Raw genomic sequence first — 71,097 nt, 5'->3', positions numbered from 1 at the left:
GCCCAGGCTTCCAGCATGTAAGGGGGCTGAGGAGTTTAAGTACTCCTATGAGCTTTCGGGTGCCTGTCCCAGCTGCAGGCCCCCGAGATCCCCTTGCCAAGGGTACTGCCAGCTTCACGGTGGAGGGGGGAAAAAAGGGCAGGCACGGGATGGGATTTATATTTGGATTCATGTTTGAGTACATACATACTACGCTAATCTGATTACTCATCGGGAATCCTCCTTTGCAACAGCTTTTTCTCCGTTAATCTCACCACGGCAACATCACATCCTTGGCTGGAAAGAGCAACTTGGACACACCAGCAGCTGTGTCCCTCCATTCCTGCCTCTCACGTTTTGAGGAGGCGCCAAGCCCCCCCGCCAAGGACCCCCCAGCAGCTCACCCGTGCCCACCCAGCCAGCTGGAGAACCTCCAACAACTCCAGCGAACCAACTCCAGCGTTCCAAATGTAAATCAATGCAGCAAACCAGGGCTCTCTTCTTGTGAGGGGGGGACGGGTGCGAGCCGAAAGCGTTCGGTACGGCAAGAGGAGAGCGGGGAGCAGCGAGAGGAGAGCGGGGAGCAGCGAGAGGAGAGCGGGGAGCAGCGAGCGGCGCTGGGGAAGCCGCTGCGTGCCGTTAATTACGATTTGATCCATGCCCTTGGATATCCTGCTCCACCACAGCAGCGATGCGCCGCAGGAGCGTGTGCGGCGTGCGCCATCGCTCACAGCCTTGCGTCAAGTTACACACGCGTGTGTGCAACGCACTTACCACACCACCCCCCGTGCAAGGCACACCTGCATGGGCAACAGTCCCGGGTGGGTGTGAGGGGGCTGTTCTCACTGCACTTTAACTGCATGATGAGTACGGAGAAGCACCCACCCACCCGCCCACTCGCCGCACCTTCGGGCCCCGCTATTCCACACCCCCCCCCCACCCGCGTCTACCGGGGCTCCATCTCCCCGCTGCCCACGGGTAACACAACAAACACCCCCCCCCCTCCCTTCACCCAGCCCCCCGCGTCTGCCCAGCGGGCTCCCGGCCCCCCGCCCTCCGCCGAGAGCCGCTGCCCCCCCCCCGCCCCCGTCCGCGTCCCCGCATCTCCCCCCGCCGCCGCCGCACCTGCCGCCCGCGCAGGCGCAGCCCCACGCCGGCTGCGGGGCGCCGCGGACACGCGTGTCGCCGCCGCGGCGTCACCCACCTGGCGAAGGCGCGGCGGGCCGGCGGGGGGCGAGGTGCCGCCTCCCGGCGCGGGGGGCGCGGGGGAAGCCATCTTCGGGCCCCGCCGCTCCTTCCCGCCGCCCGCCTCTCCTCAGCCCCGCGGCCGGCCGCGCCCCGCGGCCGCCACCATACCGGGGTCCGCGGCCCGGTAACCCGCCCCGGAGGCGCCGGCCGCCGCGGGGGCGATGGAGGTGGGGGGGGAAGGCTTGACCTTCCAGGGACGGGCGGCGGCAGCGCGGTGCGGGCTCTGCTGCGGCGCGGCCGCACGCCCGGCCCCTGCGCGGGTGGGTGGGTGGGTGGGTGTGCGGGGGGGAAGCCGGTGCGGCGCGGAGGGGTGCCCGCAGGCGGCGGCGGGCGGAGGCGGAGGCCGGGCTCCCGATGAGCTCATGGACAGATCCGCGGCGGGAGGGGGGCGTGGGGGGGAGGACCCGCCTCGTCCGCCCACACCCACCGGCTCACACCCACGCACACGTCCATCCCCACCCGCGGCACACGTCCTCCATCACCCGCGGCACACGTCCATCGCTCACAGCGCACAGCCACACCCACGGCACGCATACATAACCCATGGCACACGTCCATCACCCACGGCACATGTACCGCATCACCCACAGCACACATCTGTCACCCACGGCACGCATACATAGTCACCCACAGCACACCTCCATCACCCATGCACACGTCCGCACCCCTGTGCCAGTGCAGCCGGCCCATGCAGCCAGGCAGAGCCCACGGGTGTTTGGGTCTATGTGGTGGTACAGGAGATCGCTTCAGGCCTTCCCCTTCACCCCGAGGTTCACAGCCCAGGAATAAAGCTGCAGCTCAGGGTTTCCAGGTGAGGCTCGGGCACATGGTTAGCATCACACTGCGCCGTGCGCCCGCGCAGAGACACGGGCAGGGTTCAAGCTGCTGGGATGCCTCTTGGCCTGTTGCTGGACGGAACATGAATGGGTAAGAACTACTCCCCGCTGTCCCCACTCAGGTATCTTAAGGCCAGGAGGGACCCTGTAATCAGTGAGTCTGATTTCCCGTGCAAGACAGGAACTTCTGGGAATGCAGTTTCCCTCAGCGACTCCTGTAGCAAACCCCAAACAGCTGCTGGAGCCACCACACACACGGCCAGAAGGCAATTTGAAATCGTGGAGCGAAAATGAACCCATTACCTCCCCAGGCAAGTGCTTCTGGTGGTTAATTATAGATCTTCTGCTCCAGAGTTCAGCCACAGGATGTTCCTACCCCCCTGCACGCCTGGCCAAGACTGAAGCGTGGCTCCACGCCCCGACTGCACACCTGAGTACCTGCCTGGTCACAGTGTGAGCCGCCCAGGGGGTCTGGCACAAAAAGCCATCCCCTCCCTCTGCAGAGAGACGTCCCCTGCTTTGCCCCGGTTTCTTTCCCCAAACAGGTTTGTCCTTTAAAGACCAGGCATAGGGAAACTCTTCATCCAAAGCGTCTCTACAGAACCAGTAGGTTTGTTTTGCTCATTCCGAGTTTTCACCAGGCTCCCGGGCTGCGGCTCTGTGCTCTCACTGGAACCCCAGGGGACAACGGCCAGAGGAGCCGTCGTGTTCTGGGGCAGACAGGAGGAACGTGTCCCCACGGATTCCAGAGGAGGACGGCAGCATTTTGGGGAGACACGGCGTGTCTTGTGCCACGCAGGAGACACCAGCCGTTCGGTGGGGAAAGCCTTGGGTTACCTCTCTGCTGCAGAACGCTGCAGGTGCAAGTGATGCTTGTACAGACCTGTACGAAGGAAGGTTCAGGCTTAGAGGAGCGTGAAACTCCAGCCAGACACGACCCTGAGATGCACCTTTCTGCAAGAGCTCTCAACCTGCTTAACTCTCTCTCGCTCCCCTCATCACCACCGCCCACCTCTCGGTATGCCCAGCAGTAACGCCTGCCCATCGCCTCCCTCACCTCTCCTCCTCGGCTGCCGCCGCGATGCCTCGCGCACAAATCCGATCGAGTTCACTCTTGGATTTACTCTAGTTCCCAGGACTTTTCCAGCCCATTGCAGTGCAGAGTGGTTGTGATTTTCAGGACTGCCTAAGGGATTTGGATGACCGATTCCTATTTAATTGGGCATTATAATTTGCTAGGCATCTTTGGGAACCTCTGCCAAGATGTACAAACCACCAATTTTCACAGCCAGCTTTGGGGAAGGGCCTGTTCTATCCTAACACACAGCACAATCTTCACATTAATGAAGAAAATCTCTTTTCTGCTCAAAGTCCTGAGCTTTTGGTGACTAGCACATCTCTTTTTAAGCTGCCCCATGTCCTCAGTTATATTCTCTCCATACTCTGATAGTAATTCTAATATCACTGTAAAGAATCACAGGGGTTGGAAGGGACGCCCAGAGCCCATGGGGTCCAAGCCCCTGCCCAAGCAGGGTCCCTGGGACAGGGCACACAGGTCAGCGTCCAGATGGGGCTGGAATCTCTCCAGAGAAGGAGACTCCACACCCCCTGGGCAGCCTGTCCCAGGGCTCCCTCACCCTCACTGTGAAGAAGTTCTTCCCCACATTGGTGGGGAACTCCCTGTGCTCCAGCTTGAGCCCATCGCCCCTTGTCCTGTCCCCACAGACACTGAGCAGAGGCTGCCCATGTCCCCTGGGTCCCACCCTTCAGCTATTGATCCCCATGGATCAGATCCCCTCTCAGGCTGCTTCTCTGCAGGCTGAACAGCCCCAGGTCACTCAGCCTTTCCTCGCAGGGGAGCTGCTCCAGGCCCTTCATCCCCTCTGTACCCTCTGCTGGGCTCTCTCCAGGAGATCCCTGTCTGTTTTGTCCCAGGGAGCCCAGACCTGCACACAGTAACCTTTTGCCTGTGTTTTCACTCAGGCAGTGATGTTACACTCCAGTTCTTTTTTGATGAGCAGCCTGTAAGGTTCACATAGGCAGTTTTCTTGCCAAAATCTCTCCAGTACCGGGCCGTAAGCGCTCTGCCGTTACCCTCTGAACAGCCTCTACTCCTCAAAGCTCAGGGGTTCCCAAAGGGACTTATTCCTGGGTAAACATTACTCAGCCCTTCTGACTTCACACCTGGAAGACAGTTCAGGACCCTCAGTAGAGGCTCCATCCTCAATATCAGAACTGTCTGTTAGCAGAGAATTAACACCTGGATACCAGGACCTCATCCAGCCAGTGCCCATGTGAACGGAGGGACACCATGTTATACATATGTTATTTACTTTATATATATATATATAAAGAAAGAAAACAAATTATCTCTCTGTATGTGTATATATGTATATATATGACCACACCCAGGTCAGATGAAGACAAAATTCAGAGTGCTGCAGCAAGCATCTTGGCTGCTCTTTCTTGTTATGCCCTCTATTACATTATTATTGTTGTTGTTGTTGTTGTTGTTATCAGCAAGACAGCCTTGCCAGCAGCAATCCTGTTGGATAAGAGCTCTCCTCCTGTTATTTAATTTGCCAAATGTGACAGGTGAAAGGCTGAGCTGGATTCCCAGGTAGCATCATTCAGCTAAAACCCAGCCATGCCCAGGTGCTTTTTAAGGATGCCCCCGTGGGGCAGCCTACAAGGTGCTTGGGCAGTGGGTCCCTGCCTGGCAGGCTGTGTACAGCTTTATGCCGTGCTGCTTGGTGAAATCCTTGTGCCCGGCGTGTCTGGAGGAGAAAGCTGCCTGCAGCCAGGTCTGCAGACAAAGCTGGGGCACCATGGAAACTGCCAGAGAACAAAAGCATCACAGAAAGGGCAGGAACGGCCAAGCTGCGCCCCGGCCTGCCAGGCAAGCCCGAAATATTTCTCCTTGCCTCTCAAAACCCCCGTCCCACCAAAGCCAACTAGACCTGCAGGGGGATTTCAGCTGGGTCAGGGTCTGGATTCCTCCCCTCTGATAAAAGGAAAAGGAACTGGGAACCAGGACAAGGGGATGCTGGTTTTGTGCAGAGCGGTGTTTTCTGTCACCAAGGTGATGATGCAAAGTAGGGCAGCCTGTGGGAAACACAGAGAAAGAGCAGTTACTCTTGAGCAGGCGCCACTGAGGGCTGAAAAGGAGCCTAACTCGAGGGGATAATGAAGTGGGAGCAGAAAAAAACCTCTGTCCTCTCCAGAGGCCCAGGAGCTGTTCCAGGGACACTGCAGAGTCTGCCCATTATTTTTCCTCTTCCCCAGGTACAGACCAGAGGTGCTGCTGGGGACAAGGCACCGAGCTCCAGGAAACCTCCCTCCCACTGGGCGCACGGCTGCTCTTAATGATTCCTCCTTGTAACATCTGCTGGCAACCACAACTCCTCTACTTGGCTTTAGGACAACCACACAGAGCGATACCAGCTTGTTCCAGCTAACACAGTCCTTCCCAGACCCTTTCTCTTCTCGGCGTGGCAGCGGAGGCCGCGGGAGGAGTCAGACTGTACCCTGGGGAAGCTGACGCCCCGAGTCCAACGTTCATCATCCCCCTTTGTTAGGGAGCAGCTGAGGCATCTTTCAGCCTAGAAATGCTGAAGAATGACAGCTGTGTTTACTCACGGGTGGGAGCTGATGTGGCAGTTGCAGAACTCGATGGTTTTCCCCTCACGTTACATTTCGATGCCCAGGGAACAACCAGGGAACAACCAGGGAACAACCAGGGAACAAACCCCCGGCAATTCCTTCCCTGGAGAGATTCCAGCCCCGTCCAGACACCTCCCTGTGTGACCTGTCCTAGGGACCCTGCTTTGGAAGGGGGTTGGACCTAATGAGCTCTGGAGGTCCCTTCCAACCCCTACAGCTCTGTGACTCTGTGATTTCCACACGGTTTGTACTGATGTCAAGAAGCTGCTGCATGGCATCACTGGCCCTTCTTCCTCTCCAGCGGCTCCGAGTGTCACTGACAGATGAATATAAACCAGATGAACCAGATGGGACGGTGGTAGAACTTCATCAGATGGACCTGATGGGCCTCAAGCTGGGCATGGCAATGTCTGCATCAGTGTCAGGTCATGCTGGGCTTTGTGTTTTGATACTGAAAGGCAGAGGGTGGCTTTGTTGAGTCCTCCTTCTCGTCCGGTTCCAGTGTCAGGATCCTGGCTTTGATGTCGATGTCACACAGAAGATGCACTTCAGAAGCTGTGCCTGTATTTCTGCGTGTCCCATCAGCTTGCTGTGGTAACCTTCAGAATAGACAGAGAGACTTCTCTGCTGCATGAAAAGGCTTTTTGATTCATTGCATTTAAAATCAGACCAAACCCCTCAAACTTTGACCAAAGTGAGTGTTTGGTCAGGCCAGGATTGTCACGAATGCTCCTTAGACCACTATTATCTCACAAGGAATTATTTTCAAACTCTCTTACTTCAAACATATCTGTTTGTACTTGGCCATAGCAACACATCTCATATTTTCCATCCAGCCCAGGAGATCCTCCCCCTCTGCTCTGCCCTGCTCAGGCCCCACCTGGAGTGTTGTGTCCAGTGCTGGGCTCCCTGGGACAAAACAGACAGGGATCTCCTGGAGAGAGCCCAGCAGAGGGTACGGAGGGGATGAAGGGCCTGGAGCATCTCCCCTGCGAGGAAAGGCTGAGTGACCTGGGGCTGTTCAGCCTGGAGAGAAGCCGCCTGAGAGGGGATCTGATCAATGGGGATCAATAGCTGAAGGGTGGGAGATACTGTGGGAGATAGGCTGGGGCAGCCTATTGCAATTTTAAGGAACATTCCTTAAAACTGTTGCTTTCCCACATCAGAGGGGCATGTAGGCACAATGTAGGGCAACCATAAACGTGGAGTAGCTACAAACAGAGGGAAAAAGGATGAGTTAAAATGAACGGGCCACATTGGGCAGGCGTCCCTAAAGCACTGAGTGGGACCCAGCCGCAAAGCAACGTGTCCCGGCCATGGTAACACTGTCTGATAACACCCAGGACAGAAGATGCAGCACAGGGACCGTAATCAGGGCGGCTGGAACTGGGGACGGTGCCAAACTGGGGCTTCAGAGCTGTGGAACGACACGGGGTGTCTGTCCCTGCTGGAAACTGCAGATGATCCATGCTGCCACTGCAGCTGTGTCTATATATAGGTGTACAGAGGCAGAGAGATACAGTTAGGGAATTGTATTTATAGCGTGCACCCAGCCAGGCTGCACAGCTGCATGTTCTGACCCCCAAAGAACTTTAAGTATTTCACCCCCCAACTGGAGCTGTGTGGTTCTCGTTTCCCATCCGTGTAAGAGTCCAGCAAGGGATGGTCAGAGAGCAGCAGAGGTCAGACAGGCTTGTGGCAAGGTGGCCATGGCAGCATGAGGGGGAGAGGCTCACCTTTAATCCTGGCATCCAGGAAACCAGGAACAAAGGGAGAGGGAACTGGCATAAAATGATGGGAAAAGGAACAAGATTACAGGAACCACTAGGGAAAGGGAAATGATTTCCTGCTTGCTTAAGAGTTTTCAGGAGACTGGCTGTGGTTTTTTCTGCAGTTGTGGTTTCCGGCATGAAAGCAGCTCTGGTGCTAACGTAGACCTTGGGTGCCTGGCTGGATGGCTGGGATAAGGGCGCGCTCCAGACCTGCCAACCTGAAACCCTCACCACCACCTCGAAGACCAACCCGTAGCCAAAAGCATAAAGCACTAACTGCCCATCTCAACCACCTGACTCTTCCAAGAGCCAGATAAAAAGCTGTGAAGCAGAAAATCCAGGAGTTAGGGTGCTTTGATCCTCCCTCCATTGCTCCAGGCGCAGAGTTTAATCTCCCTTTTCACATCTGATGTAAGAGGTGAATCCAGCACGGGTCAGAAAACACCTCAGAGCTGCTGCCAGGAGAAGATGGAGGAAAATGGTTCCAGGCTGACCTGCAGTAGCAAGTCACGGAACTCAAGGAGATTCAAAATTCAGCTTCCAGCTGTGAGTGTGTTAAGTGTCAGAATAATGAAGAGGAGATATTTGTAATATCAGAGCAGCATTGCATCAAAGGGACTAATCATGCCTGAAACTTTCACCAAATTAACGGATACAATGTTTCTGTAGCTGCCACAGTGTAGTGCACTAGGAGCACGAAGGGCGGCAGCTACAGCCTGGGGAACGAGCAATTAACAAGGAACAGACAAGAGGCAGAGGGAACTGGCTCCTGCTTCTCATTACCAGTGACCCCGCTTGGCTTTCGGAGAGGCACAGAGCCCCACTGCCACCCAGGGGGAAAGAGGTTCGTGCCCTCACCGAGCCAACAGGTCGACTGCACTTTGCATTGGGGCAGGTGGAAAAGTTTTCTGAGATAAACCTTGTGAGAAGTGACCTCCCGAGGCAGCGGGTGCGATGGGCAAGATCCGAGGATACTGCCTGGATACTGCACACAAGGCAGCAGAGCGGCACCGCTCGCGACAGAACCACATCTCGGTGTGGAGCGGGCAAGGGGACGCCCACAGAACCACCAGCCAGGGTGGGGGGAAACAACACCCCCACCAAAAGCAGACGAAGGGGAAAACCCTGTAAAGCACGAAGGCAAAAGGCGATTCCACCCCGCCCCGCTCCAGGCGTTGTTCGGAGGGTGGGGGGACTGGAACGCGCTCCCCCCCCAGAGGGAAGGAGCCTCGGAGCCTCCCACCCTTGGAGCGGTTCTGGTCTGTGGCGTTCGGGGACCAGGCCAAACGCGCGTAACCCCGCCCCGCATCCCCCCGCCCCGCATCCCCCCGCCCGTGAGCGGAGATCTCCGCGCTGACGAAGCTCCTGCGCTGGCCCGGTGTGTGCCTGACCGCGAAGAGCAGCCCGGTGCCAAACCACCCGAGCTGCTCTGCGGACCGGGCTGCGGCAGAGCCCGGGGAGCTCCACCCGCACGCAAGGCCAGCGTGGGGCAGCTTTGCCCTCTGCTGGCCACAGCCTCCGAGGTGGGGGGGGACGGGACAGGCGGACCCCAGGAGTGCCACCCCCACCCCCAGCTTTCCCTAGGCCGGCAAAGAGAAATTAGACACAGCAGAGAGATTTGGTGAGGCATCAGGCAGGGGGCAGCGGCCTCGGGAACGGCCATACCTACAAGTCTAGAGGAGCAGAATAAACCCCCTCTAAATCTGAAGGAGCTGCAGCCACTGAATCCCAGAATTACTGAGTTGGAAAAGACCTTTAAGCTCATCAAATCCAACCGTCCCTGTCCTGTGCTAACCCATATCTCTAAGTACCTCATCTACCAGGACTCAGCCCCCTCCCTGGGCAGCCTGTGCCACAGCCCCACAGCTCTGCCAGGGAAGAGCTTTTCCCTCCCAGCTGAGCTGACCCTGCCCTGGGGCAGCTTGAGCCCATTGCCCCTTGTCCCATCTCCTGTCCCCTGGCTGCAGAGACCATCGCCCACCTCTCTGCACCCTCCTGGCAGGGCAGGGGAGGTGGGGAGAAGGGCTCCCCTCAGCCTCCTCTTCTCCAGGCTCAACACCCCCAGCTCCCTCAGCTGCTCCTCAGAGGATTTGCCCTCCAGCCCCTTCCCCAGCCTGGTTGCCCTTCTCTGCACTCACTCCAGGGCCTCCATGTCCTTCTTGGAGTGAGGGGCCCAGAACTGGACCCAGCACTCGAGCTGCAGCCTCACCAGTGCCCAGTACAGGGGCACAATCCCCTCCCCAGACCTGCTGGCCACGCTGTGTCTGACACAAGCCAGGATGCCATTGGCCTTCCTGGCCACCCAGGCACACTGTTGGCTTATGGTCAGTCTGAGGTCACCCAATACCCCCAGGTCCTTCTCCCCAGCAGCTCTCCAGCCGCTCTGACCCAGCTTGTAGCACTGCTCGGGGTTGTTGTGTCCCATGTGCAGGACTCTGCCCTTGGCCTTGTTAAACCACACCCCGTTGGTCTCAGTCCACCAGTCTGGTCTGTTCAGCGCCTGCCCCCTGCTCCATCCCAGCCCTGCAAGAAAGAAACAGGGTAACTTAAATGACCTCAGATAAAACCCACGCTGTGCTGGAAGGCTTCTCCCATCAGGCTCTTCACATTCCTTCACATGACACCAGCTCCTTTCTTTAGCACAAACCATTAGGGCCCAAACACTGTAAACAGACTTTTGGCAATGATGCTGCTGCCAGCCAGGTCCCACTGAGGAGGGGGCCCAGGTTGGAGAGAGAAACCCTGCCGCAGAAACACAGGCGGCTTTTCTGCCCATGGGTTGCTTCCAAGTGCCAGGGCTGGCTTATCCCTTCCCGTTACCTTTCTCCCACTTATCCTCATCTGTCTGTGTTTGTTTAGTCCCACTCAAACCAGCCAGGGCGATAAAACCCCAGCAGGGACGAGCGTTTATCTAGCTCACAACGAGTTGCCGTGGCAACAGCAAGGGAAGGTCTCCCTGTTCTCTGGCCTTCCTCTGCTCCTGGTTCTGCAGGGGTTAGTGTGACCCAGGGAGCAGCCACGCATGTTAAGGATGCCATCAACATGGGTTCCAGCAACCCAGGCACGGATAGGAGAGCTGGCCTGTTACCTAACAAACCTCTGTCAGCCACCAAGCACCCCAGAGAACTGCTGGGCCTCTCAGCCCCCGCAGCTCCCAAGTTGAAAGGATTCTCCTGGAGCAGCGACCACCAGCGATGAAAGCCAAGAGCCCCCAGCTTGGCAGCTCCCCCACACTCTCCGCTCCACTGAGCCTGGCTCTCTGAGGAAGAGGATGCAATTAGAAAACCCGTACAGTTGGTTCAGTTACATGTTCAAGTGGGATCCAAACATCAACCACTGCAGACATGGCGGCCTCCCGCACAGCTCAAACAGGGCCCTTGCTCCGCAGAGCGCCTGGTCAGTGCTGAGCGTGGGCATGCCGGGCAGGCTGACGTGTGACGTCTTCCTCAGAAACAAAGCCAGCTTAACATCTCCCACCAGTATCTGACAGGGATTTTGGGGGCTCGGGGGTGAGTACGAGCGGCCCCCAGCGAGGAACGGAACAAACTCCCAGGCCAGGGCTGCTGCCTGAGATGGGGACACTGACCATTCCATGTTTGCAAGGCAGCAGGAGCAGCATCCAGGATGTTGCCCCAGCCCTTTCTCTCATGAAATGGCAAAACACCCCCTGGCATATATAAAAAGGTAAAAAACCCCAAACCATGACAGCTGTGTGCTCACAATTAAAAGAGAAATGCTCTGGGATGCTGGCAGGGCCGAATCGCGGCCTGCTCCGAACGAAGGAGGAGAATGGTTCAATCCCACGGTACAGGTATGGGTAGCTTACTCTCAGGACACCCCAGACAAGCATGTCAAGCTGCTCCATTACAGAGCTGCAGCCCACAGGAAGAACACACATCCAGTGCTAGGCAGATACTCCACTTTTTGGGAGCCAGCAGCTTCCTCACCCCCACCCACAGAACCCCAACCACTTGTGGGCAGGATAAACACGTTCCTTCCCCACTCAGGCACAGTTCAAAGTCACCCCAGCACACCCTTAATCTAATTATTTTTTACAGCATTAGGCAGCATTTCCCCATCATTTAATCCCATCTGAGATCACCAGAGGCTAAGCTAAGTAAGTGATTACGACACCAACCTACGTTCTAGGGGATCTGGGCAGACAAGTGCCTCTGTCATCTACAGGAAGGAAATTTCCTAATTTGATTTAGAGCCTCTCTAGAAAAAGATGATTTACTTACCTGCCAGCTTTCACGGACTGCCTTAAAGTCTGGTTTAAAGTAGGATACACAGTACATCTCAGGGAAAACCACAACTGCACAGAACTCCTGTGTAAGATAAAACAGGTTGAATAGGCAGTGTTAAATCAGGTGTGGCCAGGGAGCAAAAAAAGGAAAAGAATCAGACTTATGCTTTGGAGAAGGGTATAATTTGGGGGGAACACGCCATGTCAACACAGGAGGCAGTTCTCAAGACCTTAGGGAGTTCTCTCACTGCAGATATCTGTGCCAGATAAAAGCCTCTGGCATCTCACCACACCTCAAGTCCCCTGGGGGAACTGCAGTTGGGTGCAAATTGGGTGCAGCTGGGATTCTCACCCCCACCCCTGACTTTTTGCTTGCTCCAGGTAACAGTAAGATGGAGGTAAAAGGAGAAACTTGAATGAACAGGAGGTGCAAAATCAAAGATAAAGAAGCCCAAACCAACAGCCCAGGTCAGCAAGCTGGCACCACAAAGGAGGGGAGACAGATAAAAATATGAGTGCTAAAAATAATTCCAGATTCAGCCCTCTGCTGGGTCAGGAAGAGCAGGATCAATGTTGGTTTTTGCTCCAGGCAGATTTATGTGCAATGATGTCCTTTCAAAACAGTCTGCAGCCAAAGGAGGGAGAAAAATCACCGAGAAGAAATGGAACAGTCAAGGTTAACAACTCCTGGTTTTACAGCATCACCCCAATTTTTAAAAAGTGGTATTTCTCGGGGGGAAAGGGGGAAAATAGAACACTGGGAAGGTCCTAGGACTGGATAACCCCAGCAAAAAACTATAGAGAGAAAATGTAATCATAAGCAGCAGCCCAAACTGCTGCAGGTTGAGTGTGCCAGACTTGGGGAAAAGGCACCCTCCGTTGGCAGGATCAGACATCTGGGCAGAGGGCTTCTCTTTGTACATGTTGATGGGGAGGGTAACAGCAGCAGGTATCAACTGTTGTGCATTTAGAGGTAAGAAAAATGTTGCATGAACCATTCTAGTGTATCTGGGAACCCAAGTTTCTTTTGTAGAAGCATACAGACTGTCCTCTCCTCACGGCACCCTCTGGAGCGAGTCCCTGCTGGGGCGGGATCTGCACTGGCTGGAAGAGGAGAAAAACTCAGGTTTCATTGTAAAGCACCTTATAAACAGGAACAGAAGGGCTGCTTCTCCTGCTATGGTTCCAAGTCAGGAACTATTAATAACACAGCAAAGCCCCACAACTTCTGCTTTCACAGTTCTGCCCTGCTCCCCACAGAACACAAAAAAGCCTCAATCATTTACAATCTGAATTATTCATAACACCAATTTTTGAGTTTATTTCATTTAAGCAGAAAAATCCCAAAACATTTTAGATAGACTAAGGTGTTAAAAGCTGTTTGGGTTCCCCCCTCCCCTTCACATCACAGAGACAGAAATCTATCTCCTGTCTTTTGGAAGGAGCTGTCCTTACACTGTTTCCAAGAACCAGCGTAACAGCTCTCATCACAAGCAGCAACAGAGATACAGTGATCCATCAAGTTCCCTCTGCTCTCCCTGTGCTGCTTCTCCAGCATTCTCACCTAGGATAGCTTGGTCACGGTCAATAATTCGGCATCATCTCTTACAATAAATATTTTTGCTTCAGTTTTTCCCTCTCCTTTGCCTCCTGCTCTCCCCAACCCTGAAGCCAGCCACAGGCGTTACACCCACGCTGCTTCCAAGAATTCAGCAGGAACAATGCAGATTCTGTCCCCAGATAGCAGAAACACACCAGTATCACCAAACTTTGTTATAATATGTACCATTAAAATACTGGCAACCGGACAGCACACAGTGTAAAGGTGTTCCTCACCTACCTGAGCAGCAGAATCTATAGCTGCAAAAACACTCCGGGTATCGCTGACAGTCTCCTTCAGACTCTGCTGGTATTTTAGGAACGTGCTCCTAGTTTCAAAATAACTTGCTCACCCTTCTATTTATAAGGAAGTTTCACACTTCTATAAAACAACATGTTAGTGTCTTATGTGCTCTGCAGTAAAATTCACTGAAACACACTCAGAAATAAAGACAGGAATTGATCTTTACATGATGAGGGAAGAGCTCCAGCAGTACGCTCAGTCATGCACAAGGTCAGCCTTTTAATCCAATTTCCTTTAAACATTGCCAGTCTGTACTGAAACACTGTAAAGAGCATTAAGATCACCATCTTAACTCATGAACTACACAGCACTTACGTGAGAGTTACTTCTGGGGCTAGAGTTCTCAGGCTTAACACAGAAAGATGTTCTTATTTCTTCCCCAATGATGTTCTAAAAAGTAGTTAAAGAAAAAAGCCAGCTTTAGTTTAACGTGCACTTCATGCAAGTAAATTTTCTCCCAGACTTCTCAGTAACAGATCTGCCAACCCCAGCCACCTGAAAACACACACAAGGTCATACAGGCACTCTGCTGTGTTTTTCAACACTCACACAGACTGAAGAGAATTCGGCAGAGGTTTATTTGGCATTAACCAGTTCTATTTAGTGCCACAAAGCAGACCAAAGAATTGAGAGACACACAACTGGAAGTTTATCAAGCATTTTATTTCATTACCTAGTGTATAAAACTTCAACTTACAAAAAAAAAAGTGAACCAAAGCAAGATCTCTGAATACATCTCTTTCCAGAAAGCTTTATTTAAAGGCTCAGAAGCAGCAGACATTCAGCTATTTCAAAATGGGATCCATGAGTCTTCGTACTCACAGTCCACAGAATTATGAATCTAACTGACCAGTTTTGGATGCCTTCTCAAAAACAGTTTAGTTGCTGTAAGCCTGTGTGCTGGTGGAGATTGTTTTCAGTTAAGTTTCCTCAGTTCTTTGTTTTGTTTTCTAAATACTGAGTTCACTTCCAAGATCAGTCCTGGTTAGTTATCTTCAGTGAAGCGAATGTGTTTGCTTGTCTGTTGAGTCTTTTCCAGTCTCATTCTTTCAGCTTTAGCAATCAACTGCGAACGAGACAAAATGTTGTCAGAAAGATTAGAGGAGGATCACACTGTTATGATTTCCTCTCTGTCACAAATGCACTACTCACTGATTTACCAAGCTCTGCAAGGAAAAGCTGATCTCTGAAGAGCTGAGCTAACCTGTACATCTGACCAAAAGAAAGCAAACACCTACCATGCAAAAAAACCAAGGTCAGACCCTTAGGAAAAAGAAAAAAAAACCCAAAACGGAAAATCTTTAGGAATAGTGTCATTTTCTACACTCAGACAGTGAAGAACCAAAAGCACTGCAGTCCCGCTGGGGACTATCCTTCAGGCCAGGCTAACAGCACGATGCCTCTCACAACCCTGCTAAGAATGACCCTCAGAAACAACAGCACAGTTTGGGGGAACACTGGTGCCAGGATCCCCAGCTCTACACCCCAAGCAGGGATGTGGGTGTTTTCAGCTGTATTTCCTTCAATTCCAAAGGTACCTGGGCCCATCTTTACTGTTCTCACCCAAACTGAAGCCCTGAGTGCTGAGCTGCAGCATCACTGAACCAGGACAAGCCAGGTCAGTCATACTACAAGTAGGTGCAGCTCCTGTCTTTGACCTCAGACCCCTCTGCTCCTGGCAGCAGCTCTGTTGAAGGAAAAATAAGGGTTAAGGCTGTGCAAAGTATACACCACCTCAAGTATCCTTCACAGTACCTTCTGAAACTATAGTAACCAGGGTAGGATCTCTCAATGGACCAAGGATTTAGAACAATAAGACCCTTCAAGGTACTCTTTCCTTATTCTAAGTGCATATAAGATACATCTAGCCCTGGAATAGTATCAAGAAATAGTGCAGCCTCAGCTAACCTGTATTCATTTTGACACTAACAGGTACATCCTTTGTGAATAATTAGAAGACCTCCTCAAATGTCTGAAGCTAGGTAACATGCAGATGAGGGCAGGTGAAAGGTGGATGAGGAAGCTTAAGAACACCAATCAGCTACATCTCTGCTGTAAGAAAAGGGCACACGTGATGGACTTGCTGTGCCAGCTGGCATTAGATGCCCAGCACCCTACTCTGCAGGCCAGAAATAAACCAGAAGTTACCTTGATTCTCTGTGTTAATTGGCTTTTTGCACACCAGATAAAGAATTCAGATTTTGGGACAATTCTGTCTCCCTTCTGCTGAAGCAGCCCTGCTTGCTTGCTGTGCAGAAGATTGCAAGCTACAATACCTTCTGCACACCAGTCCCCTGACAAGCAGCGGTCCGTATCGGTTCAAAGGACTCCCATAACACACCTTCTCCCTGGCACCCTTCCCCACGCCTGCAGCTTGCCACTAAAATGTGGACAACCCCTCCAGTTCATCTTCAGTTTGGTTCCCTTTCACATCTTTGTTTCAGAGCACACACGGGCAGTCACCAGGCCGGTACAGGACATACACCCCACTTCTTACCAATAGAGCTGGCTGCTGCCAGGACAGGGGGGCGAGAAACGCTCTGGTCAGACTAACAAACCTGGTCTTTTCAAACTTCCAGATACTGTGTCTTCAGACAGAAAGCAAAGCACTGAGAACAACTTGAAGAACAGACTTGTTTTTAAAGCATCCACACTAAAAGCTTCACAGACTTAACTATTGTACTGCAACAAAGCCATACTACTACCAAAAAACCCCAAAGTGCACAAGCTTCACTACTGGGACACCCCATTAAGGCCAGGTTGGATGGGGCCCTGGGCAACCTTGTGTAGCTCCAGGCCTGAGGTTGGTGTCCCTGCCTGTGGCAGGGGGTTGGAGCTCTGTGACCCTTGGGGTCCCTTCCAACCCAGACCAGTCTGTGATTCTATGATTCATTAAGGTTCTTTAACCATAAGCAAGAGCTCATCAGGTAGCTGTGACATGAATAAGATTTAAAAAAACCCCAAACAAAACAATAAAGCCAACCGTAAGGATCAAAACTGGCTGCCTAATGTGAATAAAAAGTGAGAGAGCAGGAAAGTCCTGTGAACTGAGGCACACCTAACCCAGTCTAAACCCACATTACTGTATCTGATGGAGGCAACTGAAACATCCCAGCTGGCACTGAGGTGGAGGGGCACTTGCTCACCAGGCAATCCACCTAGAAGTTCACCAGATCTGAAGAATTTCACACATAAATCAAATTATTTACTCTCCATTACTGGCATCTCATACACAGCATCAAGTGCAAGGGATGCTGCTGTACTCATCATGGCAGGCAGCAACAACGCTTCACACGCACGTTGTGCAGAGGGATTGTTTGCTGTACTGTAGTACAATCACACTATCACAATTTTACTTGTGCACCCCCTCTGTGCTCCCCTCCCCTGGCATTTAACCTGACTGCAATCCTTAATATGTTCTCAACAGCATCAGACTGTAAGTTGTGGTAGATGACTCCCTCACCCATTCCCCAGAAATAAAATTAATCTAAGGATAAAACTAAGTTACTTTTATTCTCTGGTATCTGGGAAAAAAAAAAAAGGATTAAAGAGAGTTAAGCTGTAAAAAGCAGGGAGGAGTACAGTGCCTCCTCATTTGTTAAACATATGGGATGGGGAATCACAAACATTGGAAGGAAACTCCAGGTTCATATCTATACCAGCACTTCAGAATTAGCAAGAGGCCTCAAGGATTCCCATTTTCAGCTAATCAATCCAGTACCAATGCTAAACACAGCACTAGTACCAAACAGGTACCCAATCCTTCCAGACACCAGCTTCAGAGAACTAAACAGAGTTTATTTTGTACTCTGGAGTGGGACTTCTCCCCACTGGTGTGCAGACAGGGAACAGGTCTCAGTCTTGCAAGGACACAGGCCCCAGGCATAACCACAAGAGAACAGCACGGGCTGTACCCAGGTATTCCCACTGTGCTCATTCCCATATATTCTACAAATTATTCCGCCCTTCACAAACACCCAGTTCCCACTTCCTCCCCAAATGCCTTTCTCTTCTACCACTGCTCTCATCCTCTTAAGCTTCCCCTTTTCCTTCTGTTCCAGGGGGTGTACAAGGTGTGAATGGGGTTCAGCAGCAGCAGCACCTCCTCCCAAGTCCCCAGGCTTGCAGACACTCACACCTTTGCTTTGTGATCAGGACACTTTAATCAGTCTGGAGAGTTTAAGGCTGGACTGATGAATTGCTGCAGGCCTGCATAAACCGGCACTGCCCTAAAGAAACAGCTCTGGCAAGGAGCTTTTTAATCACCACATCGCTAAGGTGGTTTTATCAGACAGGCTAAAAAAAACCCTGGATGCACAGAGAGGAGCACAGGGGTGACAGGGAATGACCAGGCCCGGGAAAAAAGGCCTGATACTCAGCACCATTTTAACTCCAAAGAATGGCAAGGCCTTAGCCACAAGTTCCAGGGAGTTCTGGGATACCTGATCTCTTCTGGACATGCTACTGTTGAGAACCATGCCAGAGAAAATAAAGGTTGGGGGGGTGGGGGGTTGTGGGTTTGTTGGTGGGATGGGTTTTTTTTGGGGGGGGGGGGGGAGGGCTATTACCCTAGAAAGCCTCTGCCACAGTACCCACTGCAGAAAAGCTGCATAAGCCTTTTGCTTAACACGTGGAGAAGAGGAATCTGGGTCTACCCGAAGTGACACAGACACACTGGCTTTGTGTGCTGCCTGTGGTGGGATGCAGACCATGAAGCAATACCTGTGTCCATAACTGCTATAAATACAGCGACACCACTGCACCCACACAGTTTGAGAGCTTCCCTTCTATGCCTACACAGAAACAGGAATTGAAAGAGTGTAAGAAGCTGTATTTATAAGCACAAATAATCTAACAGGCAACTGCTCATCTCCGAAGAGATCTTGTAAGGGACTTTAACACACTGAACAGATCTTCAAGGAAGATATACTAAAGGCATATTCGCAGCTGAACATGTTTAATGATGAACCATACCACTGTTTTCGTTCCTTTTATTGTGACTTTTAGAAGAAGAAAACTTGCGAGCGCTTTGGAAGGATTTTCAAACAATATATTAAAATTAACACTCAGCAACAGAGAAAGAAACACTTTCTTCTCATCAGTCTGTACTTCATGAATTCAGACTGTCAAGAAGGAAGGAAAGGGTTAAGAGTTCCTGACTACAGCACCACATTCTTTTCCTGATGTTTTGCTTCACAGTGTTAGCATTTAAATAGTATTCACTAAGCTTTGAAGTTAACACCTCCAGGAGCTGCAAGGTGATGGGTAAGGGGGAAAAGCAGGAGTTTGCATCTTTGACATTGCTATTGTTAGGCAGAACTGAGCCAGTTGCTATTTGCAAGCCTAGACAAGGTACATTGCTGGCCAGTTTGGTCAAAAAATACCAATCTTCAAAAGACAAAGGACAGAAACTCGAGAGCGGGGTCCCTACAGTCCAAATTCAAGTCAAAGGTGCTGCTGGCATCTTTAGTATAAAAAGTAAAAAAGAAAAATAAATTTAAAACCCAATTTGATAAAACCAACCTGGCAGCACTCAGTAAAGGCTCTAAAGCTGTACAATTTTCACATTCCTTTATACTGCTCCCATTAAAGAATAATGTCTAGAGCCAGTGCCACTTTTATGCTTTAGGAGAATTAATTCAGTCACCTGGGGAAATTCTTCATGCATACCTTTGTTTTAAAGAACAAGGACAATTTGTCCCTGAAAGAACATGTAGGCACACAAGGCAACACATGGAAAATACACCTTGTACACAAGGAGGCTTTTTGACCTGTACAACTGCTGCTCCTTTAGGCCAGGGTAGGCATTTATGTTCAATTATTTAGGGAACAACTAGGACGGTTTTGGTACTGTGTGCATCACTGGAGCGTCTAGGAAACAAAAAGTCTCCAAACTCCCTAGAAAATAATTACATTGGTTCAGGTTAAGTTTTGCAAGGGACAGCGTGAAGATTCAGGTTAAAGCCAACTCAGAAATCTTATCTGAGGTAAACCTAGCAATAAAATGTCTGTGACATACTCTTTGGCTCTTGTCTGGTAAAGAATCTGGCTGGCTTAATCAAGAACCCTTCATGCCTGGAAGGATCTGCTGGGGCAGGAGACTGTTGCCTGCAAGTTCATTGCAACCTTCCCTCCAGGCTGTGGCCTGACAGGCGCCCGGAGCTGGAGGCTGGGAGGAAGTTTCACTACAAGGCAGTTTTGGTCTGGGAGCAGCTCTCTGGAGGCTCCCAGCAGCATTTGTCAGCATCAGGACAGACACACTGGCGCACAGACTCCTGACTACATTAGCAACACACCAGCGCTCACTGTGACACAGAACTGGCCACTAAAAAATCCTGAGAAGAGAGATTCATCCTGAAGGAAACCATTTTCTTCATCATGCCACAGAATTAAGACTAAAGCACAAAACTTTATCTATAGCAAATCAAGACTACTTAATAAAGAGCTCAACCCGGGCAGGGTTTTACAGGAAATCCAGCTTACAAATTCAGGTCATGACTAAAGGCATGAAGTCAACTCTCTCCACAAAGACAGGCCTTGCAATTGCACCAGGGCAGCCACACATTGTTCTGTGGCTGTAAAACCCTGCTGCAAAGTCAAGAGAAAAATATGTACCTGGATTAAATGGAGCCAAAAGTTCGGAGTCTAAAAAAATTTTTTTTAAAAAATTAGGCCTCTGCAGAACATTTTCAAGCATGGCTGTGCAGGGGAGAACAACTCCAAACCAACTTGCACGTTACCTTCTCAGTACCCCGCTTCTTCTCCCGAGGCTGGTTAAGTTTAGCTTGTCTGTCCACTAAAATCTTCTGCCAGTAGCGTTGTTCGTGATCACCTTGAAAAACAAAGTAGTGTTACAGCACATGAATAAAAGTATCCAAGACAAACTGATGCAGGGGGTTCAGTTGTGAGGAGAAGAGATTTTAGTTAAGGTAGACACATGTGAAAATAACCTGTTACGGGAACCTAACAAGTATTTCTCCACCAGCCTTACATATCTTAGTCAGGGAAGGCATACAGCATTGCAACATCCCAACACTGCACAAAGGAAAGAAAATCTCTATCTGGAGAAGATTAAAGCTGACAGGGAGGTCTCCATTCTGTATGAGCCGGACAGGGCCTGAATCAAGGTCCTCCACAATTTAGTAACCTTAGGACTGCAAGCAAAGAGTTTATAAACTCTGGAAGAACTGAGGAAATCTGCAAATACCACTCCCTCACTACGTGTATTTAGCAGAAGAGGCTCACTTTAGCATGAGTTTCACACAGAGTCCCCAACAGAAAAAAAATGAGTTGTAAGAATGGTTATTTCCTTCCATCAAACCCACAGTTAGAAGTTCATGGGTAGTGAGGAATACTTTCACATGGGGGGGAATATGAGAGGAAATGATTTTGCAGCCTTTGTCAGGGGTTGGTTTACAGTAAGCTGTTTGCCCTGGTTTGTGTTGCAAGCATCACGATGGGAATTTTGTCATGTAATGTTGTCTGTTCTCATGGAAAACTTCAGTTACAGGGAATTTTCCAAGTGGTCTTGTTAGGGGGAAAAGCGTTCAAGGTATTAATCTTGGAAGAGATTCCTGCACAAGTTACAGGATTAATTATTCTGAGAACCAATTTCACATACATTTAACAGCATTATCTTTACACTCAATCACAACATCTAAACATTACTGTGTACATTTAATACCTTGACAGATGAAAAGCTGAAGACCTTTAGGTAAAATCAAGCTCTAAAAAGTAAAATATTGAGACTTCAGTCCCTGCAATAGGAAGCATTAAAGATGCCTTCACCAAGAAAAGCTGAAATTTGAGTCACTTCTGAGATCTTCAGAAGCCTTTCCATTCTCATTTCAATGAACCTGTTTGGAAACACTCATCTCATGAATGGAACACTCCTAGTGCGTACTTACTGCAATCTGCTGCACTTCTCTTATCTGGATACAAAACCAGAGCCAGAAAAACACAGAGCACACAGCTGTAAAAAACCCCAATTTAAAGTTGTCTCTGGATCTCTGTAACACACACCACTTAGGAGACAAACCTCTCCCCCAGTGACATGAGCAAAATTCAGTAAGTCTCAAACTTTTTTAAGCTTTGATAATGCTTCCACTATAGGTCTTCCTTCTGCAGCCTTTAATTGACATTTATGGGGGTTTACCAAACCCTACGTGAGGATCTGTGCAGGAGTGAGGCAAAACACTAAAATACACAGAGGAGAGAATCCCAGCTGCGTTGCTTTTACATGTTTTTTTTGCACATACAGATTTTTAGTGCATGCCTAGAATTTAAGTTACAAGAATACAGTAACCAATTTTGAGAGATTCCCCCTGTCTACCTCTCACTTGCATAAGAAGGTTTCTGGAAGACAAGTCCAAATCTAACACAAGATACAAGTTTAGAAAAACAGAAATTAGGAGTGGGGGAAACAAACCCAACACACATTAGGATGAAGATCCAGAGTAAGCCAGTAAAAAATTTACTGCAAATACAGTTTTAGAAGGCATTACTCTGGCATATGTTATTCAAGTTCCTGAAAAAATAAAGATCAATTAGAAGGTAAGTGCTAAATCCACTATAAGCATATCCAAGCTGTTAGATCCTTCTCCTGTTACTTCACAGGTAAGTTCAGGGTCTTCAATAAATTCTTCTTTTAAATACTTTTAATGAATTGTAGTCCAGTGCCACTAAAAGTGACGTAAATAAATCCTCCTCAAAATAAATCCATCTCAAAGGAACAGAATTAAGTTGATAAAGGCAAGGAAAATTGTTATTTTGCTCTGACAGTGGCATCAAACCCCAAACTGCTTTACCAGTTTCCTTGTAATAGAAAAATGAGAAGACATAAAAAAGCAGTCTTTTCCCCAACTCCCAAGACACCACACAATACAACCCTTTCCACAGTAACTAAGTCTTCTGCTGTACTACCATTAAAAAAACAAGTCTCACCAGTAAGAACTTCGAATTTCCAGTTGTTTTTGATCTGTATTTCTTTGTATGACTTCATGACAATCTGTGCATCCTCAGGAGTTTTAAAGCGGACGTGACATTCTGTGTCTCCCTCCAGCATGTCAACATAAGCAACTTCAGCTAGCACTGCCAGAGCATCCTATAAAAGCATGTGAGGGAAGACAAAGCATAAACCAGACTCAAATGATATAAAAAGAGCGACTTTGGACCAATCTATAGGTCACTGACATTTCAAAAAGGTCACAACGTAGGAGGTAATAACTGAACTTTTTCACTTAACCAACGAGTCTCTTACCAAATACTGTTGAATCAGTATCTTTCCCTAAGAAGGTTACACCTGAATGCTCATTTATGAGTCTACAACATGTTTCACTCTCACCCTGCCCTCCAGGAACAATTTAAAGCAACAACAAGCAGTAATTCATGAAGATGTCTCCCCCCCCCCCCCCCAAGAATAAATTTATTAATGAAGCCTTAGTGCACATCTATTTATTTTATACACTATACGTATGGACTTTTTTGAAAGAAAAATAAATTGTTTGTTTACTGTAACACTGGCATACATCGGTCCAACAGAAAAATGCCAAACTTCCACTCTATGCATGAAATACATACAAGGAAGCTCATTCGTGGCAGATTACTTGAGCAGTAGTAAGCCAGCCAGTCCTGTCTTCATGAAGTGACCTCTGCTTGAAAATTTTCACTAACAGGAGAGTCACCCGTGCTCTTTCAGATGAAGCATTTCACTTGTAATTCCTGCTGTTAGGGAAATTAACTCAGACCACACATTCCTAGTCAATTTTGTTCACAGCAGGCAGCTCAAGGAAGATGCTTCTATTGAGGAGTGACACAGCTTTTTAACCCTCCACTACCAAGGACAGCCTTGAAACAAAACTGCCAAGACTGCTGAGAGCATTTCAGAGCAAATGGAAGCTACTTTCCACTCTGCATTCCCCCCTATGCAAGGGCTAAGGTGGGAAACTACAATGACAGCTGACAAATGTTATGAACTCAGAGAAACACCTTCACAGCAAAGGCAGCGACCAAGCCGGCCCCACAACACAGATTAACCCTTGTGCAAGGTCATTAAGGAGAAGTAACCCCAAACCTAGCTGCACTGCTTTTGTCAAAAGGACGACAACACCTTCCATAAACCCAAGTATTATGGGGAAAAAAATATAAATCCCTATCAGGCAGCTTACAGCTTCTACTGCTGCCCAAAAAAACAGCTGGTGCACCCAAAATATTACCACTTTTTACAACCTCAGTGGCATCCTGCAATTCTGTGTCTCCCCAAAACCCTTGCCTTACTTGCCTGCTAGTATTTGGTGAAGTATTTTTGCCTGTCTACTTGTGATGATCAGCAGCAACAGGGCACACTGATCTTGTTCTTGTTCTCCTTCACCTTCATAGAGTGTTCTTTTTTCCTGAAACAGCTCCATATAACTAAACCAAAAGAGGATCTGGAAATACCTGAAAGTAAGTTTGTTCTCAGCTATAGCAGGAACAACGAGCTTACCTCCTGACCACAGTATGTGGAGCTGTGACACAAGCCTAAGGCAGTGAGGTGTACAACTGCAGCCAGAGGGGCCCGCAATCCTTAGCAATAACTACCACATTCTCTGTGTCTCCAGCACTCAGACAACTGCCTACAAATATACCTAGGCAGATAAGGCTGATTAAGGTGAAACCCTATCACCAGTTTGTTTTCAGGGAGAGAGAAAAGCCTTACTTAAATTAACACACACACCAAACTCCACATGCTTGTGAGCTGTGGGTGACTGCAAATGGACTGCTCAGTTATAGATGCAGGTAGTTTGGTAAGTCATCTCAGAACTCCAAAGTTTGAGCCCTTCTCTCATTATCTAAGTGGTCTGAATATTAATTTCAACACGGGATATAGTTGCTCAAATTCCTTCCAGTTGCTATTAATCCAGAAGTGCAGTTTGTGAAAGTAAATGTCCTGTGTCACATTCATGGAAAACTCATTCTCTGGAAAAAGCCCTTGGGAAACTTTCAAAAAATTTTCATTTCAAAAGGATGCAGCTTAAAACTGTTCAGTTCCTTAAAATATTTTTGATTATTCTATTTGTAACTTTGATTATTCTAAACACTTCTTCTGAAATAGAGAAAAGGGAGCACTTGCCACATGGAAAAAAGGAGGTGAATAAATAACAGGGCAAGTTCTCTTGTCACTCCCACTGAACTGGAGTTTCTCTAATTCTGAACTCCTTACTGAAAAAAACCAAACCCAAAACATCAATTATTTTCTCACACAGAGAGCCTCTTCTTGCCCCCAAATTCCTGATAACAGTAAAATCCCCAGTATGCTCTCCTGGATTTCTTCATCTGAACTGGGCCAGAATTGCCTGGCACAATGACACACACACAACCCTGAACCCACTTTGTCTTTCTAACAGGGAAGAACTACCCATCCTCTAGAGCGTTATGTATTTTGGCCATCGTTTTCAGCATGAAGTTGACATTGCTGGAAGCACTCTTAAGAGTGAATTTTTGCTCTCAAACATCCTCTTTAAGTTGAGGCTGTAAAATTTGCCATTAACAGGCAGAACTAGAGAAGAATGTGTACACAGGTAGTGGCCAAACAAATTAAACGTACAAATAAATAAATACATGGGGGTACTTGTTGAAACGGTATTCCATATTCAAACATTTGGGGGGGCAGTGTAAGAGGAAAGGCTAACAGCTACCCTGAGGTTACAAAGGCATTACCTTGATCTGCTTCCTGCCCGGCAGGGGCTCAGTGCTAATGATCTTCACAATTACTCCGCTGACGAACTGGGGCCCCATTGTGTTCGCCTTGGCGGGAGGGGCTGGATCCGCTCCGGTGGCTGCTCCGTTTGGGGAGGGAAGGAAAAGGTTTACCCCGATTCGATTGAAAAAAACCCAGAAAGATGCTATGAAAGCACATAAGCAACGTCACATCTACAAGGAATGAAACTCGGGGCGTTGAATAGTGCTGCTGTAAATAGAGGTGTTGTGCTGGGGGGTTGTGGGCTTTACTTTTAATTAAGGATCAAGACTGTTCACAAGGTCAAGTCAATGTGTGGGGAAAAGAAACAGCTCCAAGAAAAGACTCTCAGAGGTTTTCAGAACCTACACCATCGCCTTATAATAATGATAGTTTATAGTCTATCGATTACAGTTCATATTTGAACCTTCAGTTCTATGGTGATAAAAACAAGCAGACAAGCACTGAAATGTCAGCGCTTAAGTTAGTGAAGTACAGAGGAACCAGAGCAAAAAAAGAGCAACTGTGGAAAAAAAGGAGAAATTTCACAAAGGACATAATTACACAACTACTTAAAAACCATAAAGTAGTTAAAAAAAAATAAAAAACAATTTCTGACTGCCTTAGCAAAACTCTTGTAAATTGCTGCAGGTGAAGTTATCCTTAAGCAAATGAGGCTCAAGCTGCATACTCAAAAAAGCCAAATTGTGACTTACCCTCTGAGACTTTCTAATTACAATTACCTAAAAAGATCCTTGAACTTACGAAGCGCTAGTGGAATATGCTGAATTTATTCCTTCAGCCTTTATTTATCAACCTCCGTGGTCCAATATCTATCTAAACAAGGGATGGCTGCATTCAGAGCATGCAATTTCATGCGTTCACAGAAAAATCTGACACTGCAGAAAATAAACCCATTCTGCAGTGTTTCTCGAGGACCAGCATGTTAAATCCCTTATGTGTGTGTATCAGACTCATGAGGACAACATGACAAAACCCCCCAAACAGCATTACATTTGTCATTCTCCGACTGAGGCCTTTTCTGGGCAGAAGATTCCGTCTCCATCTCTCCCGCAGGCTCGGGTTTGATTTGAGACATTGTTTTCTTTAAGGATGCCATGCTGGCTTTCTGAAGGGCCAAATACTCTTGCTTCAAATCCATCCACTCGGTCCTGTAAGCAGCAGCACAGGGAGAGGACGTCAGTCACACACAACATAGTGTTCAGAAACTCAGTGATAACACACTTAACCAGCTTAAGATGAACTTTGAAGAGTGAAGACAACCCATTTGAGATCTCCCTGCACTTGGGTAAAATTAGGCCCGGTCAATACCTGCATTTTTTTTACTGTTTTGCTTTAGTTTTAATATTCCAGGAAAGCCCTAACAAGATCAACCCATCACTCAGAGTGACTCCCAGATTTGTTTTACTTACTCAGCAAACCTGCCAAACAGCTTGGCAAACTGCTTTCTACCCCAACTACACCGAGCATGGCACTGAGTTCAGAGCTAATTCAGAGACAGTGAACTCTGAATTCGCTGAATTAGTTCAGTGAACCCACTCCCGAGTTGCTATATTAAGAATCAGTCATTTATTTTCCAGAAAGAAAAAATCATTGACAGAAAATAAACAGCTGCTAAAACTCACCGAAAACCTACCGAGATAAGAACATTCCTTACCATTCAAATGCATTTTGGTTAAAAAATGCCACCACATGGAAGCAATTTATATATTTACATACATTTAACATGGAGATGTTTCTGCAAACAGCGAGGGCTTTGCTCCAGCGAAACACAATGCCTGTAGTGGCACTGTGAGAACGACTCATTGTTACCCTAATCTGTGCTATCAAACAAGCTGATAGAGGATTTTTAAAGAGGAGGATATCTTGTGGTAATGGTTTTAGCTGTTAACATTGACAACTGTGTACTTCAAAAAAGCATCCAGACTCACCCAGGATCATACATTCTCAGCCCAGCGAAGACATTAAAATAACAAAAGACCCACGTAATGATTCTCGGAGATAAAAAGGCAGCACAGTGCCATGGCGAGCTATGGTATAAATACAGCTCCCGGAGTGACTCCGCCTTAACTTGACTCCGAAGCGAAGGCCGGGAGGAGTGAGCCAGGCAAGTATCCGCGATGCTTCTGCTCTTTTAAACCGCTTTCCCGCTTCGGCAGGGTTAACCCAGGCTTACAACTTTCTCTGTTTTATGCAGTCCTGAGGCGCAGCGGAGAAGAACAAGCACCGTTGGTACCTGCCGCTTGGGTGTTTTAAAGTGGTTTTTTCTTTTTGTTTTTCTTTTTCTGTGGACCCCTTTTACTTTAACATGGAGGTGCTTTCTGTGACTTACAAAAAGTAAGTGCTTCCATGTTTTAGTAGAGGTGAATCCTGATCGCAATACTGAAACACCGGGGATTTTGTGGGTTTTTTTCCCCTCCTGCACTTCAGTACCAAGATATCTGGATCCGGGAGAGGACTAAGCAGTTTTTGACTGAGCAAATTTTAAGGCATGCTTCTCCAAGAACTAAAAGCGTTGCTAATGTGTTTCAGTGGTCTCTACTTGCCAAAAATGAAGCAGTTTTGAATTGTAAAGGTCTCCCTTCGCTTTAACATGGAGGTACCTGCTGCCTACAAAAGTAAGTGCTTCCATGTTTCAGTGGCGGTGGATCCTTAAGCCGTTTCTAGATACCTGATGCAGCTCAAAATCTACTTTAAATGTCTTTCGTGGGGGTTTTTTATTGTTGTATTGTGCCTTTGATTTTTTCCCTCTCACTTAAGGACCCCCACAACTTAAATGTGGATGTACTTGCTTTGTTCCTGAATAGTAAGTGCTTCCATGTTTTCGTGATGGTGAATCCTTCTTGTTTTCTCGACTGAACACACCTCCTCCCCTTCGTCCCCCCAGATAGAAATCAAAGCTGATACTGAAATGTGTTCTCTACATGTGGGCCTCCTTGTCATAAAACTCATGTTCCACTGCTACACAGCTCAAAGGCAAGGACCCCCACTACTTTAACATGGGAGGTACTTGCTGGATGCCTAAAAAAGTAAGTGCTTCCATGTTTTAGTTGCGGTGACTCCTAAAGCCCAACGGTCGTGGATGCGAATCAGTGATGTGCAGTGAGCACTGCAGGCCTGTCCAGGCATCCCTACACACAGCAGCAGCTTGCTCCTGTCTTTAACACTCCAGTATTTGAATCTTGTTAGCTACAGGCTAATACTGTTGCTAATATGCAACTCTGTTGTATAAAAATTGGAATTGCACTTTAGCAATGGTGATGGACTGTGAGACATACCAAGACTGAAAACTGCAAAGGTTGGGAGCGTTATGAAATCACTGTATTGAAAAAACAATAAAACAAACAAAACAACTAAAGGATACCCCAGTTTTTGAAAGTCTAGTACCTTAAAAAGCCAAAAGGCACAACAAAACAGCCCCATCTCGGCCCCCTGGGACATTCAAAGCCCACCACTCACACAAACGCTGAGAAAATAAACTGGGTCTGGGAAACACCAGAAATCAGAATGCTGCAAAATGCTGTGGAGCAGCTAACCTAGAACTACACCCCCACCCACCGTGTTTCATAACCTACTTTGAAAGCACCCTGAGCGGAATGACTTCTTCACCCATTTTGTGTCTTTCCTTGTGTTTTTTCTTGTGCTTCCTTTTAGATTTCGATAGGGATGTGTCCTTTTTGTCTTTGTCTTCTTCTGCAGAAACTTCTACATTGGGGAAATGCAAAAGCGGTTAGGTCCCAGCACTAACAGATACTATGTAATACAGCCACAATGAGTATTTCCTTGAAACAACAGTATTTTCATCAGTGTGCTGCCTTTATTCCTTTCATAAAACAAACTCGCCCACTAACTATAGTTTTTAGTCTACTTTTTCAACTACGTCAGGTTATTTAGCCTTTAAATACGGATTCTTGTCAACCTAAATGTGACTCCAGTGATGTTGTAACCACATTTTTCATTTAAGCTTTTAATCCCTTCTATTGCTTTTTATCTCCTGGTAGAAACCAGGATCATCAGTTCACTTTTATTTGCCTAGGCTGTTTAATCCATACTTTTACTCCATTACTCCAGTAAGGTTCTACTAATATCTACTCCTTTGTTAACTTTTTTTACTTGATGAGATTTACCTGCTTCTGTGTTCTTTCCTATCCCCCATACAGCTTATCTCTGGAATGAGTTTAAATTTAACTGCAGGGAACACCACATATTCCTTGACTGACCTCGTTATGCCTCCACTGTATTAACTATTTTTCACCTACTGACCCAATCAGAACAACTTTTTACCACCTAAGACTGAAATTCAGGGCCTGAGTATTTCAGCACTTGAAAAGCTTTCCTTAAGCCTCTATTAACATGATTTCCAAATGCAAAGAACATGACTTCTTGAACTCAGGCCCTCCTGCTTTTCTAAGTTTTTTCCACATGGGTGCAATCTGTAAGAGATACATCTGCCATTTGATTTCATTCATGCACATAAATCAAAAGAACACTAAGACAAATGTTACCATTGGAATCTTTTGGAGCTTCTGTTGTTTCTTCTTTTACAGGAGAAACTTCATCCTTTGGAGCAGTTTTCTTGACTTTTGGTGTTGATGACTCACCCTCTCCAGAGCTGGTTCTTTTTCTCTTCCCCAGCCTGTTTTCCCAAGATACCTCTGAGCTTTCTGTTCTGTCCCATTTTCTTTTCTCTCTCTTTGAGGGCTGCTTGTGTGTTTCTGTCACCTCCAGTTCTGAACACTCTGATGAAGTCCTGTGTCTTTTTGCTTTGACTACCTCCTCTGTTGTAGTGTTCATGTTTGATTCCTTTGTCTCCACAGCTGCCTGTACATTGCTCTCTTTCTTGATTTTGGATTTCTTTCTTTTCTTCTTTTTCTTCTCTTCTGGATTAAAAATATTCAAACCACCAATGATTAATTTGGGACGTTAACTGGAACACCCATATCCTGAGATGCAATACAGAATCCCAAAGTTCTTCCCTGTGCATTTTAAGCAGAAAAAACATCAGATAAGACTGCCAAAGCGAGACAGACCTCTGGGTCACGAGGGCAGCTTGACTAACAGGATTCCTGAAGTACTTGCTCTTGAAAAGAAAAGAAAGGCAAACTTTATTTCTCCTTAACAAAGGAGTATTTTGTCACATCATCCCTTACCTGCCTGAGATGCTTTCTTCACCCAAACCAACTAAAAACCCAAAAAAACCCTGCCAACTTGTATTCCAATGTATTCAAACCCAATCAATATATCAAACAACTGCCTACTAAATTAAAGAATGTTAACCCATCTAAAAAAAGTCTACTTCAGGTCACAGGCAGAACAGTATCTGGAGTGGGTTTTAACAGTCATAGGCTGGACTTGTTTTCCTTTTTTTTGTTTGGGGGAGGTTCTAACAAACTAACTGTAGCAAAGAATGAGTGATAGTAGTGAGGAATGTAACATGATTCATTAAGATTATGTAAGAGGTGGGAAGACATTGTAAGTCTGGGAAATTATATTTGCAAAAGGCAAAAAATCCATTTTTTCAAGGTTTGTGCTGACATAAGTCAGATGAGAGGGTGGTCTAGCTGCCCAGGGAAGTGGTCACAGCACAGAGCTCAACTGAGTTCAAGAGTCTGGACGATGCTCTCTCATCCCATGCTCTGACTGGGCTGGCCCTGCAGAGCCAGGAGTTGGACTCAGTGGGCCTTACGGGTCCCTTTCAGCTCAGGAGGATCTAGGATTACAAACACATCTGAACAGCACTAACATTTACATATCATTCTGCTCTTACATCTGTACCTTTGCCTTCAGGACATAATATTTCTAAAACAACCTGTGCCTAATTTGACTTTAGGCCAGTGCTAAATGCTGAAGGTAATGATTCATGGTACTGCCGTACAGTCTGAAAGCAGCTCTGCCAGCTGACAGTGACCAACAGTAGTAGCTTGCAACAGAGGAAAAAAAATAAGTTCCTTATCAAGCAGGAAAACAAGAAGGCTTTACATTTACTGTACTTTAGTTTTTCAGTTTCCTTCTCAAGCTCATGTTTGTCAAACAACACAAGTTTTTATAAGGCTTGTAAGAAATAAGTCAGCATCCAAATTTTCTCTTTGCAATCTGAGGCACAAATCAGTTTTTCCTTTATCCCAGTAACTTACCACTTACCTACTACGCTACCGTTACTGGTGTTCAGTGCAGGAACAGGCTTACTCTTTACTGTTTTGGGGAAAATCCCGGGTTTTCGTGGTGCTTCTTCTGGTGGATTATTCAAAAACTAAAAAAAAAAAAAAAAAAATCACAAACCATTTAAGTAGTTCTTTAGTATATTTTGTTCTTTAAAGGATCTTGATTCAAGTTAAAACCATTAGTAAATGGCATATATACACAGAGGTATGCATTGGTCTTTCACTGGTGTGATGTTTAGTGGACTTTCTGTTGTTGGGGGCTTGCTTTTTAGGTGCAGAGCCTGCTTGATTTCGCAATAATAGTGCTACATCTTAATGCATCTGTTGCCATTATGGTCTTGAAACATAAATGGTTTTAACCTTTCAAATCCCGTTTCAGATACAGAAAATTGGGTATGACCATGTTTGTCTGATGAAATTTGATAGCCACTGTACTGTTACACAGAGATCTCTAGTCCATAAAAGATGCCAAGAGCAGCCCACCAAATTATTCCATAGAATACCCAGTGTGCTCTACTAAGCCTTGAGAGTTGCGCTTCTCAAGGACTGTGGCTGGAGGTCTGGGGGCGACACAGGAAGGTAACTCTTGCTAACCAAGTTTTTATCTTAGGGTATTTTAGGAATTTATGTCAGAGTCAGTAGGTGAACTGGCAGAGACTACACCATGCCTATCACAGTGACAATCAGAAGAATGTGAACAGACCAGAGGCACCATTACTCACCTCAATAGCTTTCTCTGCTTGCTCTTTTGTTTCAAATTCAACAAAGGCAAAGCCCTTTGGGTCCCCACTACTTCTGTACCGGGGTATACTGACATACACGACGTTCCCACACTTCCCAAACACCCGCTCGATCCAACTGTGATTGACATTCTTGGGAAGCAACTCCTAGGAGAGGAAAAAAAAGGTCATTTTCTCACTCCTGTACCATTACCATTGCATTAGAGAATTCACTGTTTTAATTACAAAGCTGTCACCACAAAATACATCATTTCATGTAACAAAGGTGAGAAGCTTTTTACTTCAGGAAGTATCCTTACTGAGAGGTCAGAGGATTCAGATAGTAAGAACTGTGATCTGAAAATGGATCTCTAACTATATGCCCATTAACAAACACTTTACTAGATGTTGATCTTGTTCCTCTGACAGACAGTAACAAGTTACCTGCAGCTGTACCTCTGCAACATGAAATACCTTCATAAATTTAAGACCTTGGAGCAAACTTAATTCTGCATTGTCTCCAACCATCCACTACAGAGCACAGGGGTAGGGTTTTGTTTAGGGTTTTTCATTTTGGGTTTTGGTTTTTTTTTTTTTTGAAGGGGAGGGTTTTCTGATTTTTTTTGGGGGGGTTTTGTTTTTTTAAGTGTTGGTAACCCAGGTACCACAGAAAGAATGCTTGTAAGTCAGTGAAGAGTCACTACTCCAAATGGATAAATTCCTGCTGGTAGCTGACCTTTTCAAGCTTAGTAGTTAGCATTTATGGCTTGGTTAGATGATCAGATGCAGAAGAAAGTTTTACCCAGCTCCTTGGATGATAAAGAAATAAAAACCAGGTTATTCTTAAAATCCATAATATAGAAACACATTTTAGCAGCTTGCAGACATTATGTCTCAGTTTCTAGACCTTCACCAATCAAAGAGAAATCCAGTGGTATCAACTTCTACACAGACCCAAGTGAACACTTTTAAAATTCTACACCCAAACAACACCACAGAGTCAGCACTACCTTTTTTCCTCACAGCAAGTCACTGCACTACAAGGTTTTCCTTGTAGGAAAGCATCATTTATCACATTCAGGTAGAAAACTATTTTTGCAAGAACTTTGGCTGCCTGAGAAAAAACCACTTTTATTATGGTTTTGGAATAAAGTTTAGAAGCGAGTTACTTAAAGATATTATGGGATAAACAGAAAATAGTAACGTATGTTAGGATATAGTTTACATTAAAGCATATGAAAGAGAGAAAGTCACACAACAGTATTTCAGAGAAATTTAACAAAAGCTCCCCCTAAACAAAGTAGAATTGTAAAAGCCATGCAGTAATGGAGTTAGTATTAACTAATTAACACCCAAGACACTTCCAATCCCCATCACTACAACATACAAGTCATTTAAACATGGCTTAACATTTCTATAACTGCAGCATAGAAAGCAGATCCCTCATACTCGGAGGGTTGAACCCGATGATCTCTTGAGGTCCCCTCCAACCCCTAAGATTCTGTGATTCTGTGATACTTGTATTTAAAAAGGAAAAAAACCCCACCTGTTTCAGTAGCAATAACAGAAGATGATGGGCTGCTACATATTCTCTAATGTTATCCATGAACTCAGTAACTTACAAAACATCCCAGTTACCTATTTTGGTCTTACAGAAAAGACTAAAATGAAACTGTAGCTCTATATTTAAACAATGTTTAGCTTATGTAGCTCTTTAACTTTGGGGCATCTTTTCAAAACCTGATACAGAGAAGCTATTCAGGATGTTCAAAGCAGTCCCTGCAATCACATCAGGGAAATACACATAGCACCTAAATTACTAACCTTTTCTGGGCTTTTGTAAAGAAGCACTTGGGCCTTGAGAATTGGGCATCTTCATCACTCAAATCCTGGTGCCTGTTTGAATTTACTAATTCGGCTGCTAACAGCTGTAGACAGATACCCTGAGTGACATTAGCCATGAAAAACTTTCTATAGAGACCAAGAAAATTCCACCCCGGCTTCAAAATCCTGTGGGCTTGTTTTGGGTGGGTTTTTTTTTTTCTTTAATAGGATTTTAAATAAGTGATAGTTTAACCATCAGATGTCCTTCCATGCTACCATTTAAGTGGTGCAACAATATGGTAAGAGCTGCTTCACCCTGACACCTCTACAAGATCATGTCGAGTTGAGGAGTTTCCCCAGCAGCCAAAGCCATTTTCATTTAAATTGATGAACTGTTTCAGTACCAAGGTAGCCACAGGATAGTGTGCTAGGAGGAGGAGTTTTACCTTTTTTTTAAAGCCCACTAAAAGTAAGACTAGCTCATTTAGGTACACTCTGGCTTTAAAATGATCTTTGTTCATTACAAAGCCAAAGGCACTCGCAGCCACAAATATTTTGCCAACATTGCACTTTCTAAAGTACTCTGATGATCTTGCAAACTCAGCTAGATCCTGTTTAGTAAAGCTAATAAAAGGTAATTCTCTAAAGCTTTGTCTACATTAATGCTACCTGTAAATATTTCTTGGTACCAGGGCTGCTCCTTTAGTGACATTAACTAGAGAAGCCCTTCAGAAGCAGTGACAGCTCAAATCAAAGCACACCTCTTCTTGCCAGCACACCAAGCAGCTCTTTGCTCAGCACTTAACATGATTTAAGCTGGTACAAGAAGTCAACGTGCCAAATTAATCCCTTTCTTGCTTTGGTCACTGCTAGACTCACCTGCCCGCACTGAATTTATTTCCCTTAGATACAGTGCAGGAGAGCTGCCAGCCACCTGCCCAGACCCTCCTTGTGTTAACAAGAGCACTGATGCACAGATCATGTCTGCATTACACCTTCAGTACCTCTGTAATGCATTTCCCTCCCTCATCCTGTTCTTTTCTTTTGAAGGGAGAAAAGCAACCAAATTCTATCAGCTTTTACTGCATGTAAGTGTTTCTAGGAATAAATTCCTGATGTTCTCAAAATACACCTTCCAATTCTGCTAAGACTGTCTGGCTGCTTCTGTAATATAGAATGAATACACTATGATTGTTAGAGACAGCACACAGTGGGGTTTGCACTCTGAAGGTATGAACAGCAAGAAAATGCGAGAGCATCTGGGAATTACAGGAGGTGGAACTTAAGCAGAGTGCCAGGCACAAAGCATATACACCAGGTACAACCTTACCACATAGACTGTCCGGCTATCCACGTCCTTGGGTTGCTCGCCCAGCGGTTGGCGCCTTCTGATTCTAGTTCCTTCTAAATCCAACTAGAAGTAACAAGAAACGAACAAGCATCTTCCATAAGGTTATTGCCTCCTTCAGTACCACTACCATTACTACTCCAGCACCTGCAGATACTACAGAGAAACACGAAGTACCTCCACAACAGAGGAGCTTTTCACCGCTCGAGCTATCAGTTTTCCATCAGTAGTCAGCTTCTTCATTTTGTTGAAAGAAACGAGAAGGGATATATCAACATCTAGGGATAAGAAGAGGTGCATATGATGAGGCCAGGGTAATCTAGAAAGCAGTAATTAGCTGTTCTTATCCGACATTAAGACTCCACCAATATTTCTGTGAAGCCATCTGCAAGTCCTAAGTGCAATATGCCAAGGATTTGCAGAAAAACGTTTCCATCAAAATCAAAGTTTCAAGTAAGCCTGTACTTAATTTTCTTTTGTACTAAGCTTTATCAAAGGAATTTTGTTCTTTTACCTCCCCACTGATAGCTATTGTCTTTGAAAAGAAAGGGAGAAAAAACCCTTTCTGCTGCAGTTTTACAACACAAAAAACAATTTGCATTGAAGACAGGCTTCTCCTTCGAGTACTCAATTAAGTGTTTAACCCAGTCTTTCCAACACAAAAGAGCCCCTGCTTGCACTTCAGTTGCAATGAGTCATGCTGATAAAACCTTGACAGAAAACTGTGTAGTATTAAGCCTTAATTAAAAAAATTTAAAAAAAACTGCACCATGGCTACAAAACATGGGACATGGGCAAATTGTAGCCTTTTTTTAAAAAAAGGGCCTTCAGAGGAATACAAGTGCAATATAAACGAGGGCTATAGCGAGCACTCACGAGGCTACCCATTTCGCACGATGCCACTGGACGAAGGACGTAGACTTCAGATAACTATGGACTCCTTAAAATAAAGGTAAAACCCTTCTGGAGAGGGCTGTTTTTCGTGTTGATGGAAAAGGATCGCCTCTTTTTACAGTCGCGTGACACTTCCAGTCCCTCTGGCATAACAGGGTAATTGAACGATTCTATTGATGCACTGATTTGCCGCAGAGGAGCTGGTTTTTAAAGCAAAAGCATCACAGTCACTGCAACTCATGTGCAGCTTCTGCTGAAACTGGCAAACAGCCTCAGAACCAAGCTCATTTCCTACTCTGACGTCAAACCCACCATGTAAAAAACCTGTCTAAAGGAAGGAGACCCACAGTAGCCCTCCATGCAAAATACAATTATTCACATGTCAAACTTGAGCAGAAAACACACAAAAAAGCCTATCTAACCTCAAACCCAAGTGACATTTTAATTTCTGCATGTATCTAGCCTACAAGTCAAATCGTGTACCTCCAAGGGCAAAATGCCCCCTGCTTGTTTACTTATTCTTAAAACTACATCAAAAGTTAAAAAAAAAAATAGAAAAAGAAAATCAGGTGTCCCAGAAAGTCATTTCTCCCCTGGCAGATGCCTCTTACTTATGGCTGGCAGTAAAGGAAAGGAAACACCAGATACACTCCTGAAAACTAGATCCAGCTCTGCCCTCTGAGCTGCTCATCCTACAGCTGGTTTCCAACATGAAACTCTCTCCCCCAGGAGCACACCCCAAAATAACTCATAATTGTCACCAGTAATACAGTGCAGAAGCAAGTTAATCATATCTGTCCACTGAAATGCAGTGAATATAAACTTACAGCCATCTCTGGATTTTTCTATCTGTTCTCGGAGGAATCTGTCTTTGTGGAGATTAACGTCACCAAACCAGAAATCCACTTGTTTTGCTATATCTGCCAGCACCTGTTTAACCCGTGACCTCTTCTTTTTCTCTCTCTCCTTTTTCTGTTCAGTGCTTTCTTCTTCCATGGCTTTGTCTCTTGCCGTTTCAGTCTCCATTCCTGTCATTCTGTCAATTGAAGGTTAAATACAACCTTTAAGAACAACAAAAATATTCTTCATGCACGGTATAAACCATCTTGTTTTCTCCTACACAGAAAAACTTCACACATCCCCTGTAAGACCATGTGCCATTCATTATTTGTAGCATAACACCCCCCCCCCCCACCAAAAAAAATATACAGAAGATGAGGGAAATTTGGTCACACAGCAGCTGCGCAGCGAAGCCCAAGCTGGCCCTCACCTCTCATGGCACCCAGTGCTGCCCAAGAGCCACAGAGATTCACTGAGTGCAAGCTGGCGCCAAGCTGCAGGGTTTCAATTTAATAATCTCTGCTAATGCAGAATGCCCTGTGAACAGCCTGACCTCCCTGCTGACAGCAGCAGTTCTGGGGCTCTGAGTTACCAGGCAAGCAGCACTATTAAAAAAAAAAACTAAGCAAATTCTCCCAAGTACTTGTGCAGGTCACCAAATGTGCTTAATAACTTCCCTCTTATCAGAAGAGCAAGCTGCTTGCTAAAGATAAGCTACAAAAACTGCATCTAAATAGCAATTTCCCTCCCAATAAACCCATTTTCTTAGGCTTGGGGAAAAAATTATAAAGAACAAAAAAAGGGACATATCTCCTCCTATCTCCCAGGACAAACCACCAGAAAGAGCACAGAAAAACCCCAGGGCACGGTACATTTCTCAAGTCACCCTTTTGTATAAAAGGTGAAGCAGGAAAAATAAACTTATAGAAGACTTTGGAAAAGGAAGGCCAAAGGATCATGCCCAGCAGGCATCTATCATGGATCCAGTGGTTGCAAGCAGGTTCCACTGAGACAGGCAGCAGCTGAAGAGCTCACTGCAAAAATTTATGGGGTGCCCTCTACATGAGAAGCATCTATTAATCCCTGTAAATAAATACCACGTAAAGATATACTTAAGGCACCGAGCTGATCTTCACAGCAGGGCTGGGAATAGTACTGGTTGTTTTTAACAACTGTCTTTAAGTCAGAAACACAAACCACTCGCTCTCAGCTGCCAAGTCCCTACTAAAGCACAGGAATTAAAAGCCTCCAACCCTGCTTTGAGTATGTTCTAACACATTCTGACTCCAAAGCCCTCCACAGCCTCCACAACCTCCACAACCTAGTGCTACAGAGACATCTTCCCTTTCTCTGGTTAGGGCTCCTGCATCAACTGCCACTGGTTTTAAAGGCAAATCAAGTTTTGACAGAACCTCAGAATCAGAAATTAAGGACAAACTAGAGGGAAGGGATTTACCTTGAAAAACATAAACCCTTTTTACCACATCAATTCATTATTTGTGTGTGTGTGTGTGTTCACATTTCAATTTGCTGTAGCCAGTCTGTCCTGCTTGAGAACTGGCAGTCACCTCAGTACCTCACCTCACAGGAGCACAGCAAAGCACTACTGCCAAAAGCAGACAGCTTTCTGAAAATGAAATTAACACCAAAAATAAAGCAATTAATCTAGCAATCTCCATATGAAAGGCTTCTCAGCTCTCTGCCAAGGCTACATAAGGAGGAAACGTGAGTACAGCCATCAGAGAGGAAGCCCACCTCTACAGCAGGATGACAAAAAATGGAAATGGTCCCCAAATTATTGTGCAAATCAGGCTGCCTCAGCCGGATATCAGCTCCTCTCCCCGCTGAGACCACTCCAGATAAGGGAAAGGTCAGCAATCACCCTGAAAAGATAAGCCAGGTAAAACTCCCCAGCGAAGCAGAAGTTCAAGCTCCATTCAAGCCCTTCAGCAAGACAGTTTTATTAATAACCAGCAGAACAACGTACTAGGAAGCTGTAGCGAACTGCCATTGAGGTAAAGCATCACCACAGGATCGCTTTAGCGGCTGAACAGTATTAAATGACCACAGATACAGAATGTACGTGGCTTACCTAGACCAAAACACCTAACTGTGGCATGCATGTTGAGTCAGCCTTGGTATTTCCCTCCCAGGAGAGAGAGGGGGGCTTTCCTTCAAGCTAGAAGAGCAAAAGGCTGCAAGCTGTATCCTGGGCTCCCCCCGCAGCCCTCACTTTGTACTGCTTGCTTCAGAAATGAAGCTGTGGGAGAATTACTTCGGAGGAGCTTGGGAATAGAGAGCCAGAGCAAATGTCAGCCATGAAGCTGTAATTAGAATGCGTATACAGCCTCATATGTGGCAGCAAAACACTCACACCTTGAGACAACACTGGATTCAAACTCAGGATTGAAGAAGATGCCGTTTCCAAGCATGTCAGTAACTCACACGCTGGATGGTCTGTCTCCTCATTCCCCACTGCTCTTGCTAACCTCAGCCCATCCCTGAGAAGCTGCAGCACCAAGGGGTAAGACACCCAGGCCTGTATTTTTGACTTGCCAACTCCTAAGCTGCCATCTCCTAGCTGCAAGCACTATGCTGACAAACAAAATCGGAATAAAGTAAAAGCAGGACCCAAATTTCGTTCTGATAAAGCAAAAGAGCTGCCATCACTCAGCCTTCCTCAAAAGAAAGAAAAGCACAGTGACTCCATGTTTCCTCCAAACAGGAAAAGGAGGAACAGTTAACCAGGGGAGGGAACCCCTAAGCAAGCAAAGATGGTGTAAATCAAAATCATACAGGTCCACACAGATCTATGGTAACTTACCTACGCACTTGAAAAGGCACACATTAAACACATGGGTGCTAACCTGTACACAACCAAGTGCCAAACTCAGCTTGTATTGTTAAAAACATATAGGGGGAAAAAGATCCAAATTAACTGTAACCCAGGGTCTGGGACAAACAGGGTTCCAGTTATAAAATATCCCTTATTCACTTATATGATGCAACAACTTTGTTGCTTTGACCATTTTAAACAGCAAAATAGAGCAAGGGAGTGGGAGGAGGAAGAATAATTCAAGATGCTTTTTATACTATGAAAATGTTTCCATACAGCCAGTGGCAGCACTTTCTGTCCTGGACATTTACTCCAAAATAAAGGCAGGTATTCAGCAAACCTTAAAATACCTTCAAAAAGGCATTCTGTAACCCACCCTGGGTGCTCTTACTGTAGTGTATACACACAGGCAGAGCTGCAGCAGTGAAGTCCATGCCCTCCCTTGCAACTTCACTCTACAAAAAACGTGCTAAGGCAGAAGTTATTACATGGGGACCACAGCATTTTTCTTCTTCTTCACCTAAAAAAGGAGAACCACCTGCTTTTCCCCCCACTTCAAGCAATTAAATCAATCCATATTTTAAATCTAACTTTTAAGCATTCAAGAGATATCAGGAAACCAGTCACAAACAGAAAAGGTTTTGCTGGCAAATAACAGTGTTAAGCAGTGTCAAGGCTGTTTCCAGACCAAAGCAGACCTCCATTTGTGAGTCCTGCCGTGGTTTTCCTTTCCAGGAGGCAGGAAAGCGAGTTCTTAACAGAATGCAGGCCCTCAGCTCAAGACCCTGGCTAGATGGATTCAGCTACATGTACCAACAGTTCAGCCACACCCGAAGGGCAGCCCCACTCTCACCATCTGCTGCAGTTCTCCCCGAGTTCAACCCTGTGACATCAGAAACTACGATTTCCTTGCCGGATGAGTGGGTGCAACCGACTCATTGAGGAGGTGGGTTAGCAGCAGAGCTGACCAAGGGAAGCACTTATGGGCAGGATAGAGGTGGGCACACAAGCAAGGCATTCTGCTGTCCTGTCAGGAGCTGTGCAGACTGGCCCAGAAGCACTGCACACCTGTGAAACTCTGACACCTTCACCCTTCCTTCAAAGGGGGAACGCACAGGGTGAGGTCTTCTAGCAGCAACCATCAGTCCTGGTGCCCATGAGGGCTGACTGACACAGCCTGCAGGCCGTGCTGGTGCTGGCCACTACCTGTGGCAGGAGGTGGATCAGGACTCCTACCGCGGCTGCTCCTGCCCCTGTGTGGCACTGAGAGCGAGCCAAGCCCCACGCCTGATGCTCCCCGCGTCCCTCCCCAGTAGGACCCTTTGCTCTAGCGCAAGCGGTCAGGCCTTGGCCGCGGCCTGCGCTTCACCTGAAGGCACCGGTCGGGCTCCAAGAGCCGCGGCCGCAGCGGCCCTCCAAGATGGCGAGGGACGGGGGCGGCCTCTGGAAGGCGCGCCAGGAGCCGGGAAGGGCGCCACCGGGAGAGGAGGACAGCCAGGAGTCGGAGGGGGCGGGGGATGCTAAAGGTGAGGCCGAAGCACGGCGGGGGGGGAAGGCAAGAGGCGGCGGCACCCCACACGAAGGGCGCTGCGGGGCCCGCCCGCCGCCGGGCCCGCCCGGCCCGGCCCGCGCGCCCCTCCGCCCCGCGCGCCCCTCCGCCCCACGGGCACCGCCCCGCGAGGCGGCACGAGGCGCGCCCGGCGCATGCGCCCCACAGCCTCTGTGTGGCTGCGGGCGCGCGGGAGGGGGGAAGGGGGGCGCGCGTGGAGGTGGCGACAGCGCCCCCTACCGGCGGCGCCCGCTACCTGCGCCGCCGCTACCGGCCGCCCCCTCCCCACCCGCCCCGCCGAGCCCCACTGACCTGCCGCCGCGCCCGCAGGGGTTCGCCGGGCGACGTCACCGCAGGGACACCGGGCCGGGCCGCCACCGCCGCCACTTCTCGCCTCGCCTCGCCTCGCCGCGCCCCCTCCGCCACCGTCAACCCTAGCGCGACGCGCAACCCCGCGGGGAGATAAGCCCCGGCGCTCCCCCCCTTCCCCCGCACCGCGCATGCGCGGCGCCGCGGCGGGCGCGTCTCGCTCCGGGCACGTGATTTCCTCTCCGCGGCGGGAGCGCCGTGACGTCAGAGGGGCCGCGGCGGGAAGTTTCGAAAGGCGGAGGGAGAGCGGCGGCGGCTGCCGCGAGCGCGCGCCTCAGCCCGGGCTCGGTGAGGCGGGCGGGGCGGCCCCGGGGGGCGGGGAGGGGCGGCGCTGGCGGCCGCGGGCGCGGCCCCGGCCCCGGGCAGGCGGCTTTGAGTCGGCCGCCGCCGCGCTGAAGGAGCCGATGCGCTCGCGGGGGGTGGCGGGCCCGTCCCGGCGGCGCGGGGGGAGCGCGGGCAGGGCTCGGCAGCCGCCCGCTGCCCGCTGCGGGAGCCACGCTGCGCGCGTTGGGGCGCGCGGCTGCCGAGCGCGCGGCGGCCGTAAGCGAAGCGGTGAATCCCCGTCCCCTTTCAGCCCCTCCGCGGCGGCGCAGCGGACGGCCCGGCCTTGCCCCCGGGATCCTTCCCGCCGCTGTGCCGTTCGGGGACTGGATCGAGGTGACAGCCGCTGGTCGTAGTAGAATCACAGGATGCCTTCGGTAGGAAGGGACCTTTCAATGCTGAGGTGGTTTGGCCCTGGCTAGAGGCTAAATGCCCACCAAAGCCACTCTATCACTCCCCTTTTCACGCAAAAAGGGGAGAAAATATACATTGGGAGGCTTAGGATTTGAGATAAAGACAGAGAGGGATCACTCTGCAATTAGTGTCATGGGCAAAACAGACTCAACACGCAATAAAGGGAAAAAACTAAATTATTACACTACAACTACACACCCGGAGACACCAGAGTCAGGTAATGAGAAGTGCGGCCAGGTCACAAGGCACCTTCCCCCCACCCCTCCCTTCTTAGCAGACTTAAATTTATTCCCCATTTTACTCCCTTCTTCCCCCCCAATATGGCATGGGGAGGGGCAGGGAGTGGGGTTCCGGTCAGTTCCTCACAAGCTACTTTCCTCCTCCAGATCTTAAACCACCACTACTTCTCCCCCCCGCTGCTTAGCAGACTTGACTCTACTCATAAATTCACTCCCTTCTCCCCCCCGACCATCGCAGCACAGGGAAGGGCAGGGAACGGGGCAATGGGGCTTCAGTCAGCTCCTCACAACTTATCTTCCTTCTTAGCTGGGAGACATTCCACACACACCCCCTTCCCCTGTGGCACCGGGGGTCCCACCCACAGCAGACAGTCCTCCACCAACTTCTCCAGCCTGAGTCCTCTCTATCAGGGTGTCATCTCCTCACCAACCGCCTCAGCACAGCTCCTTCCATGGGGTGCTGACCTTCAGGCCCAGACTGCTCTGGCCTGGTCCCCCCCAGAGTCACAAGTCCCTGGCAAACCTGCTGAGGTGTGGATCAATCTCTCCACAGGCTGTAGATGGTCTCTGCTCCCCGTCCTTGTCCATGGGCTGCGAGGGGACACCCGCTCCACCAGGGTCTTCTCCACAGGCTGCAGGGGAATCTCTCTCTGGCACCTGGAGTGCCTCATTCCTCCCCCTTCTTCCCTGGCCTTGGTGCCCGCACAGCTCCTCACACCTTCTCACTCCCTTCTCTGGGGGCAAAATGCAGCTGCCTGTGTTTTTTTCTCCTAAATGTGACTCCCAGAGGCTCTGTGACCATCACTGATGGGCTGGGCCTTGGTCAGCAGCAACTCTGGCCTTGAATGGGCCGATGTTTGCTCTGGGTGGCCTGCAGAGAGCTTCTAGCTGCCTCTCACAGCGGCCACCCCTACAGCCCCCGCTGCTCTACCAGCACCCAGCCACCCAAAATTGCGACAAAGGCCATCTAGTCCCACCCTGCAGTGAGCAGGGACATCTTCACTAGAGCAGGGCGCTCAGAGCCCCAGCAAGCCTGACCTTGGATGTCTCCAGGGATGGGGCCTCCACCACCTCTCTGGGCACCCTGGGCCAGTGACCCACCACCCTTTGAAGTTGGATATGAGGAAAAAGTTCCTCGCTTTATATCCCCTTTTCCAGTTTAAACCGTCACCCCTCATCCTGTCGCTCCATGCCCTCAGGAACAGTTCTTCCCTAGTTTTTCAGGGACTGGAAGGGGCTATAAGGTCTCCCCAGATGCTCCTCTCCAGGCTGAACCAGCCCAACTCTCTCAGCCTGGCTTCACAGGAGAGCTGCTCCAGCCCTCTGATCATTTATGTGGCTGCCTCTGGTCCATGTCCTTCTTGTGCTGAGGGCTCAGTACAGCTAGTAGATACAGCAGTAAATCACAGCTCCCAGAGATGAGTTGTTCTTGTGATGATTTGCTCCTGTTTTCATCACCAAAGGCTGTTGTAGAAGCTCTGGTGTCACTGTAAAGAGGTTTGACTTCACGGGTAACTGGTTTTGAGAGTCGGTTATCCTGCACGTGGATTAAACATGCATGACCAAGCCTAGACTCAACGAACCTGTGACAAAATCCTACAGCTTATAGCTTCTATGGTTCTTGGGTTGGGTTTTTTTTTCCACAAGTAACCATGTTTAAGATAACCTGTTAATTCTGAATAGCAGTATGATCACTGGAATTTTCAGAGTTGCCCTCATGCCAATTATATTGCCCTCTTTTGGCATTACCTTGCATCTGGTTTTCTTCTCTTGAGGGGAAGAATAAAGTGAAATGTGATCTACTTTTATTTTGTCAATGCATTTCCTTGACAGCTCCAGTGGATTCTGAACATTTCCCTGCCTCTCAGGCTGTAGGAAGATGTGAGTTTTGGTGAGACAAGCTGCTGCATAACTCTTTTGCCAAGGCAATGGCTTCTCAAGAGTTTACTGTAAGTGATTTTAACACTGAATACAATTAAGCAGAATAAAAAATGCGAAGGCATTGTAGCTGCTGTGCTATTTAAACACTTTCTTACTATTATTGCAATGTTTTATGCATTGAAAACAGGTATTATACACTCACCAGAAAATGAAAAAATCAAAAACATGGCAAGATGGAATTCTGAGGATCAGAACTGGAGGAAATAAGGTAAAGAGCTCAGATTTAACACTCTTGGGTTGGGTATCACCTGTTGCTGGACTGTCAGCAGCAATATAGTTGATCTGTGAAATAAAACTTGTTACTTAAAACTCTTTATCTTCTTTTTCCATTGCAGGCTGTCTTGTTTGATGATAAAGGACAATGTTTAGAGAGTGTTTTTATAAAAGCCCAGGTATGTTTTGCTTGGGGTTGCTTTATTTGTATGCCTGACTGCAGTTTGTGCCTCAGGAAGCACTGCAAACTCCTGTTCAGCAGTTAAGCTAGGGTGGCTGGGTTGTTTTTAATCTGCCACTATGCAAATAATGGAAAGCAAAACCAGTTTATGTTTATTGAGGTCCTACTGGTTTTCCCCCAACCAATGTAGAGGTTTTATGGAGTTTTATTCTTTTTGGGTGAAAGTGATGTATTACTGTGATCTATTAGATAAGCATAACTTGAAGCCAAGTGTCTACCCTTTTTAGCAGATATTTTAATCTAAATATTTATACGGCAGCTGCAATATGCTGGGGTAAATTTTTACCTGTGGGTTTCCTATATAGAACTATTACACACACTCCTGCTTGCTTTCTTCTAGTTGAGTGCTGGAGATGAGTTAGAAGGCGAACGATACCTGATCACGGTTGAAGCTGTAAACGTGAAGGAAAAGCCTTCTGAAGATCAGCCAAGGGAAGCAGAAACCCCAGCAGTGGATAGAAATGGTGTAAAACCCGGTGTTCCACCTCGGAGACATCTGTCAGTTGGCTTGAAGAGGAAGTTTACAGTAGGTCTTTGTTTTGGAAGTTATGCTTGATGTTAACATGCCTGAAGGGAACAGAGAAACAGGAGGGGATTCAACTTTTTAAAAGGGTAGACAATGGCAGGACAAGGGGAATGGATTAGAACTAAAGGAAGGAAGGTTTAGATGAGATATTAGGGGGAAACTTTTTACAGAAAGAGTGGTGAGGGGCTGGAACAGGCTGCCCAGAGAGGGGTGGGTGCCCTACCCCTGGGGGTGTTCAAGGCCAGGTTGGATGGGGCCCTGGGCAACCTTGTGTAGCTCCAGGCCTGGAGGTTGGTGTCCCTGCCTGTGGCAGGGGGTTGGAGCTCTGTGATCCTTGGGGTCCCTTCCAACCCAGGCCATTCTATGATTCTAAAACGCAAAGGGCACCTATTTCAATAAATGGTAAATATATAGTTACTTTCTTAACTGTTTTTTTTGAACTGTAAGCTAGAGCATGTTACCATTGGCGTTCCCCCCCACCCCCCCCCCCCCGCCCCAGAGTTTGCTAAATCTGGTTTATCAGGATTGCTGTTGCTAAGGCTGCAGTGACAGTCTGCAGGTTCTTCCTGTGCACCCGCAGAGCTGTCACGAGCCGCTCGCTCAGAACATATTTCATGGGGGGTGCCCCATTTTCATCATTCAGTTACAAACTGCCAGGTTGATTTCTGAGTGGAGTTAATTTAACCTTTCTCTCACAGGGTTTCCAAGGACCACGCCAAGTTGAAAAGAAAATACTGACAGCAGAAGATGGAGAAAACCCAGCACTATTGCCTGTGTCTAAGCAGTGCCAGGGCACCTTGCCATCCAGGTTTTACACAACCTCTCCGTTGTTTTCTGTGATTTGCAAGAAGGATGCAGAAGCAAATCTATCCACAGACTTCCATGAAGGTGTGTGTATGGATAAGGACAGAGAGCACATGTCTGCCTCCTCGCTGCTTTCAGCTCCATTTCTTGACACACAGGAGGAGATGGAGAAGCAAAACCCTGATGAGTCGATCCTGAAGCCAGAATCTCCTCTAATGACTGGGCACGCCACGTCTAGTGGTGGAGCAGCCGGTCACGGAGCAGTGTCACGCAGCATCAGGAGCACAGCACAGATAATAGCTCTTTTGAAGTCCAAAGCCACAGAAGGATGCAGAGAGCAAACACAAGTCACCCATCATTTCTCTAGGTTCCAGGCAGCAGCAAACACCGATGGTTCATATCACCAAAAAAGCACAACCCTACCCGCTTTTTCAGGCAGCCCGGCCAGGAGGCTCATTCAGAATACTCAGCACCTGCCTTTCACAAAGGGAACTGAGAGTGATCAGCAGGAATGGAATGCTGAAGTGCTTCTAAATTCAGCTGATAGAGGAGTCACGGGACAGAGACATGACCAAAGGGCAACCAATTCAAATAAAGAGTTCCAAGATCCCTGCAACACAATTAGTTGCTTCCTACCTGAATCCACCATAAGTGGAGTGAATGACAGTCAGTTTGTCCCATCCTCAGGTGATATTCCATGTTCAGCAAGTCCAGTCTCCTTTCAAACAAATCTCTCTGGCTACAGGGAGCATTCGGTGACTGATGATCGTGAGGGGAACTCGCCAGCGGAGCTGCACAGGGAGCTGCAGCCCAGACAAGACTCAGGAGTGCCCAGTGCACACTCTGCAGATGGACCCCTGGCTGAAAGCAGCATGGCAGAGAAGGAACTAAGCACCTCTGGCAAAGACTCTGGTCCAGATGAGCAGGTGATGGAGGTTAGCTTTAACCTACTGGAGACTTTTGATTTCAGTGACGCAGGCAGTGATGACTCCTGTGAGAGAGAGGTGGCTGAGCTCACTGGGGCAGATGTGCTGTCACTGAGTCCAGATTGCTCACAGGGAGAAGATGTCACACGGAACAGCGCACTGCGGCTTCACTCCTGCTGTGAAGTAGCAGCACACACTAACAATGTCATAAGAGAGATTAGTGCAAGTCAATTAAGTAGCGAAGCCACAAACAACATGAAGGCTCTTGGTGGCTGTGCAGCACATACCATTAATGACGTGTCAAGGGTAAAAAGGAAGCACTCGGATCTTCTGCCCAGTGACACAAATGGCAATGAGCGTCACCCTATGTTTGAGAAAACTGAAAGTGTTTCCCCTGTTTCTGCCAGCAGAGTAATTTCTGCAGTGGACAAGAGGGCCAAAGAGGATGTTAAACAGCTTGGATGTGCGAAATCCCCAGGTGTTGTTTTAGAACATTTCTGGGGTACTGAGAGTGGTGACTTTATACCAGGTAGTCCTCTGCTGGCTTTGTCACAAAAATCAGCCCCTAGCTATGGCTCACTGCAGTGTATTGCAGAAGACCATCAAGAGGTATTTGGCATTTCTTGTAAGGAAGATACTCGCACTGCCAGCAGTTCTGTCAGTCCTTCAGGGAAAGGCCATTCACCTCCAGAGGAAAGAGCAACAGGTGAAACTGACTTTGAAAGCGCAGAGAGTGTGAATGCCTTTCCTGAAGCCCCTGAAGGGGAAAGAATAGAAATGGATTGCCTGAGATACACGTCAGTGGCTGGAAATTCATCAGATCTTCCCAATTTGGTAAACAATATCGCTCTCCTAGGAGCTTTGAGTCAACATAGCACAGCATTAGAAAGCTTGCAAAAGATGGAGGAAAACAATAGCAAATTATATGAAGCTGAAACTTCTAAAGAGCTATTTGAACCCGATGTGAAAGATGAAGGTTAGGTTGGCTTCTATTTTAAAGTAAATTCCCTATGACTCTGGTTGTTTCACGTCTGTGCGCTTATGTCTCCTGCTGAACAATTAATAATCAGTAAGTGATACTTCTGGAGTGATGTGTTAGGAAGGTTCCCTCATGCAACTTTTAGTGCTTATAAAGCAACAGCGTGGGCTCCAAGTCCATGTCTTTGCTTTAGTTAGTTAATCCCTAGCTCTGCAATTATTTCCTGCAAGCCCTCTAAATGTTCAGGTGTTTTCATGTAAGATGAATACTATACCCATAACTTATCCTGCTTTTCCGTCTCTTGTAGCCATAAAAGAGTTTACAGAAATGCCTTACCTAGAAAGTATACAGGCACCTTCCTGTTCATACTTTGATTCTTCTGGCCTCATGGTAACCAATTTTTGGCTATGTTTATTTATCTGTACAAGATACATAGTTTTCCACCAGGCTTCTTGAATGAGATGTTTTGTGTGTGAAAGTACGGAGGTCAAGCTAGACATTGCTTAGAGGTATCGACTAAGAAGCTGACAGCAAGCAGAAGATGTCCTCTTGCAGACTCTGTGGCCAGTAAATATTCAGGAGGCCTCACGTATGTCAAGAAACTTCATGCAAATTGTAATATTAGTTAAGTTTACTATCACATTGGTATGTTTGGCACTTCTCCTTCCCTATCCCAACTATTTTTACTTTTCTTTTTTTTTGAATGTGTGGCTTTCTGAGGAACTTTGGGTTGAAATATACTGGCACATCTGGTTTTGCTTCGTGCTTCCCATTGCTCTTTGTCCAGAGCCGTTTAGAGCCTTTTTCTTTCAATTCATCAAAAGTGAAAGAAAAATTTCAGGTTAAATTCCTCTCTTTTTCCTGTCCCATTTGAAAAGCTAACAAATTTCTTACCCTATTATGGATTATTCTGGGCCTCCAAATTAAAAGGCTGTGATTTAAAAAAGCTTTCACTTGTATAAATAAAAGAGAAATCTTAGCCTAACTTTTCACTTTAAATGGTTATTAAATTGTTGGACTAATTAGCTTTTGATGCTTTTACATGCAGCCAAACTGTGTGGACAGTTTATTCCAGCAAAGAGAGGCATATATCACACCGAGAGTGGCAGCCCAAAGAGACCCAAGGACATCTGACTGCCAACCAAAGGTACAGTGCCTGTGGAGCTGAGTGAGGCGTAAGGACGAATGTTTCTGGAGTTTCAATTCAGTGAGTCCCACTCAATATTTAATGGGTCTCATAACAAGCCTCTCATCACTTTTTAGTAAGTCTTCCTGTGGGAAGTTTTCCACTGAGAGGTTTAAATTTGACTTTACAACACAAAGACGACTAAACATGCTACATCAGACTTGGTTTTCTGGTGACAGCTTCGTGCAGAAACCTTATCGCTGCTGAGCTGCAGGAGTGGGACAAAGTGTAGATTGTTTTTCTCTTTTGCAGTTTCTTACAGATCACTTTTGTTGTGTGTATGAAAAGTACCCTTATTAACTGTAGATAGTTCCAGAACACTACTGCCTTCCAGTTAATAACAACTCCCATCCATTGCGTAGCCTGTTGCATTTCAAGGGCACCAAGTAAAGGGATCAGCAGCTAGTGAGATAATGTCCAGAGCTCACTGCTCCCAGCAGGGATGGCAGCAGTACCCAGATGACACAGAATTCGCAGCTGAGAGATTTTTGCCACCCCTCTTTTCAACCAATTACACCCTTCCCGACTTCAGACAGGTAAAACAACTGTTTCTAAGTGATTGCTACCCATAGTGCAAGAAAGTATCCATCGTATCAAAACTTACTGAGAACTGAACACGGTGCTCTGTGATTAAACACAGAATCACAAGGTTGGGAAAGCCCTTTAAGCCCATTGAGTCCAACTGTCCCTGTCCTGTGCTGACCCAGATCCCTGAGCACCTCATCTCCCCTCTGTTAAACACACCCAGGGGTGGGGACTCAGCCCCCTCCCTGGGCAGCCTGTGCCACAGCCCCACAACTCGGCCAGGAAGAACCTTTCCCTCCCAGCTGAGCTGACCCTGCCCTGGGGCAGCTTGAGCCCATTGCCCCTTGTCCCATCTCCTGTCCCCTGGCTGCAGAGACCATCGCCCACCTCTCTGCACCCTCCTGGCAGGGCAGGGGAGGTGGGGAGAAGGTCTCCCCTCAGCCTCCTCTTCTCCAGGCTGAACACCCCCAGCTCCCTCAGCTGCTCCTCAGAGGATTTGCCCTCCAGCCCCTTCCCCAGCCTGGTTGCCCTTCTCTGGACTCGCTCCAGGGCCTCCATGTCCTTCTTGGAGTGAGGGGCCCAGAACTGGACCCAGCACTCGAGGTGCAGCCTCCCCAGTGCCCAGTGCAGGGGCATAATCACCTCCCCAGACCTACTGGCGACGCTGTGTCTGACACAAGCCAGGACACCGTTGGCCTTCTTGGCCACCCAGGCACACTGCTGGCTCGTGTTCAGTCTGAGGTCACCCAACACCCCCAGGTCCTTCTCTACCTGACAGCTCTCCAGCTGCTTTGCCCCAGCCTGTAGCACTGCTCGGGGTTATGTTCCATGTGCAGCCATAGGAGCACTCCAGTCATGTGAATTATCCCATCACATTTCCCTGATGCCAATCACATCACAGTCTCCTTGCCTTACAAGGACTTCCAGTTCCTCCTGATTGTTGCTCATGGTGCATGCATTGGTGTAGATGCCCTTCAGCTGATCTATTGATCTCGTTACACTCCTAGGGAAGCCTTGCTTCCCAAGTTAAGTTGGGAAGCTGGTTAAGTTACCTAGCCCATCAGTAATAATGATATCTTTACTCTGAATTAAAGCACTATCCCCCTTGTTTACTAGGGTGGCTGACCAGAGGTCATTGCCAGCACGCCATCCCTCAGTAACTGGACCACCACTCCCAGGCTCTTTTCCATCTAGCCTGGCCCTGTCCCCTTCCCATCTAGTTTAAAGTGCTATTAATGAGCCCTGCTAGCTTCTTTGACAGTATCCTTCTGCCTCTTGGGTATAAGTGTTCCTCATCCCTAGAAACCAAGGCTGATGAGGCTCAAGCCAGCCCATTGTCAAAGAACCCAAAGTTCTGCTTCTTACACCATGTTCAGAGCCAGGTGTTCATTTCCTGGCTCTTAGTCCATCCCTCCCCATTCCCTGAAGTAGGAATGATAGAGGAAAACACTACCTGTGCTCCAGATCCTCGTACCATGTGTCCCAGAGCCCTTAAATCCTTTTTAATGGTCCTCAGTTTTCTTTTGTGTATTCCAATACTACCTACTTGGAAAATTAAAAGTGGATAATCATCTGTGTATCTGACCAAGGTTGGGAGTCACTTTGTTAAGTCCCTAACTGAAGCTCCCTTAAGGCAGCAGACTTCCCTATGGAATGGGTCCAACCCACAGATCGGACCCTCAGTTCCCTCCACAAGGGAATCCCCTAAAACAACGACCCATCTTTTCTTCTTAACGGAGCTGTTCTGATGGTTTGCTTAGGGGGTCTTGTCCTAGGGAACACTACCTCAGGAACAGTTATCCTATCAGCCTTCTCATTATCTGACTGGTCACCTTCCAGCAGGGCCTCATATCTGTTACTCAGGGGAACCTGGGGAGGAAGGACAGGCAGGGAAGGCACTCTCCTACTGCCCTTGCCATGTCCCTGCTTCCATTCATCCCTTTCATCTAGGCTGTCCTGCCTGGGGCAGGGTACAGGCTCACTCTGGTCCCGGATGCTGCCCACTGGGTGCTCACAGTTCTGTTGCTGGGAGGACAGAGCCTGGCTCCACCGATCTATCTCCATCTGCAGAGCTCAGTGACCCACAACAGCCAAACTCACCTGTCCCTGGCTGAGCTGCTTCTGCTTCCGGCCCCTGCTCGGAGCTCTCCCGCTGCCTGCGCCGTGTGGGTGGGCAGCAACCAGCCCCTGCCCCCCTGGGTCCCTTTTAAGGCTGGGGGAGGTGGGGTCCGTGACGTCAGGGGGCGGGAGCCTTGGGCGAGCTGCCGGGTTGTCGCCGCGGGTCGAGGGGTCTGCCCGGGGTGCCCCGATCTGGGGAACCCCCCTGTACATCCCGGTGTGTCGCTCAGCCCCTTGGCTGACCTCTGACCATCGCTGGCGCCGCTGCTCCTCGCCTCAAATAATTGTCTAACTTTTCAGCCAGACAACTTTCCAGTCAGACAATGATTTTACTCACCCTTGTCACAGGGGGTGTAGCTTCTTCTTTCCCCCTCTGATCAGTTACACCGTGAAACACGCACATGGCCACCGTGTGTGATGTTAAACACATTCCTCCTGGAGAACAGTGGCCGAGGGTTTTGTTAATGCTTGTTTCCTGGTGTCAGCAGTAGAATGTTTATTCACCTCAACTGGATTGAAATAAGATACTTGGGAATGAGATGTAAAGTGTCACACAAACAAAACATTTATATAGAGGATAAATGGTTTCATTTCTAACAATTTCTTGCTTGTACTTTTTTGGTAAAGTTTCAAGGTTCAAGAAGGCTTTGTGAGGATGCTGTCAGCTTTACCCAAGATGAATATTTTCAAAAGAAGTCTAACATTAATAGAGAGTCCAGAATAGATCTGTCCTGTAAGTCAAAATGAAAGTAGAAGGGCAGCAGTTGGCCTCAGAACAATTATTCTGCATGACTTCTGTCCTTCATGTATTTTTCTTAGCATTGGCATTGAACAACATGTATTCTGAGGTTCCACCATGGCCAATGTCAGGCTCACCTACACGTTCTGATTTGAGACCAACACACTGGACTTCATGGGAACCTGGCAAGGTGTGATTTGACCATCTCTCCTAGGTCTTTCTGGCTTTATTTCCTGTGTGTTCATGGTAGCAGATTCTTATTTTTGAAACTTTTATCTCAATTCTGCGAGAAGTTTCAATTGTTTAGAATGATGGCAGATAACAGCTACAAAAGAGCTATAATTATTTTTTTCCAGTCATTCCCTTGACATGTTAATTTCTCATGTGTAGATGACTTTGTCAGAGGAACTGGCTTCCTCACTTGATCTAGACTCAACAATTTCTCTGAGAAATTTCCCTTCAGGAAGTGAGGACTCTATTGGAGACATCCAGGAGCCTCTGATACACAGGATCTTCCCATGTGAGCCAGGACTTTCAGAACTTGTCCTCAGTAAGAAATTCTCATTTATAATTGCACTTTACAATATTTTTGCTGGAACATATTTGCAGTTTTAGAAGCACAGGGTGTTGTACTGCAAAAGACAGTTACCCTGGGTGCTGAAATAAACAAGAGGTATGTCTGGATAACTGCAGGGTCTAATTTGTGTTTGCCATATGTTCTTCACATGATGGTATGTTACTCTCTTAAGCACAGTTTTAAACTGTGTTTTCCAAAGAGTCTCACTTAGCCTTGAATCCCATGCCTTCCACCCTGATTATATTCTGAAAGAGATTCCAGAACAGCGATTTAATTTAGTAAAATCAGCTTCCGTTTTTGAGGGGGGGGAAGACAGACTGAGCTAAGCCTCTAACTGATACTAGTATTTTCACTTCTTCACCTCCATTTAGTTTTCTTCCACATTCAGCTGTCTGCTGACCCACTTCCAGGCTGTCATCCATAGGTGTTAGCATTTGTTATGGATAGTGAATTTAGTCACAAGCATGCTTGTGGTACTAGCAGCCTGTTTGTTTATGTCATTGAGATGAATTTGCATGTTCTTGAGGGATGATCTTTTGGGAAAAAAGGAACAAATGTTAAGCAGTTTGTTTTCCAGTTGGCCGCTGTCACTTGACCTACCAAGAATATCAAGTTAATGACCTCCAGAACACAGGAACTTAAATAATCTCTACCAAACATTCTCTTTTATACAAGTTGAATGCCTGCAGCAGAAACTTGTCAATATAGGGACTGAAGTATTAACAGAATCACAGTTGAAGGCGCTCCCCTCTTGTGGAAATGGAGCGTGGTGCTGCACAGGCATGGTACAAAGGGCTTGACCAATTAGGAGACAGGATGGTGAAGGAAGAACTTGGAATTCTTTCCTTATCTTAGTTTGTTTGTACACCCCAAGTTAAAGTGCTATCCCTAAGTGCTACAAGTTGCTTGTAAGATGTATTTGCCCTACAGCACAGGAGAAATCCAGCTACCCAGAGGAATGCAGCCTCTCAAGATGCAGACCCAGGGCTGAAATGCGAACTCCATTTGTCACCCTTCCTGACAGCCAGGAGGCCCAGCAGTCTCTGGGCTCTTCAGTAGTCGATGTGCCTAACAAGCCAGAGGCATTTCCTGTTAGCCCTTTGGGCCCTGAGGACAGAAAGGATGAGACCTCTGTGTTTGGAGAGCATACGGAAGACGGACAAAAGGAATCTGTACAACCAGCGTTCCCTGACGTGACTTCAAAATACAGGCAAAGCAAGTGGCTAAAGTATCAAAACAGTGCTCAGCTTGACTCCATAACTCAACACAGTGATGACAGGGAAGTGCCCAATGACATCTGTGGTGAGAGCATCCTTGGAACGCTGCTGGGCCACACGGGAGAGAGCAGTGCCCTGAGCACAAGTGCTCCCAGCTCCGCGCCTCTGCTGACGGCAACGGGCATGCTTGGTAACTGCTCTGCAAATACTGGCAGCCAAGATTTGCTGTCAGAGAGGAAGCTGCATTCTCTGCACTTAAGTCAGACACCTTTGGCTGCAGCAACACAAAAGGTGTTAAGTCACCTGAGCCGCCACGCAGTAACAGGAGATGGCCAGGTGTGTAACTGTTCAAGCAAATACAGTTAAAAGTGGCAGAAATGTATTTTCCTGGACATGAACCTGATTTCCTGCAAGATACTATCAGTAGGATTGGGTGAAATGTTCCTACATAGGTAGAAGCACAAAGGAGCTGTGGCTACTGAACAGTGCAGCTGCTAATGTGGTTTTTAAGTGCTGTGACTAACTCTCTGTAAAGGTAATTCCTTGCTGCACACAGTGCCAGGTTTAGATTTATTTTTAATCTGAATGTCAATGGCAGGAAGATGAAATGAAGGCTGTTGGGCTGTTTTGCCATCTCCAATTGGTAAGAACGTGTTTTCAAGAGGTTTTTCTTGTGAAATCAGTGTTGTTTTAAGGAACAGCCATATCTCACTTCAAAGAGTAGTGTCTGACTTGAAAATAATTTACATTTCTTCACTTTTAATAAATTATGCCATTGGGTAAGCACCAAACAAATTAGCACAGCTGTTTGTGACCAGTAGACTGTCTTAAATAAATGGAGTGAACCGGAGAAAAAACCCCAAACTGACCATGAGTCAGGTTATAAAAGTTGTCCAATGACTCTGATTTTTTTACTTACCTTTGTTTTTTTTGAGAGTCAATGCATGCCATGCTTTCCAGTTCTTTAAATCTGTCTGTACAGTAAAATATTCTTGTGAAACAGGTGTGGAAATAATTGGGATATTTCATATACACAGTGTGTGTTATTTAATCTAATGGATTGAATTCTGTGCAGAAATGGTGTTAAAAATGGGGTTTATGTGCTCCTTCCCTGTTTCTAGGGCAGAAAACTTGATTCTTAATTAATTTCTAAAGCCTTTGAAAGTATCATTAGAAATGCAGGCTTCTTGTCAAGGGGCAGATTTCAAGTTCCTGGAACATCCTAAGTGACAGTCCGAGCTTTGTGCTGCAGCTCCAGGTGTCCTGTTGAACTCATGGTCCTGTGCTTGCAGTTATCAGAGTCTGCAGAAGTTTCTGGGGAAGGGGATTTGTATTTTGCTTTTAGAAAATGCTGCTTCATTGACAGTCTTCACGTTGAAATTTCTGGTTGCAAGAAGGAGGCCCTGATTTTTTTCTATTTAGTTGAGCTTATTAAGAAGAGCACAAAAGAAAAAAAAAAATGGAAAAAGAGAAGAAAAATGGCTGGGTTTTGGTCTCTCTGTACCATGCCATGTATCAACACTGGCATCACTGGGGGGGTTGCAAGTTTTCAAAGTTTCTTTTTCTGCCTTTTAGGACATCACGATTTCCCAGTTGTCTTTTCCTCCTGGGGATAAGGTGAAGTGTGCTCACCTTCCTAAAAGGCAGGTTGTCATCCCAACCACCTTTCAGTCACACAGTCACTACAAGCAGACCTTTGCAGCTGCTCTGACAGGTACGTCTAACGCCGTGCTGTGGAAAACACCATGGCTTTTAGACAGCACCTTTCTGGGGCTGCACAGAGCAGGGAGAGAGGGAGAGAGCTCATCATCTCTTGGAACAACTGGTTTGGGAGATATATATATATATATATCTCCTGAAATAAAGTCTGTGCCCACAATTGCAAAGACAAACCAAAAGATCAGCATGCTTCTGTTAAACTACAGAACCTGGTACCTGTTTACCAGCCTTTAGATTCCTACCTGAACTCTTTTATTTTCAAAGTTATTTAATAGCTTGTTTGGAGTCGCATACTTAAAAGTGATTTGAATGAAAGGAAGGCAGTTAAAACAAATCATTTGCACATGCAGTATGTGAATTTTACAGGTCACCTGGGTTCTTAGAGCTCAGATTAAATATTTTGATTCAGATTAGGGATTGAAAGTTTCAAACAAAAACCTATTTGTTGGAATGTACTTGTGTAACCATTTTACAGCCCTACTAATTATTCTTTTTTTCTCCTTCCTATGTCAAGAGCAATTAAACATCATGTTGTTTGAGTTGTCCCAGAGATTACACCATGCTCTGTCGAAAGTGGATATATCATTTTACACTCCACTGAAAGATGGGCAAAGTGAGAGCAAAGCAAGCAGCCTTCCACTCTGCAATCACATGCATCCTGCTAAGCTGGTTGTGGTTAAAAAAGAAGGTCAAAACAAGGTGCTGTTTATTCCTGGTTTCTTTACAGTCTGGGGTGTTTGTTGGGTGTATAGACCCTACTGTGCGAATGACAGCAGGGCAGTTCTCTGTGTCTCAGAACTGCAGGTTAAAGCAATGCGTTACAGAGATCACTTTTAAGATCAGTTGTGGTACCCACTGGTGTCCGGAATTGTTGATGTCATAGTTTCTCCATACAGAAGCAGTTCTATACCTGCAGAAAGACCTGAGTTTTTAATTTTCTAGGTTCTATGGAGTCTCTGTAAGTATGATCACTCACACTGGCTTCAGAAGCTGAAAGGTCAGGGAATGGGTCTGTTGCTTTATATTTTTTGCCTTGCTGGTTTTAATGTGCTAATGGTCCTTTTTCTCCCCCTTCTCAGGGCCGCTGGTTCTACACCTGCGATGCCCCAAAAGCCGAGCAGTGTTCCTTCTTCAAGTGGAGAGAAGACATGAACCTCACACAGATACAATCTAGACCTAGTGTAGTGCTTCATGATACAAAAAGCATTGGGACGTACCTCAGAAGTCAGAAGATCTGTCTCTATGAGGAATGCCAGCTTTTGGTGAGGTATTCTGAAACGTCACACACTCTTCCTCAAGTGCTAGGGGAATTGTGGATGTATGAATGTTCTGGGAGCTCTGGGTTTCAGTAGCATTTAACAGACTCTTTCATTAACTGTATTTAAAGACACTACAGTTCTACATAGAAATGCAAACACCAGGTTAGTGAAGGAGTAGCATTCACAGCAATGGCATTTCAGGCTGGTGTTCTTCTCAGAGAGAATCAAACCTGTTTACCAGCAGCGTGACCGATTGCTTAGTGCAACCCCAAAGTATTGCTGCATCTAATAGTTTGATTTATTCTCTTAGTGATTCTAATTTTCATGTTAGAAGTTGCATCGAAGGCCATTCTGTGCTGCTTAACTGGAGAGGAGACAATTTCAGTGTGGCTGTGTACAAGAGAAGTAGTTTGCAGTCAAGATGCGCAGTCAATCATATTCTGTGGTCCTGTAAATCAGTTTAAAACTTGCTAATGTAAGATGGCAAACAGCCACCAAGACCTGTGCTGTAAAATTTGGTCCAATCTGTGGAGTTTGCTTATTTTTGGTGGTGAATCCAGAATCTGCTGGTTGTTTAGAAACTTTTTTCTTCAAACCACAACAGGAAAGCCTTCGAAATTCAAACACAGCGGTGTGGCAAGTTCAAGAAATTCATGAATAGCCCTGCCAGATTTGATGGTGATTGCAAAAGCAAATTATACCTCAAACTAAGCAGAAAGGAACATTATTCTTTCTATAGCAAAGGTAAGCAAGTCTTAAGCATCAGAACAGCTGTCTATGTCCTGTTGTGCCTTTTAATGTGTAATCTAAAGAGAAAAACCGATTCCTGTTTTTAAACTCCTGACAACCCTGATAATCCAATTCCCGTTCTAGAAGGGCAACAAAACATGTCATTCATTCATCTTTCTTGTAAATATTCAGCAATACCTTCAGTTACCTTCAATTTCAGACAGTAAGTGCTAGAAGAATCACAGATTCTTTATTTAGAACTGAACTGACTCTTATTCAGGACTTTCTAACAGCCCCTACTTGTGTGTTAGTGGTGAATTTATTCACAGCTGAGCTGTTTTCTCCAGATTAACTCTCTCTAAAAGGCAGCAGTAGAAGCTGCTGATGAGAAGTCTCTCTTTTTTTTTGACAGATGATATTTGGGTCATTTCGAAGACTCTGAACTTTGATCCCCTTGATACTTTTATTGCAAGTAGTGCTTTCTTTGGACCATCCTCCAACAATGAAATAGAACTACTACCACTGAGAGGCTACTGTCCCTCAAACTGGCGATCAAATTGTGAGTTCTACACCAAATTATTCACTACTGGGGGGAAACAGCTATTGAGGGGGAAAAACCTGGGTGGCCACAAAGGATGAGATTAGAATTTCTGAAATCTAATACGTTTATTCCAAGTATTTCTTCCCCTGTGTTTCTTTGAATATGTAATTTGAGTCCAGTGCTTAATGCAATTCTTACCAGTTACCTTAATGTGCAAGGTAACTGATAAGAAATTCTAAACAGGTGATGAAGAAATGAGGATAATGTAGTCAATAATACACTACAGAATGCAAATTTAGTGTCAGAGTGTAGGTAACAGGAATGCATCATTATTGTCCTTGAAAAACAAACAATCAGAACCCCCAAACAATCCACTATGGATAGAAAGTTTCTATTTATATAAAAAGCCACATACTAAATCTGTGATTTGGCTGCCCTGTCATTCCTTTGTTGCTGCAGTCTAGAATGACAAAAAATTGGTGTTACAAAATTCAGAAAAAAAACCCCACAAATCTCACAGAGTCACCAGGTTGGGAAAGGCCGTTGAGAACATCAAGTCCAACCATCCCTGTCCTGTGCTGACCCAGATCCCTGAGCACCTCATCTCCCCTCTGTTACACACACCCAGGGGTGGGGACGCCCTCCCTGGGCAGCCTGTGCCAATAAGACAACGACCCATCTTTTCTTCTTAACGGAGCTGTTCTGATGGTTTGCTTAGGGGGTCTTGTCCTAGGGAACACTACCTCAGGAACAGTTATCCTATCAGCCTTCTCATTATCTGACTGGTCACCTTCCAGCAGGGCCTCATATCTGTTACTCAGGGGAACCTGGGGAGGAAGGACAGGCAGGGAAGGCACTCTCCTACTGCCCTTGCCATGTCCCTGCTTCCATTCATCCCTTTCATCTAGGCTGTCCTGCCTGGGGCAGGGTACAGGCTCACTCTGGTCCCGGATGCTGCCTACTGGGTGTTCACAGTTCTGTTGCTGGGAGGACAGAGCCTGGCTCCACCGATCTATCTCCAGCTCAGCCTCCCTGATGCTCATGAATCTGTCTAGTTTGTCTTTGAGCACATCTGCCTCATCTTGCAGATCTGAGCTCAGCTGAGGAGATCCCTGCTCTGCTCACACAGCCCTGATCAGAGCTGCTCCTGCTACCAGCACGCAGTGACATCCCTGCACCCTGAGACCTGCACAGCTCCACGCTGCTGCGGTTGTTGGAGCTGGGCTCCTGCTTCCACACTGGAAGGTGTTGGGGCCCTGGCCCTGCGCCAGGCAGACACCATCACTCAGTTCCTCACCACAGCTCAGTGACCCCCAACAGCCAAACTCACTGTCGCTGGCTGAGCTGCTGCTCAGAGCTCTCCCGCTGCCTGCGCTGTGTGGGTGGGCAGCAACCAGCCCCTGCCCCCCTGGGCCCCTTTTAAGGCTGGGGGTGGTGGGGTCCGTGCCGTCAGGGGGCGGGAGCCTTGGGCGAGCTGCTGGGTTCAGAATTCAGAAAAGCATTGGATACTTGTTCTGTTCTTAGGCTCTTTTTTAAGAAAGCATCTGCTTAGCTGTTTTGATGCAGATGGTTTACTGACACGATTCACCTCCTGAACTCCAAAGCCTTCTAAATATCTCAAATGTTCCTAAAAGGAGTAAGGATTTTGATCAAAGCTTCCCTCGCAGAAGGGTCCTAACGTTGGAATCACAAATGCTTCAGAATCAGCACCTTGAAAAGGCCAACAGGTCTCTCCTCGTCTGCAAAACTCTGGCAGACGTGGTGATTGGGTTGACTTGGTTTCTGTTGACAGGAGGTTGATTTCTCTCTTGGCATTTTGTAATTCATTGATTCATCCCATCTCACATCTTGGCTATTTTTTTCTCTTGTTTGTGCTGTTCTGTGGGGGTTTCAGCGTTGGTCCATGCCTTGCTGGTGTGTAATGCTAGCGGTGAGCTGACAGCTTTAAGAAACATGGAGGAGCATTTCAACCCCTCTACGCTGCCCCTAATACCATACCTACTAAAAATGTAAGTTCCTGTTTCAGTGATACTGTGTACAATTACATCAGTATGTGCAGAAAAAGAAGCCAACAAAAATACCACTGAGTTTTCCCTTAAAAAAAGGGGGGTGGGGGTGGGGGGTGGGGGGTGTGAGGAAAAGCCAGAAAAACAGTGCAAGGAATGAACTGTTGACCAGGTAGGATTTTCATTTATCTGGAAAGGAAAATAGAGCTGTTGCTTAACTCAGGGAGTTTAAGTTGTTTTTTTGTTTTTTTTTTTAACTAAACTGACCTGCAGCCTGTGTTTTGCATCCCAGAGATGAACACTGAGCATCACTCTGACCCTTAGACGACAGTGCAGTCACCGACTGGTCTGCAGTAGGTTAATGATTCACAGGGTTCAGGGGAACTGGTTTTCACTCCCAATGTTTAGATTCACCTGACACAAAACCTAACAACCAAATCTTTTCTTGGAGAATCAGAGCTATATAGGGATATTTCCAGGACAGCTTGTGATTCACTGCATCAGAGTCACAGAGCTGTAGGGGTTGGAAGTGACCTCCAGAACTCATCAGGTCCAACCCCCCTGTCAAAGCAGGGTCCCTAGGACAGGGCGCACAGGTCGGTGTCCAGACAAGTAGTTAAATCAATCCCTTCTACCTCTGACCACGTTCTTCTACCAGTCTTCATTCTGCTGAGCTTTACAGTCTTGGACTGTGTCAGATTGAAAGAATGATAAAACCCAAAAACCCATTTCATATGATCCAGTTTTCACCCAGAGAATTAATAAGGGGCAATAATACCCAGCCCAGGTACATGTCGGGGTGTAGGGGGCAGCAGCTTTTAATTATGTCAGCTGCTAATCATAAAGCTTCAGCATTTCCATGTCAGGTGAGTGGCAGTACTACAACCATGGGATACAAGTTGTACATGTGCAGTACAACTGCAACTTTGGACCCTTGTGTTTTTCTCAGGGATTTTGATTCTGAAAAGGCGATTCACAGAGTCAGCAAAAGAAAATTCACTCCACCTGCTGTCAGCCTGAAAAGCACAATGCTGCAGGGGCCTGCCAGCACAGAAGTGGCAGTGGGACTGGCTGAAAAGATGAACCAGATGTTCTCATTGAACCCAGATCAAGCTACATCGCTGCTTCAGATAGCCCGGATGATGGCCTCGCGCGAAGTCAAACCGGTGGAAGGTCACAGCTTCCCTATCGCCATCATACGTGGTATATACCAAATAATTGTGACATGTGCTAATTCATATGTAATGCCAGCGTTAGTGAAATACCCCTACATCCTCCCTGTGATGCCAGAGTGGACTTGTTTCCTTAACCATATCTGTACAGTTCCAGGCAGCCATAAAGGGAGATCTCCTTGTCTAGGTAAATGGTGACTTATTTTACATGCAGCCCAACAGATGACCTTGAATAAATCGCCTCTGTGTATGGAATATCCTTTTAAACTCTCATAATGCTGCTCTCCTCACCTACTTCATGTGTTTCCTGAAATTCCTTTCTAGGAGGAGCCCCCCACTGAGAATGACCTTGTCATGATCACATCCCTTCTATCATCACAAAGCTTCTGATCTTTGCATTTGCATTCTGCCTTTTGGAGGCTTTTGCAGAAGCACAGAGTTCATTCCTAGCAAGGTCTATACACAACATCAGTTATTTAGTGTCTTCTGCACGTTCCTTTCCACATTAAAACCACTTTTTGTCATGTGTCATCTGTGCTAAAATATCATATGATTTTTTTCCCATTACATGTTATTCCTTGTTGGTTTATACTCTGTTCTATCTTTGTTTCATTCCTTTTCAGCATGTACAGAAAGGCTACTAACATCTTAGCCTGAGCTTTTTTTTCTTAGGCTGCCATGCATATTAATTTAGGTTAAATTAGTTGTCATTCCAAAATAGTAACAACAATCTCTCAAATTCCTTATTCTGTGCCTGAAGGTGTGGTATGAGGGATGTGCACAGAGACACTTGGATTTGTGTTATTCTCATGTGCTGATGACACCTATAGCAAGCAATGCATGTGTCCAACCAGAAAATATAGGGAAAACACCTTGGCTTCCCCTCTTCTGTAGTTTGTTTTGACTTTTTAAAATTTATTGCAGGCAGTAAATGCAATGTGTAAGGCAGCTGGTTGGCCCTGGGTACCTGGAGCTGCTGCAGCAAGCACGTGCGATGCTCTTACAGGAATCACAGCACAGTATTTAACAAGATAAACTTCTGTCATCTAACAACTGATTAGAACTGTGCTTTCTAGAAAATATTCACGGGTAACTTCAGCTTTTTCTTCCAAAACACCAGGTGTTTTTGGAGCTGGAAAGAGCTACCTGCTGTCTGTTGTGGTCTTGTTCCTGGTAGAGCTCTTTGGAAGCAGCGAAGCTACGGAGAATCCAAGGCCAGCTCCGTGGAAACTTCTGATCGCTTCTTCCACCAACGTTGCTGTTGACAGGATACTGCTGGGGTGGGTTACTGACATTTCTCCCAGGCTGTTGTTCCATAAACAATAAGGTGCTTAGGTAAAGACAATTGTGCTGGTATTTCCAGTGCAGTGCTTCAGAAAGATGGCATTCATTCCGTAGAACGTGTTGCACACGAGCTGTAACTCTGCCCTTGCTGCTTTGCACTGCCTGCACAGGTTACAAGGCTAGCCCAGGCTCACATCGGTGTCTGCTCTCATCAGAGTTACTGTTAAAATCCATCAGGACAGAGAATAGGATTGCCTGGGAACCCTTAGGAAGCAGCAACAGAGGCAAGGGGAAGGAGGGATGAGAGAGGGAGAGGCAGGGAGTCAGGTTTAGGAAGCTTCCGACTGAAGCAAATGGGAAAGTTTGGAAGGATGAAGGGAGGAAGGGAAAGTACAAATGCAGAGCTATTTCTGAGAGGAGAATCAGAGGCATTAAGCATTTTTGAGACAGATCAGGATGAGGTGATTCACTGATTTACTCAAACTGTGCCCCAAGTTACTTCACCTGGTTAATCTCACAAGTCTGTGTTATTCCCTGTTCTGATGTGTCCATTAGCCCTTCTAGACCCACTTTTAAATTCTTCAAAATCTGTCATTTCTCTAACATGTATCATCTCTTTTTCTTTCAAGTCTGCTTGATCTGGGATTTGAGGATTTTATCAGAGTGGGAAGCATTAGGAAAATCACCAAAGCAATCCTTCCCTATAGGTAAGAATCTTAAACCTTTGAGGGATTGAGGCTATTCTAAGATCCATGGTAATACACACGCTGTAAAATTCCTATTTTGAAGTCACTGCTTACCCCAGTTATCTCTGCTGTAGTGCCCTGTTTGTCCTGTAGCTGCTTAGAAGCATGCAGCCTACCTACTGCTCCCCACACAATTTGGGAGAACAAAGTAAAGTCCAAGATGAATAAAGATTAACTTTCCATCCCTCGGTGCCAGTAGTGTACCAGTGGTGTAAAACGGTGTAAGAATTAAAACCTTCCCTGTCCTACTCCACTCTGAGGCCAGCGGTGGGCACGGAGAAGATGTTTCCTATGTGTGCCTCTGGTTGGGGTGGTAGGGTCTGAGCTGGTGGGATACAGACCTGGTTTAAAGCAGGTATCACACCAGTCCATCCCAGCTGGACTGTGGGTAGGGCAGAGCTTTGTTGGAAAGCCCCGCTGTGCATAAAGGATGATGATTTTTCCTGACTGCATGCAAGCACTGTTGTTTTCAGTCATTCTAATGTGTGTTATAACATCTTTCTGAAGCTTACACGCTGGCTCAGGAGGTGAAACTGAGCAGTTAAAAGAGCTGCTTGCTCTCCTGAAGGAGGATTTAACTCCAGCTGAAAAGAAGTACGTAAAGAAGAGCATTGAGCAACACAAACTGGGGGCCAACAAAACTATACTGCAGCAGGTATGGTCAGAGCAACTCACTGTGTCTTATCCAGCCAACAGAAACCAGGAATCCTGCCAAGCTCCTTGTGAAATGAAGGGCAGGACCAGGACAGGCCTGATGCCACAGTCATTGCCTTCCTTGGTGCGGCTTGTCTGGCAGTGACCCTTCAGTTATGAGGCAGGAACCCTTTTTGAACTGTGCTGTGGTTGGATTTAATTTTACCGATCGAGTTTACATGGTGGAGAGAAAGATTCCTGAGCACAGCTAGTCTGTACCATCACCTTGAAATTAAATGTATATAGGCACAAGGGTAAAAGGACTGAGCTGAACCTATCCTCGAGCTGTGCATTGAGATGATTCCAAATACATTTAAAGTAACTTTTCATCAAAGTATTACCATGTAAAATTACTACTTCCTATAGGGAAACCTCCTTGGTTTCCAGTCTTTCCAGCTGTTTGCCTTTCCTCCTCAGTCCTGACTCCAAAAACCCCAGAACAATTCTAACAGAGCACATGTGAGTGATTTGCTCCTCGTGCTTATTCTCGCCGCTCACTGCTGCCATGTGTGCTGCTGGGGCTCAGCTGGGTTTTGCAGAATTGTGTCAACTGGACCAGACCTGCTCTTAAAATCCATCAGTCTGTGAATGGTTCTAACATACGAACACCCCAGGCATAAGAAACTGTAGCCCTGGATGTGTCTCCGTGTACACACAGTGCCATTTACTGGAAGACAGTATAGCCTTTTTTTTTGAGACCCAGTGAGTACCAGGCAGCGTGCAGAACCGCTGCAGGTTAAAGGAGGTATATCCTACTATGTGTCATGGGGTTGCCCCAGCTGGGAGCCAGGCACCACGCAGCTGCTTGTTGTTTAAGAAGCAGGGGGGGTGGAAATGAGGGAGGGAGAAAGGCAGGGAGAAGAAAACCCAAGGAACCAAACTCGGGGGCTGGAATAAGGAGAATTTACTGGGATAGCAGAGAGAGATAATACCAGTAACAGGACTTTACAGCAAAATGTGTGAAACTGGTGACACACAGTGCAGTGTCTCACTGACCCACACAGCTCACGGACAGCTCAGAGCCATCCCCAAACCAGACTGTCCCCAAACCCACAGGTCCTGGAGCTGCCAGCTCCCCACCCCCCCAGCCCCCTTTATGCTGAGCATGAGGTACCTGGCATGGGATACCCCCTCTGGCCAGTTCGGGTCACCTGTCCTGGCTGGGTCCCCTCCCTTCTCATTAGCAGGGAAACAGGAACACCTGAAAAGCCCTTGATTGCTTGGGAACAACTGGAAACATCCCTGTGTTACCAGCACTGCCTCATCCTGACTCCCAAACAGGGCATCCACCACTGCTAGAGAGAGATTCACTCTGTCCTGGCTGAACCCAGGACATACATACTGCACGTAAATCAACTATTAAATGATCTTACTTTTTGTCTGCCTGTTTTCCCCTCGCTAACAACCAAGGTGAAAGTGGTGGGAGCGACCTGTGCCGCCTGCCCGTTCCCCTGTCTGAACGCTCTGCAGTTTCCAGTAGTGATGCTGGACGAGTGCAGCCAGATGACCGAACCTGCGTCCCTCCTGCCCATCGCCAGGTGCGGCCTTCCTTTCCTCTTCCAGTGGGGAAGCAACTCAGCTGCCAGTGACACCAGGGAGGGGGCTGAGTCCCCACACTGAGTGTGTTTAACAGACAGGTAGATGAGGTGCTCAGGGATCTGGGTCAGCGCAGGACAGGGATGGTTGGACCCCATGGGCTTAAAGGGCTTCTGCAACCTTGTCACTATGACACAACTTCCGAGGCTGGCCAGGCTTCTTTTGGCAGGGCTTGGCCAAGCATCTTCTCAAGAATGCCAAGGTCTGAGGTCCCAGCTTCGAAAGCAAGAAGCACCATTTTAAACCAAGGCGTGCTCTTGGGTTGCCTTCCTGGAGCTACAGTGTTATTTTAGCCATGGAAAGAGGGTGATGGAGATGGGAGCCTGATGGAAAGCAATTAGTAATACATAACTGCGACACAGGCTTTTGTTATGAACAGTTCAACATCCTTTGGAGATCTCCCCTTATTATTTAACCTTCTTGTTTAGGTTTCAGTGTGAAAAGCTAGTCCTTGTGGGAGACCCTAAGCAGTTACCACCAACTATTCAGGGGTCTGAGAGTGTCCATGACAAGGGCCTGGAGCAGACTCTCTTTGACCGGCTGTGCTTAATGGTACGTACTACCAACCACCTCTTCTGAGGAGACAGAGGGTGAAACTGTAGGTCTGCTGAGGTTGTTAATTAAGGTTTTAAACCAGCTGGCATTGCCAAAGAGTTAGTAACTCTTTCCTGGACACACTTTCTATGCCATAATTCTTCAGGGACATAAACCAGTACTCCTTCGGACACAGTACCGCTGCCACCCTGCTATTAGCGCCATAGCCAACGAGCTGTTCTATGAAGGAAAGCTGATTGACGGTGTTTCCGAGGAAGACAGAAGTCCTTTACTGGATTGGCTTCCAACACTATGTTTCTATAGTGTTAACGGGGTAGAGCAAGTAAGTTTTTAAACATTTCTTACATAAAAGGTCCATTCTGTAGGGGGAGTTCTCCCCATTCTGTTCCTTTTAGCATTCTGTTTGAGGGAGCTAAACTGGAAATATTCTTCCCTGTTCCCAGACTGAGAGAGACAACAGCTTTTACAACATGGCAGAAGCTCATTTCACAGTCAAGCTCATCCAGTCACTGATTGCAAGTGGAATAGAAGGGTCTGTAATTGGTGTGATCACTCTTTACAAAGCACAGATGTGGAAGGTTTGTAGAATGCAGCAACAGCAAGCCTACTTTCTCCTGGGTATCTGTTTAGAGCAAACACTCTGTTTCAACTAGGAAGAGCCAACTAGAAGTGTGAAACAAATGCTGGATAGGTAGAGTTTAGCATCATTTCTTTTACTAAAATTTCTTATTTTAAAAAATAAACCTATACCTCCCCTCTAAATTGAATCAAAATACTTAGTTTAAACTTACCCTGAAAGCAAATAAAACCTCTTTGTTTTTCCTTCTGCACATGCACTTGGAACTGCTGAGTTAAATGGTACTTCATTTCCCATGGTTGAATTAGGGGCTGCTGAGCAAGGCTGGAGTTGTACCTCACCCCACTATCCAAGGCCTGCTGTGGGCTGTGTTATTTGTAAACGGCTGCACCAAAGAACGTGCCCATGCTTGGTCAAAACCAGGTTCACCACGTAGCCTTGTCCCACGACCCGCTGCTTTACTGTCACCACACTCTGTGGTGTCTCACTGGGGGTCTTGGTTCAGACACACTGAGCACATTTGCCCGAGAGAAGTGATCACCTGTGAGCAGCACAGCTCCTCACCACCCGCACCCCTTACCCACAGGTCCAGAGCCTGCTGAGCAGCGTGCATGCCGAGGCTTTTGCTGTTAAAGCTGTCCAGGTCTCCACTGTAGACGCGTTCCAGGGAGCTGAGAAGGAGATCATTGTTTTGTCCTGCGTGAGAACAAGACAAATGGGGTTCATCGACTCGGAGAAGAGGATGAACGTCGCGCTAACGAGAGCCAAGAGGCATTTGTTGATTGTTGGAAACCTGGCCTGTCTGAGTAAGAACAGACTGTGGGGAAGAGTAATCCATCACTGCAAAGGTAACACCTGCTTTTCCTGTACTGTTGAAACCATGCAGCTCATCTTGAATCACACTGCCTATACTACACATTATGCTCTATACTGTGTATATATTGTGCATGTTATATATAGAAAGCATATAGTATGCATGCCTGTGGTGGTTCAGCCCCAGACAGTGGCTGAGCACCACACACCACTCGCTCAGTCCCACAGGAGACAGACAGACAGAGCCTGCATGAGGTGGGGTAAGGACAGATACTGACAAAAATCACTGTGACTGTAGAACAGCAACAGCCAGTTACACTCACACCCAGTGCTCACACAGAGAGCCTTACTGACCTGATGATGACAGATTACTGCCCGACAGCAAGGACTGGGTGACCAACTGACCTGACATCCCAGCCACACTCAGACTGTCCTGGAGGCAACAAGCCCCTACCCCTCCCCAACCAGCTGCTTTTATGGGGCAGTGGTGTCAGGGGGTGTGGAAACAGCCCAGGGTAACTCAGCTCACCTGGGCTGGCTGCTTGGGGAGAGGTTACCTCTGGCCTGGCCAGAACCAGGACAGTGCCATATAAAACAGTATATTTATTACCCATAAAACACAGGATTTCACAGGGAAATGTTTTCCTAGTTTTCCTTCTTCTGATGCCACCAGGCAGCTACATGCCAAGCCTGCGAGCACACCGAAACCCGCTGCTGCATCTGCAAGTCCCCTTCTGCTTTGCTTTACGTGGTAGACCCAGGCAGAAACATGTTACAACCAAATTCTTCCTGATTTCTGAATAAAATGCTTAAATAAGGGAGAGGAAAAAGGAAAACACAGGGTGGTTTTCTGCAACTAGGGGCTTGCTGGCTTTGGAAGGTAAATTTTGAGCTGCTAGGAAAAAAACTAGAGATCAGCTAACGCTACCGAGTCATTCCCAGCTGCTTTGCTGGCAGGTCATTCACCATCTTGTGAATACACGTGGGGTTTATTTTATCAGACTGCAGAGGGAAATAAGAGTTTTGGAAAGGGTTTGGTGTTCCTCTTCCAGAGGAAGCGTCTCGATAACAGTTGAACCCTGAAGAACAATTTTCAAGCATAGAAACAGTGCAGCTGCTTGCCAGGCGTGGGGAAACCGATGCTCGAGTCCCCGCAGACTGATCGCACGATGGGTGCTGTGAAGGGAGATGTAACGATCCTGTTCATTGCTGCTTTCAGGGTGTGAAGATGGATTACAACATGCAAGCCAGTGTGAGCAGCAGCTAAATGACATCCTGAAGTGTTACTTGGAGAAATGGAAGGAAAAGGAGCAGAGCAAGAAAAAGGAAAAATAGAGTGTGCCCCTGTTTTAGGAAGAACCCTCGAGCTGTGTGTCTGTGGAAATGAATGATTGCAGATCCACTACCTGTATTTAATGTGGGACATTCCCAGTTGTATCTCCCTGCACTGACGTGTCTGTTCTGACCTCTTGTTTGTATGACTAAAATGAATAAAGTAACTTTATCTGCTTGATAACTGAAATCCTTGTATACTTACGGGGTACTGAATTGTATTCCTGTTAGACAGAGTTGGAACATCACATCTGAGACTAGTTCTACACTGCCTATTTACAGGGCGGTGACATCTATGAAGGACCATGGCTAAAACAAGTGAAAGGATTAAAAAGCCCACACTTTGTACATCAACAGAGGGGAGCAGAGTGACCTGTATTGGGCTCATTTTATTACAGGGTTTAGGGTAAGATCACTTGGCTTTTTTGTAGTTTGGAAACAAAGCTGAAGGATTTTTTGGTTTGGGACAGAGTCCTGTTGTGTAAGAAACCCTCCAGCAAGAAAAAACAACCCAAACAAGTTAACTCACCTTTACCACTGCAGAAGTTTGTGCGTGGGCTGTTGCTGGAGGAGCACAGGATGCCTCTAGATGCTGTTAAAGCTCCTTCGGGCAGAGTGTGAGGCAGTCAGGAGAGGCTGCGGCAGAGGTGGGAACTGCTGTTGATGAGACCTGTTAGCTCAGGGCAGCGTAAGGAGGCAAAAGGAAAAGCTTGAGGGGGGGTGTTGATTGGTGTAAAACTCATCATGAGCCAGCAACCCGGCCTGCAGCCCCGAAAGCCCCCTGTGTCCCGGGCTGCATCCCCAGCACGGGCACAGGCAGGGCTGGGAAAGGGGGATTCTGCCCTTTGGCTCTGGGACACAGACCCCCCGGCAGCGCTGCCTCCAGCTTGGGGGGTCCCCAGGACAAGGGGGACACGGAGCTGTGGGAGCCAGTCCCCAGGAGCCCCAGAGATGATGGGAGGGCTGGATGGAGCCCCTCTGCTCTGGAGCCAGGCTGGGAGAGCTGGGCTGGCTCAGCCCGGAGAAGAGAAGCTGCTTCAGAGGAGAGCTCCCAGCCCCTTCCCGTCCCTCGAGGGGCTCCAGGAGAGCTGGAGAGGGGCTGGTGCCCAGGGCAGGGAGGGCCAGGCCCAGGGGAACGGCCTCCAGCTGCAGGAGGGGGATGGAGAGGGGCTGGGGGGCAGGAAC

At 47.2% G+C, this 71,097-nt stretch overlaps 2 protein-coding genes across 2 annotated transcripts; one reads left to right on the top strand and one right to left on the bottom strand.

Moving 5' to 3' along the window:
• Window positions 1-14,295: 14,295 nt before the first annotated feature.
• LARP7 (La ribonucleoprotein 7, transcriptional regulator) lies at window positions 14,296-42,014 on the bottom strand. Its single transcript, XM_084262632.1, has 13 exons — window positions 41,868-42,014; window positions 37,158-37,366; window positions 35,614-35,714; window positions 35,419-35,502; window positions 32,268-32,432; window positions 31,526-31,634; window positions 29,890-30,264; window positions 28,960-29,089; window positions 26,378-26,535; window positions 25,345-25,463; window positions 22,591-22,750; window positions 20,388-20,479; window positions 14,296-14,713 (listed from the first exon to the last, which is right to left on the bottom strand). The coding sequence occupies exons 2-13, from the start codon at window positions 37,363-37,365 to the stop codon at window positions 14,633-14,635; spliced, it is 1,782 nt and encodes a 593-aa protein (XP_084118758.1). The 5' UTR covers window position 37,366; window positions 41,868-42,014; the 3' UTR covers window positions 14,296-14,632.
• A 2,812-nt stretch (window positions 42,015-44,826) lies between these two features.
• On the top strand, window positions 44,827-69,915 carry ZGRF1 (zinc finger GRF-type containing 1; the record flags this gene model as incomplete). Its single annotated transcript, XM_084263295.1, has 27 exons — window positions 44,827-44,847; window positions 44,967-45,047; window positions 45,175-45,231; window positions 45,634-45,819; window positions 46,518-48,525; window positions 48,836-48,918; window positions 49,577-49,675; window positions 52,985-53,090; window positions 53,177-53,286; window positions 53,487-53,646; window positions 54,604-55,226; window positions 56,466-56,604; window positions 57,124-57,308; window positions 57,689-57,876; window positions 58,473-58,612; window positions 59,010-59,156; window positions 61,033-61,147; window positions 62,094-62,347; window positions 63,437-63,596; window positions 64,230-64,307; window positions 64,854-65,001; window positions 66,450-66,577; window positions 67,064-67,187; window positions 67,336-67,512; window positions 67,634-67,768; window positions 68,354-68,615; window positions 69,800-69,915. 27 exons carry the CDS (start codon window positions 44,827-44,829, stop codon window positions 69,913-69,915), a joined length of 6,030 nt encoding a protein of 2,009 aa, XP_084119421.1.
• Window positions 69,916-71,097: the final 1,182 nt, after the last annotated feature.

The sequence above is a fragment of the Gallinula chloropus genome (assembly GCF_964237585.1).
Source record: "Gallinula chloropus genome assembly, chromosome: 4".
NCBI lineage: Eukaryota > Metazoa > Chordata > Aves > Gruiformes > Rallidae > Gallinula > Gallinula chloropus.
The sequence above is the reverse complement of the archived record's forward strand: the minus strand, read 5'-3'. Positions and strand labels throughout refer to the sequence as shown.

Excerpts from the sequence above, each read along its gene's own strand:
- LARP7 (XM_084262632.1), bottom strand. The coding sequence starts at position 37,365 with ATGACAGGAATGGAGACTGAAACGGCAAGAGACAAAGCCATGGAAGAA. Across the intron at positions 35,503-35,613 it reads AAAGCTCCTCTGTTGTGGAG|TTGGATTTAGAAGGAACTAG; the intron begins GTACTTCGTGTT and ends TGTTACTTCTAG. Across the intron at positions 26,536-28,959 it reads CCGCTCAGGGTGCTTTCAAA|GACCGAGTGGATGGATTTGA; the intron begins GTAGGTTATGAA and ends TGCTGCTTACAG.